Below are 62,153 nucleotides of genomic sequence, written 5' to 3' on the forward strand. Positions count from 1 at the left end.
CATACATTTATGCTTTCTATTGATTTTTTTTTAGATAATGTTTTTTTAAACTGAAAACAAGAAAATAGTTTTGCCTACCTACACCTACAGAGTGCTGAAGTTGTAACTTTAGTTTTCAGTGATCAAATCAAATGGGAAAATGCAGGGATTACAATTAATAAATATATAATTGATATATAATATATAATATATAATAAAGCATCATAAGATATTTAGTCTTATTAGAGAATACCTTTTTCATCCAGTTAAGTTAATATGTGCATGGACGCATGCACGTGTATGTTGTACAATGGCTGTCATTGGGGAGATCACTCACAGCTAAGTCACTGTTTATAGGTGTGCACAGGTGACACGAGAGTATAGCCCTCCATAAAAACATGGCAGAGAAAGATTTTTACATTGAAATCAATGATAGCAGTAGAAGTACAACTTCCAGTAGAAAAAAACCTTTATAAAACTTTATTCTTGGACAAAGTCAATTTTTAAAGGTTTTCTATCAGATTTGACAGATGACCAACTTAGACAATGCTGCAGAAGGACTGAACAAACACATATCCTGAAATGTTTTAAAATAGCTACTAGATGATAGCTGCTAGTCTAGATGAAATAATGGATGTATTAACTGGTGTAACTGTGGGAGCTCTACCAGGTAAAAGAGAGAAGAAAAAACACTTTAGCAGGATAGAAAGTGTCATTATAGAATCATACAGTCAGTCTTTGATGATATTGTTAAGGTTAGACAAGTACAAACTCAAAAAGAGAAGCAGTTTCATCAACACGCTTTCTCAGTCAACTCACCTGCTTCCCAAGTACACCCACCACCACCAGGGGGCAGCAGAACTGAGAATTTGTTAAAAATGCGTGTGTGAGAGAAGGTGAGACAAAAAGAGCAAAAGAAAGTATGTGTGCATGATCGTGCAGACAAATGTGTGTATTTGTGTGTGTGCCAGCCTTGTTTGTATGCTTGTGTGTCCCGACAAAGGCTCCATCCAGCCGTGCTGCAGAGGGCTGCTCGTTCCCAGAGATCCTCAGAGCTCCAGGACGCCCAGTCTCTGCGCTGCCTGCAGCCAAGACACAGCAGCCCAGACACGGACACACACCCTGCTGCTGCCCCCACCATCCCGCTTCTCCTGGAACACCTGTTTGGATTATTAATGGATGGGAAAAACAGAGGGAAGTTTTAAAGTGAGTAAATTGGGGGTGTTTGCAGTTTGAAGAGAAGAGATAACAGAGGACCCCTCTATCCTGGACCTCAAACTTGTAGAAAAACTGACTGGCTATCTTCAGAAACAGGCTTTTTCTATAACTGGAAATATTTTTAAACTGGGCAGAGTCTTATGAAACAATTTCGAAGTAATCTTAGCATTTCTTTTTAGTTGATTTCTGACCCCCGTCCCCCCACACGCAATTTTATGGATTTCTGGACTTGCTCTATCTAATTGAAATTTATTGGAAACTTTGCCAACATACAAATTGTTGTTTTCAGTGGATTGGAAATTTCTGGGAACATTTCTGGATTTTAACTGAATTATTTACAGATTTCGTAGCAACAGGTCGTCCTGAACTCTTCTGGTTTGAGTTTAAAAGGAAACTGTCATATTAAGTTTTGCATCATGGCTCTGTCAGTCGGTCTGTGGCTGTGTCTGTATCTGTTGCTGCTGCTTACTGATGCAAAGAGTGTTGGGCAACATGACGGGCAGCACAGCAATAATGATAAACCTTCCTCCCCTGTCGAACCAAAGCCCCTTTGGATTGGCAAACCGGTCAAAACCCAGGATGAATCTCACGTCCTTGACAAGAGCCTCCCCCTACCCGAGGTGCTGGACCTGGACCTTGACCGTAACCGCCGCCAAGCCCGTGGTGCGGATGAGGAGGAGCAACAGTCCACCTTTGGTGATTCCTTTGAAAATGAATGGGTTACAGCGCCTCAAGTTACTGAGTTCAGCAATAAAACGGCTACAGTGGCTCATGAAGATGATAACCTCCACACAAACAGCTCCAACACTGACCATGATGCTCCAGGACTTTTCAACCCCTTTTACCCCCTGATGGAGAGCTCATATGCAGCCTACGCCATCCTGTTCCTGGCCGGCCTGGTGCTGGCAGTGGGCGTAGTAGGAAACATGGCAGTCATGTGCATTGTCTGGAACAACTATTACATGAGGTCAGCCTGGAACTACCTACTGGCCAGCATGGCATTTTGGGACTTCCTGGTTCTGGTTCTGTGCCTTCCTGTGGTGGTCCTCAACCAGCTATCCCATAGGAGGATCCTAGGTGACATCACCTGTCGCATGGTGCCTTATATGGAGGTGGGTGTGGCTTATGTTAAAAAAGCAGGAAGTCAGTGTAATGACATAATTTGTTTTGTCATATGAAGTCTTAAAGGAGTACACATCTGCTGTTGGACAGCAGGCTGTATAAATACACATGTGAAGCAGAAATCTTATCCAAACTGCTGATGTAGAAAACATCAGCAGATCCAAAGATTAAGATTCCCTTTACAACTGTGTAAAATGACAAAAAATATAAAAAAAACTTTCCAAAATTACAGGTATGTGCTAGTTCTGTAATAATCATTATAATAGCAGCAACTGACCTCAATTTTATTATTTTACATTTCTAATCTTAATGAGACTAATAGCTGTAGATAGTATTAAAGAAGAAATGATGATTAATTCAATTCAATTTAATTTATATAGCGCCAAATCACAACAACAGTCACCTCAAGGCGCTTTATATTGTAAGGTAGAGCCTACAATAATACATACAGAGAAAAACCCAACAATCATATGAGCCCCTATGAGCAGCACTTTGGTGACAGTGGGAAGGAAAAACTCCCTTTTAACAGGAAGAAACCTCCAGCAGAACCAGGCTCAGGGAGGGGCGGGGCCATCTGCTGTGATTGGTTGGGGTGAGAGAAGGAAGACAGGATAAAGACATGCTGTGGAAGAGAGACAGAGATTAATAACAGATATGATTCAACACAGAGAGGTCTGTTAACACATAGTGAGTGAGAAAGGTGACTGGAAAGGAAAAACTCAATGCATCATGGGAATCCCCCGGCAGCCTACATCTATTGCAGCATAACTAAGGGAGGATTCAGGGTCACCTGGTCCAGCCCTAACTATATGCTTTAGCAAAAAGGAAAGTTTGAAGCCTAATCTTGAAAGTAGAGATAGTGTCTGTCTCCTGAATCCAAACTGGAAGCTGGTTCCACAGAAGAGGGGCCTGAAAACTGAAGGCTCTGCCTCCCATTCTACTTTTAAATACTCTAGGAACAACAAGTAGGCCTGCAGAGCGAGAGCGAAGTGCTCTAATAGGGTGATATGGTACTACAAGGTCATTAAGATAAGATGGGGCCTGATTATTTAAGACCTTGTGAGTGATTCATGTTTTTATGTTATTTTGTTACTGATTGTCCAAAATGTAAGTCTGTTACTAGATTAGTTTACTGGCAGCTTTATTAATGATTTGTTCATTAAAGATGGTGCTGCAGGACAGCCACACTGAAATGTGCTCGCTGGCTCTTTGAAACACCCAAACAACTGCGTATTACATATATTACACTACTAGAGTATCAGTTTTTTGGTCCATCACACAGAAAATGGTTGGAATGGTCATAGGAAACAGTGTGGTTAAGATTTGCTCTACAACTTCCTGCTACAGCTTGCAGTTAAACAAAAAAAAAAACTTTAAAATGTGTTTGTATGATTAAGTGCCTTCCTATGGCCGACACTGCCGGCTCTCTGTCCATCGTCTATAGAATCAAGCAGCTTCGGAGGTACTGATTGCTGTTGTAGGTACACTCATTGTTCAAATCTATGCTACTCACATCACAGAGGCACAGAGATGCCATCGTGTTTCCTTCTGAAAAATCTAACAAACCACCAAACTTTTTTTCTTCAGTTTTTAAAAATGACACTCACATTTACATCTATGGGCAGTTTAACATCACCAATTGACCCCAATAACTGTCTTTGGACTGTGGGAGGAAGCCAGACCCGAAGAGAACCACCACAAACACGGGGAGAACATGCAAACTACACACAGATATATTAACAGTATAACATTAATAAAAAGACTATTTTGTATAGAAGCATATGGGAAAACAATCCTCAGCTGTGTTACACTTTGACCTCTGTAAACATTTTTAATTAATAGGGTCTACTGACCATTCCAGGGTGACTAAATGAAACAGAATACTGATGCTGTTCATTATGATCAGTGTTAGATTTAGAAGAGATGATCTGTGGGTTATGCTCCATGAGAAGTCATTAGCCACTGAGCATGCATTGTTAGCTTGTTTGCAAAGCACCAGGATGGAGACAATCAAAACGCTCAGCTTGAGGCTTCATAGCCTATTGGTGATGTCATAGTAACCATCATCATATATATTTATGATATGGACTTGAACATGTGACATACTGAATCTTTGTCATCAGCTGAGCTACGTGAGATAAGGTAATAGACTGATTTCAGAAATAGCAACATGAACTCAATAAAAGAGGATTTAGCAGTTTTACAGTAAACTGTTTTACTTTTTGGCACAGTTTCCTTCTCTGCCACATTGACTTACTGCTGTTGTTACCCTCCTCTTCCCTGCAGGTTGTGTCTCTGGGCATCACCTCCTTCACTTTGTGCGCTCTGGGTATCGATCGCTTCCACGCTGCCACCTCGTCCTCCCAGCCAAAGGCTCGGCGGGTGGAGCGCTGTCGCTCAGTGCTGATGAAGATGGTGCTGGTGTGGCTCTCAGCTCTGCTGCTGTCCAGCCCTGAAATCTTCCTATGGCAGCTCAGCCAGGCCGTGTCTCCATCCACCGGCCGGCTGGTCGACTCTTGCACCATCACGCCCTCCTCTCCTCTGTCCCTCTACCTGCCTGATTCCCTTCACTCCCTGCTGCTCAGGTATCACCAGGTGAGACCAAAGCAGACGTACGCACTGAACTGACCAACACATAGTATCAGCGTGTTGATTGGGTGACATGGAACATGTAGATCTGGACCTAGATCTTATATAATGGTGCTTCTCCCTTTAACTGGTGGCCGTCCACATGTTGTGTACACTAGCACTGAGGAAATGGACACCAATTGGACACCGTCAAAAGAGCACCAGTAGGAGCTCAAATGAAAGTAAAGAACATGAAGCATTTCTGTTTGTTTTCTGGTTTATTGAATTAATGAGTAAGGATTTAGTAAGGACAGAGATATCATGGGTTTGTCTCGAACATTTTAGGTAAAAGCAGTAAGATCTGAGTTCCTGAAAGGCCCATTTAGCTGTGGAGAAAAGCTGTTGTGGCTTTTTTTGCCCAGATAAAACCAGAATGTTCCCAAAGTTCTCCTCCTTCAGCTTTTACTGTTTTAACCTCTGTGCTTCAGGGTCGTATGTGGTGGTGTTTTGGCTGCTACTTCTGCCTCCCTGTCCTCTTCACCATCCTTTGCCAAATGGCCACCCGGAATGTCAACAGCGACTCCAGCGCCACCCAAAAGCAGCGTAACCTCGACGAACGCTCCAACCAGAAGCGTCAACAACACCAAACCTTGGAGCGACAGCTGAACTGCACTCTACTCGCTCTAGCTGTCGTGTATGGCGTGTGTGCTCTCCCCGAGCATGTCTGCAACATCACGCTGGCCTACACGCACATCACCATCTCCGAAGACACCGCCACCATGCTGGTGCTGTTACATCACTTCCTGTTGTTCTTCAAGTCATCAGTGACGCCGGTGCTGCTGCTGTGCCTGTGTAAGGTAGGTTGCCACCGAGCTATAAGGTGTTCTCAGTACAGCTGAAGCCTTTTGCCAAGCAGAGAATTCACCACCTGCTGTCCATTACCCACTTAGAGAAACAGCAGATGGTTGAAAAGGTTGAACTCATCGCAGATTGGTCCACTGGAGTATTGTGTTTGATTTTGTACGTATAGTTGTCACTTACCAAAGTTGTGCATCGTCTGCATTTCAGGCTCTTGGCCAAGCCTTTATGGACTGCTGCTGCTGCTGCTGTCAGGAGTGTCAGCCAACCGGAGCCCAAGGCTCTCCAGGACCTCCCCAGGTCAAACTCAAGGGGGCCAATGAGACGTCCATCTTCTTTGATAAGGCTAAAGACACCTCAGCCATTTTGTCCATCTCTAGCTAGAGCAACAAGTCTGTCTCTGACTGTAGATCATCTCTTAGTTTTTCCTCCTTTGCTCCTTTCTACAACATTACCTGTATACCCATCGTCTCCTTCTACACATTGTTTCCATTTTTCCCTATTTTGAAAATATTTTTCAACTTTCTGTCTGTTCTCTTTTCTTCTACCGGAATATCGTTTGTATGATACTCCCATGTGGACTCAGAGTTACCCCCTTCAGCTTCCTGTCAGTGCAGGAAGTCATGTTTAATCTGTAGCAAGATTAGAAGAAGATGGTGTACTTGCACAACCAGTTGTTATAAATGCAGGAGCCTGTTTCAGGACTCTGAAAGAACTCATCTCTCTGGCCTCCTGCTGCACAATATATGGAAATGTCTTGAAAGTCTTCCTTGGTTACGCTCCTTAGATCGATGCTGTGAGGCTCGAGTTTGTTGTGGTTTTTTGGAACATTAATTTAAACTCATTTATATGCAACATTAGTTTGGTGCAAAGCATAGAAGTTTCCTGCTGTGATAAGAGGTGAACTCTATAGAGGGCTGAGCATAAATTTGAAATTAGTATGACATTTTAATATAAACATTTGATTTGCTTAAATATAAAATGAAAAACTTCTGGAACTGATTGAACTGAAACGTTTCATTGACACAGACCAGCCCGAAACAGCTTCACATTAGTTAAACAAATGTTGCTGTTGAGGCAGAAATAATCCTGTGAAATCCTTTCCTGTAAAATGGGAGACAAGTTATCCTGGATGTACATTTTACTTTTTCTTTATCAACAGTTTCTGGCTATGAACTAGTTTGTGTTTGCATGTTAGTTTCTCCAGTGGAAAAATAATGCTAACGTACAGAGGGTTAACTTTAGCTTCCCAAATCTAATTTAGAGTGCACTCACACCTGCACTTTTAATTCAGTTAAATCTGATTCTCAATATGAATGATCTGGGTGTGACTACAGTGATGAACCAACACAACAAGGACCTTTACAGGTGGTTTTATTCTGGTCCCAAACAAACTTTGGAACAGTTCGTTTATGGGTGGGATGATGAGCTGCTCATATTCACATAACTTTGCTCTTTGTGTACAGAGTAAGTGTTTAAAAATGCTTTTAGAAATGTTTGAACATTTCAACCAAAAGTAAATAAGTTTATTTTTCTTTGAAAACCAGAAAATTCCAAGAACTTTGATGGAAATCAATGGAAATTCCTAAAAGTTGATGGATTGGATTTATATAGCGCTTTTCAAGGCACCCAAAGCGTTTTACAATGCTACTATTCATTCACACACTGGTGGAGGCAGCTACGGTTGTAGCCACAGCTGCCCTGGGGCAGACTGACAGAGGCGAGGCTGCCATATCGCGCCATCGGCCCCTCTGGCCAACACCAGTAGGCGGTAGGTGAAGGGTCTTGCCCAAGGACACAACGACCAGGACAGAGACCCCAGGGATCGAACCAGCGACCTTACGGTTACAGATACGCTTCCCACGGTCACCCTAAAATTCCTAAAAGTTGACAACAAACATTTACCATTTATCTTGAGAGTTTTTGCTTCTACATTTTTTAGAAAGGGTTCGGGTTCGATTATTTCTGCCTCCAGTGCAGTGCTGCCTTTCAGCAATGTTTGCAGCATCTGTTCAGCAACAACCAGGGAAGAATTGTATTGAACTGTGCAGCTCATATATGCATAATATGCACTTGTGGAAGGAAAATCAGGATGTGTTTAAAGTTATTTCTATGGGTTCTGTTTTTGGGAAAGGATGTGGTGCTTCGTGAGGCCACAAACCCATCCTGAAGCAATAAGATGAAGAACGTGGTGAAACGGGGAGGATATCTGAAGAGTTTTTGAACAGGACTCTCACCCTCTCAATACTGAGGTGCTCTGTTTGTACAGGAGGTTCTACTGTGTAGTTTTAAGAGATGTAATCTGTATTTAACACAGTGCTTTCACTCAGACCGTCAATCTCAAACAACTAGAACAAAAGAAGAAATAGAACCATGAATGTAGCTTATTTTTAATGCTAGATGTGTAACTAATTACATATTTGTATGGCAGGAAATGAGTTATTAGTTTTTTGTATGTCACAAGAATGCATTTGTAATATTTGATGTCACCATGGTGAATTTCTGACCATTGGCTCAGCAGATGGTGCCTTATTGTTTCCCTGCCCAGAGCCCTGACTGTAAAAGCCCTTTTCCACTAATACCTAGTCAACTCGACTTTTGGTTATTTTCCATTACAATTGGATACTCCCTAGTGTGCATAGGGTCTGTATAGCAATGGGGTCAAACGTCCCGTGATGACACTTGGATGTAGGGATGCAACGATACCAATTTTTTCAAACCGATACGATACCGATACTTCTACCAGACACACACACGCACACAAATGCAATGAATTGGAAGACAGGTTTTATTTTATTCTCTGCCGATAATAAATAATATCTTAATAAAAATTACCACAAAAAAAAAACAAACCCGAAAGTATTTGGCATTGACAAACAAACTCCCCATCTGCCCGTGGATCATCAGTCCACTGTGCCGTTAAACCAAGGACTGACATCGCACACACACTGCTTGTCTTTACCTCTTCAGAAAGTTTTGGCACCATTATCTCCCTGATGTGTGGGTGGCTGGGAATTTCATATCGCAGCTCGAGTATGCTGAGAAGAATCCTCTGTTTTCCACGACCGGCATTGGCTGGTCATCCAGAGCGATAAAATGAGTCAGAGCCTCTGTTATTTAAAATGCCCGTGGATTTTCTCTTGACATTTTTCATCGCTTTTCCAAAACCTGAGTTAAAGTTGGCTGTTCCACACTGCTGACATTTTGTTTAGCCTAGCTACAGCAGCCTCCAGTTTCTCTTTTTTATCTGGAGCCGCCAGTCTCACTCGTCAAACCCTGTTTAGCCTGTTTAGCGCGGGATGTCCCCCTAGTGGCCAATCTAAAAAACTACAACAGAAATGACCAGCCACCCTCTGATTAATGAAATAAGTTGGTATCGGTTCATGGTATCGGTCAACTTTTACGAGTATGAGTACACACACATTTTACAGTATCGGCCCCGATACCAGTATCGGTATCGGTGCATCCCTACTTGGATGTGAAACAAACAGGGTGTTGGGGCGATGGTATACCTGCTGCTCAGTTTAAAAGTTGTTGTCAGACTCCGGGACCACGGTGTCGCTTTCTGTGGAGCCATTTCCCTCGTTGCTGGGTTTCAAAAATGGCAGTTTTGATTTTCGTGAATGAGTCACTCTCATGACGCCATTGACTAGCCAATTGGTGGGGTACAGTCTGTTGACAGTTTTTTGGATTGGACTTGGAACGGCAGCCAAGTAGATACTAAAAAATACCTGGTACCTGTTAATACCACACGCCAGGGGAAGCCCTAAACACCGAGTTAAACTGAACCGAGCAGATCCGTACTAGTGGAAAAGGGCTCTAAGTGTCTGAAACAACAAAGTGCCAGTAAAAACTAGTCATACTAACTTTGCAAAATGTTGACTGCCTTATTTTAAGATTTGCAGAACAGCCTTTAAACAAGTGCTTTTTAGTCACTATTTCAAATCTGCAAATTAAACCTGGAGGGAAAAAAAAGATCTGCTCTGCTACAACTCAAAATTGTTGACACCGATGATGTTGATCAAGTTGACTTTGTGGTAACAAGGTCTAATATGTGGTAAAAAGATGTTACTACACATTTGATATGGAAGAAATGACCATGGCCGCACAGATGAGTTGGAGAGTCATTGAAACCTTGTAGGCAGAAGTATAAAAAAGTATACTACAATCTGCTTGGGTCTAAATGACGTAAAGTTGTCTTCAGATACAGAGTGGGAGAAGCTCTACATGCCTACCACTCATGTGTCCATGTCTGTAACAGAGTATAACTCCATCTGTGGAGTGCAGCTAGGCAGGTGGTGATAATGTTTTGACTCCTCAGTAGTATGACTGCTATTGGATTGGTACCAAAACAAAGAGTTTCGAACTCAACATTTAAATTGCTAAAAGCTGACAGTTTGTTTCAATACCTCGGTCCAAACTCTGGAATTTGATATTTGGAGCCATAATTTTGTGTTATCTGTTAGAACAGAAGAGAAATGTGGATGAACATTAGAAACAAAGGTAGAAACTGTTGCACCGCATCAAAAATCGAAAGTGAGATAAAGTGAGATAAAGTGAAAGATTAAATACCATTTATACTTCTTTTTGGTCTTTTCCATGTCGTTGTGCTACTGATGAGCAGTTGTTGGAGTCGTGTTTTTTTGATAAATGAAAAAGAAAGTTTTGGATTCACCAAGGGTTGCTAAGCAATGAGAGGATGATGAAATAAAGCTGCATCCAGTTTAAACTTTACCGTGGACGTTTCAAGAAATTAATTTAGTTGTACTTTATGTTTGTTAGAGAGAATCTAAATCTACACTTAGTTTGTTCTTGTGATGCCATGAAATGGAGACTGGAATCCTTTCAAAAAATAAAATCACAATAAGCAACTTTACCAATAGAAACTCACAGGTTTGCTTCCTGCAGCCACCTGCATGTAAATTAGAATTTCTTCTGGAAATTTCTCTGTATCATTGCAGGGTCTTTAACTTACATTATAAAGCTCCTTGAGGTGACTGTTGTCATGATTTGGTGTTATATAAATAAAACTGAATTAAAAAAATTCCTCAAGTCTGTTTCATGAATCTGTAAAATACAACTTTACCAAGAGGGCTAACCGACAGCAGGCGGGACAACAGTTATGCTACAAGAGTTTATCTCTCACAGTTTGTTTGAACTTTTGAATCCGTGCAGCTGGAAAGCAAAGTCTGGTCATTTAGCCAGTGCTTTTTAAATATGTCACACTATAGGAAACAGACTAAAACACCACCCGGTGGGTGCTGCAGGTTTCTTTTTGGAGTGACAGTACCACCACTTGTTCTTTCATAGACTCATTCTTCATGTTGCAAAAATAAATGTGATTTTCCATATTGACTTCAGTTCATTTGACATATTATATCTAACCAAAACCACAAAAATGTCAACTTTAAACTGCTGTAGATTGTGTTTTATATTATACAAGGTTTGCTGTCCCGTAAACTCAATTAGGTGAGGCATAGAGCAATTAAATAAGTGTGAACACATTGGAGAAACTGTAAGATCTGGGAACAAGTGGACAGACAACATTACTGCTGACAGGGCAACAAAGCTTTTAAAACAGGACTTTACAAAATACAAATGTACTGTTCTTCCCCTGCTGTATATCTCTTATAGTTCCAGGACCTTCCTGAGAAGGTCCTGCAATTATAAGGTCCTGAGAACTACAACTACAAGGTCCTGAGAACTACAAGGTCCTGAGAACTACAACTGTAAGGTCCTGAGAACTACAACTATAAGGTCCCGAGAACTACAAGGTCCCGAGAACTACAAGGTCCCGAGAACTACAACTACAAGGTCCTGAGAACTACAACTACAAGGTCCTGAGAACTACAAGGTCCTGAGAACTACAACTACAAGGTCCTGAGAACTACAAGGTCCTGAGAACTACAAGGTCCTGAGAACTACAACTACAAGGTCCTGAGAACTACAACTATAAGGTCCCGAGAACTACAACTACAAGGTCCTGAGAACTACAAGGTCCTGAGAACTACAACTACAAGGTCCTGAGAACTACAAGGTCCTGAGAACTACAACTATAAGGTCCTGAGAGCTACAACTACAAGGTCCCGAGAACTACAACTACAAGGTCCCGAGAACTACAACTACAAGGTCCCGAGAACTACAACTACAAGGTCCCGAGAACTACAACTACAAGGTCCCGAGAACTACAACTATAAGGTCCTGAGAAGATTAAAAAGAGAGAGGTAGTTTCCAGAGCCTCGTCCAGCAGCTGAAAATCCATCTCGTTGTTTCCACAGTTGTCAGAAAGACTGTTTGAGGTCCTTCTCACTTCCCCTTTTAACCGTGTCCTTTTTGTTGCAACATGCTGTTGGTTCCACAGAGCCTGACTGGTCGAGGTGTTTTTTTGTGATGCTAAATTTCAGAAACATCAACTTACATGTAATATTCACAGGTCTGTTGAAGATCACGGCTGTAGAATTCTTAAATGTAGCGTTCAGTCAGTGAGCCTGTTTTTCATTCTTGTTGGGATTCAACAGCTGTTTTAAATTTCAACACTGAAAAAACTCAAGTCCTCCTAAGTTTAGGATTTTCTTTTAACTAAACATTAAAATTTATACAATGTGAAGCAAATAAAAGCAACAAATCCCATATATGCACTGGAACAGCCAAATAATCAAGTAAAAAGTGAAATGACTCATCACTTTAGCTCAAATTAGTAATACATTTATGTATGTGTCAAATCATTTATGCATTCTTTGATTGGTTTTCATAGAAAATCTTCGTATTTTGGTAAATATAAATGAATGAAACAGGTATTTAAAGGTCCTAATTGTAGCTTCTTGGTTCCTCTCTGAGTTCTTGGTTTGAGGGTCTCATTAAAGCTTTTAAAGCATTTGTCCAACATGCTGTTTTAAATGGAGTACAGGGATCCTCTCTCTGAGAAGAGCCTAATAGTGAGGAGGATTTTCCTTCAGCAGAGCCGCTGCTGCTCTGCATGTCAATGACCTCACTACTGTCCTGTCTCCATGGGATACAAGCCCAAACTCTCCCTCACACACACACACACACACACGCACACACACACGCACGCACGCACGCACGCACGCACGCGCACGCACGCACGCACGCACACACACGCGCACACACACGCACAGTTCTGTTAATCTCGAAACTCAAACTTTTGTAATCTGTGTGAGCGTCTTTCCTGCCCTGTCTTTGCCTGGTTACTCCGAGCAACCAATGAAGGTTATTTAAAAATGTAAACGTCCTGTAGACGGACAAACGGACACGAAGACGGAGGATAAACCCCCCAAAATAGGCTATATGTAAGGACACACATCATCCATAGTCATCTAATCAACCCAACGGATGGATTATCACCACCAATTAACAATTTTCACCACAAAAAAAGCTGTAATTTTTCAAAATATATTTTGTTTTTTCAAAGCTTCTTAAAGTTGGATTAAATATTGGCTGTGAACTCTATTTAACATGTAAAAGGGGAATGCTTCTAAAAATAACAGTTCATCAAATGTACGTGTAAATTACAAAACTGTCGTAAGCACCCAATCCAGCTTTCTGAGTCAGGACTGGACCAATATCTGATCCAATTATCAACCAATAAAAACAGAGACTTGAGGTGCTAATCTTTATGTAATTTGGTATGTTTATGTAATTTGAGCGCCTCTAAAATCTGCTTATGAATCGTGGATGAAAGAGTGGAACGAGGTGGAGAAACAGGGAGACTGAGTCAGAGTTGGAGGAACAGAGTGTTTCAGGAGGCTGGAGATGTTGTTCTCATTAGCAGTGATGAGAGCTCGCCCCTGTGATCCAAACTGGTGAACAAACCGCCTCTGTTCACTAATGAACGCACACACAGGGGCGACTAGACCTCCATTGGTCATGCGAAAGTGTCACTGGGACAGACTGGATGGGAACCAACTGGCTGCAGTTGCATAACAGGAAGGTCACAGGTTCGAGCCCCACATCGGTAGTCGAGGTTGGTGTGTGTTTACTGCTACATTTCTAAATGCAGTTTATAACCTCGTTTTCTTTTATATGATTAAACTAAAGTTTGGGATTTCATGACTGTAACCTCATGTTCACAGTTTTAGTTGTAATGTAATAACTTTTCTGTTTAGCAGCACAATGGAGAACAAGCCGAGACAATAATACTCTTATATGTGTATTATGATTAGCCTGCCATCAGTTTAATAACTGTTATTATGTTTCAAAGAAAGCACAGAAAAACAAACAAACTAGGATTAGCAGTAAAATGTAAAGATTATGTCATTATAAATAATACATCTTTGGGTTTTGGAAGAATTAACACAAAACATAAGTAAATAAATACGAGTGGTAAAGAATATCTGAGACTTTTTTTTTTTAACATTTAATGACATGAGCAGCCATCCAAACAGGGACAAATACCGATTTCTGCACATCTTCATGAGGTAATCTGGTTTTTGATCATAAATTATTATTTTTTTGCCAATGCTTATTTTGTGTTTGTATTATGTGTCATACTAGTAATGCTAACAAGCTAACAATTACTATGATCATTTATTATTTCCAAGGTGCTTGAGAAGGTTGTAGCAGCACAGTTAATCAATTACTTAGAGACTAATCAGCTCATTCATCCAATGCAGTTCGGTTTTAGATAAAAAAAAAAAATTCCACAGAAATGGCAAATTGCTATTATGTTGAAAATATTAAGTGTAATTTGGATAATGGTAATGTTGTGGGTGCAGTGTTCCTTGACCTAATAAAGGCTTTTGACACTGTCAGCCATGACATGACATTTTCAAAGCAGGCAGTTGATTGGTTTGAGTCCCATCTTCACAAAAGAGAACAGCGTGTGAGGGTTGATAAAGAAAACTCGTCCATGTTGGAAAACAGAATGGGTTTTCCCCAAGCATCTGTTCTTGGCCCATTGCTGTTCAGTTTGTTTATAAATGATTTGCCTGCCAGTTGTCCAAAAGCTAGCTGCCAACTTTGTGCATATGATGCAGTTATACATGTACCAGCTAAGTCACCCGGCGAGGCAGCAGACACCTTAATGCAAGGGTAGGCAACTCCAGGCCTCGAGTGCCAGTGTCCTGGAGGTTTTAGATGTGTCCATGATCCATCACAGCTGATTTAAAGGGCTAAATGACTCCTCAGCATTTCTTAAAGTTCTCCAGAGGCCTGATAATGAACTAATCATTTGATTCAGGTGTGTTGACCCAGGGTGCGATCTAAAACCTGCAGGACACCGGCACTCAAGGCCTGGAGTTGCCTACCCCTGCCTTAACGGCACATCTAAATGATGTCTAACAATGGCTGGAACATAATAATAATAATAATAATAATAATAATAATAATAATAATCATAATAATCATAATCATCTTGTATTGAATTTAAAAAAAAAAAAACAGTTTCTATGTGTTTTTCTATTAGGAAACGAAGTTCATCTGATGATTTTAAAATCAAGTTAAGGAACGAAGAAATAAAGAAGGTCAAAGATTTTGAGTTTTTAGGAATAATTTTAGATTCACATCTTAAATTTGACGAGCATGTAAAGACAAACGATTTCTAAGACGGTCAACGCTAATCTGAATTGATTTAAGTTAATTCGGCACTATATACCCGCTTCAGCAGCTCAGATATTTATGCATTCTATGATATTCTCTTATTTTTCATATTGTATGACAGTTTGGACCCAAGCAGCACCATCTACAGCCTGTGGTGTCCTTATATAACCAATCTTTAAAAATAATGGATAAAAAATCTGTTCGTTGGCATCACTGTCACATTTTAAAGAACAACTATAATCTACTTAGTTTTAATCATTTGTGTTTTCTTAAATTAGTTTTTAAATGTATAAATAGGATGGCCCAGGAGTGTCTCAATAGATACATCCAGAGACAAGATAGTAATCGTGTTACTAGGAGTAAGGTGAACGGCAACTGCAAGATATCATATCGCAGATCTACATTTGGTCAGTCAGCATTTTCCATAAAGGCCTGACATCAGTGGAACACACAGATATCAGATCCTTTACATTGAAGGTTAAAGTCTGGTTAAAGGGAAATCATTTTTAATTTTATTTTAATTTACTGTCTATTAATTGTAATTATATTTATGATGTATTTTGGTTTTGTTTTATTGTAAAATGTATCTATTTTGATTGTAAACCCAACAAAGGACAATTGTTGACAATTAGCATATAAGCTATATATGCTAATTTTCACATAAGCTATAAACTTCTGTGCGTTACATCAGTTTCGTGTTTTGTACTTGGACTATGTTAAACTGCACTGTCCCTTTAAAATAAATGAATTCAAATTCAAACTGCTTTAAACACAGATCCTAAGGATAAAGCTCATTGGGAGACCTTGACCCCACAAATCATGTCAACACACCCAACTTTACAGTGTTAAAAACTATGGCTAGTTTCCTTCTTTATAACAACTGTGGGAGGTTTCCTGTATCACACTCATCTGGATGATGGCGTCAGGAATTACTTCTCTTTGGTTGCCAGATGTTGAGATGGGGAGTTTTAGCAGATCAGTGTCTGCTGGGCTCAGCTCCACCAAACTGGACCTCTCAACTGTGCTAGCACTGTTGGAGCCTTTTGCACACACACACCTGGTACTTCATATCTTAATGTTTAGTCTTCTAATCCAAAAACAAAGGCTCCCATTAGCTTGGCCACATTTACTTTAAATGAATCCAAACCAAAACAACAAAATTCATCACTCCATTGAAGGCGTCTAATCTTGTGGTGTCAGAAAAGATGCTACTTTGTTTCGTGAGCATAAAAATATTTACAAAGTAAAAAACTAAGCAGATGTTTGACACTAGTAACCAGAGGTGGGACCAAGTCATTGATTTGCAAGTCACAAGTCAAGTCACAAGTCTTAGAACATTTTTTCAAGTCAAGTCTAAAGTCATAAAATTAATGATTCGAGTCTGACTCAAGTCCACACCTCTGCTAGTAACGCAGGGTTAAAAATGGTCCAAAGCATTATTAAAACCTGGAAGGATGACAGTGAACCATCACACGCCAGAATCTTCAGTAAACATGATCACTTAAACGTTTGAGGAAAATCAGACGATAACAAATCAACAGTAGAACTCACAGCTCAGTCTCAAAGCGAAAATAAAAGCATTTTCACACATAATGAGACAAAGAATGGCTAATGATAAAAAAAATGGCTTCGACTTGTCAGGGAGCATAAAGACTGAACTCTGGAGTAATTCAGAAGGGTCACCAGGTCTGATGATTTACTCTCTTCCAGAGTGATGGGCATCCTTGGATAAGAAGAAGAAACACTGATGAAGTGTCACAGCTAGTAAGATATCAGTTTTTTTACACAGTGACTGGCCACCAGTCGACAGAGTAACCGTAACCCTGCTGACAATCTTTGAGACGCGCTGGAGAAACGTGAAGCAGTGATCTGACCCCTGCTACTATCAATACAAGCTCTCAGTGAAAAATGAAAGAAACACTGGACAGAATTAAATATTGTGACATTGCATGAGCTTATTTAAACAACGCCAACATGAATGCATGCCAATAAAATATCAATGCTTTTTTTTCTGGCCCAGCAGTGTATACGGCTCATGATAAAGCTCTGAGCCCTCACAGTGGACCTTTTAAACAGCATAAACATAAGTGTTTGCAGCAGAATTCAGAAGCTCCACATGATAGGATAAATGTCCTGCAGTTCATTATTGGTCACTAATCACTCTCAGGTATTGAGCTGACTCATAAATTTAGAGTTTTGGAAACAAACGTAAAAAATGCTCGATCGGTTTGGTGCATGTAGCATAAAAAGGTTTCTCTGTCGTCCTCATTACTTTGCATCTGAAAAGGCAACCTCGCGCTCCCCGTGTGAAATCCACTGATATGGAGAACTTCTCTGGAAAAGTGTGTGTGAATCTTGGCCCTCTTATCGCCAAGATGAGGCCGAGTGAATGAAGAGCAACAAGTGTGTATGTGTGAGGATGTGTGCGTTCATTTGTGTGTCTTCGAGTCCAAGCTCAATGAACACAAACTAATCTGACCTGAATGTCTCATGCACACACACACACACACACACACAAAACCAGGAGCACAATGTTGGTTTTGTTCTGTGGGAAAACTGATGAGGAAAGGAGTTAAGAGGAGGAGGGGAATACCGTTGCCATGGCTACAAGGACGGGGTCCCCGATGGAGAGCTAGGTTGACTCTCACTGGAAACAAATACATGCACATACACACACACACACTGGTGGGACCACCTTGTACTGCAGACAGGAAACTGTGAGGCCTGCTTCTTTGTCGATTGGTATAAAAGTAGTTACACGCACACACACACACACACACACACACACTTCACACTATGAAAGAGAAGTTTTGCCCACTTGTCGACAAGTAGCTCAGAGAAAAAAAATGGAGGGAGGGTCTGCGGAGAGAGGAATGGATGGATGCAGAGAAGGAGAAATGAGGATAAGGTTAGACTTAGTTGGGAGTTTTTATCAGTGCGATCACGTCACAACCAAATGACCAAATGACCAGCGTTTTCCTTTTTTCCCTTTCAGCTTCTTTTCTTCTGCTTTTTTTGTCCGTCTGCTTTTGAATCGCTGAGAAAACGGAGCTCCACACTGCTTTTTCTCTCCTCTAAACTGTCACTTACCCACCAAAATACAACCCTGAATGGAAAGAGAGTTGCTGGCGTGATGCAACCATACATTCCTCGGGAGGCCGTGCTGGAGGGATTCGACATGCTTCAAACTAAGAGCTTTGTTGAATGTCCATCCATCATACAATAATTTATAAAATGAACTTCATGTTCAAACTAGAGCTGGAACCCATAATCTCGCAAGGAAAGTGTTTATTTAGGACAATGAGCATAGACGTCTATAAAACTGTCTGCAACCAGGGGAGTCGCCCTCTGCTGGCCATCACGGAGAATGCAGGGTTAAGGATAGAAAGCAAGTTTAAGGCACTTCCTCGATGGCTTCATTTTTCCAACCCAGATGTTTTATGTTGTCTGTGCTCTTAACACAGGAATTTTCTACATAAGATATTTAGGAATGTATCTGCTCTAATGGGAAAGCTAGCGTTAGCTGTCATTAGTCCACTGAAAGTCAAGTGAGTGACTTTCAGTTAGTTTCGATCATTCAAAACTAAAGTAAAAAAGAGAAGTCCAAAACAGAGAAAAATAAAGATGTTTAACTTCATTGACAGCAGCTATTTACCAGTAAAATTCCCTTTATTGCTGTCTTATTAAACAGTAAGTGGCATCACCTGGTGGCAGTAGAGGGTACTACAGCAAACCTACAAAACATCTTCTGGCAGTTACACCATATCACATTTTTCCTCTGGATTAATCATTAATGTCTTTTTAATCATTAATCACCTTAACTGCTATAAATCTCCGATACCTCCAGTATGTTATTTATAATGAGTGTTGACCACAAGTCAGTTATTTTATCGCGGGAACTGTCTCATTGTACAAATACAGCAGCAGATACATTTCACATCAGTTGTGCCAACATCTGCTGTCTGACTGCTGTTTTCGGTTGTTTCTCTGTGGTCCGCAGCCTCAGAGCAGAACAGCCTCAGTCTCACTGCAATCATGCTTGTCATAGAGCAGCTGAGCTCAGCTGCTGCTGCTCAAGTGACAAATTAGTCTGAATTTGGCCTGAAAGCTGACCTAACACACACATACACTAACTGACAGGACACACTGCCCCCTGCTGTCTCATCAGTAATACTGCAGCTGAATTTCACATCGATTTCCATCAGACATACTGGTTTCTTCCAACATGTCACAGACAATGCTGCTCCCTGATTGGCTCAGTCAGTTCTGAATTTGACAGTTTGTTTATAGTCTGAAGCTCTCAGTCGACTGTGTAGTAAAAGTTTTTTACTTTTACAGTTACGCCGTACTTTGTACCTGTTTAGGCTAATAAATAATTACAAAATAAAGAAAAAAGTAATGCTTCCCTTAAAGCTCGATATTTAATTACCTTTGCTCAGACAATGTCTGATTGCACCGTGAGCAAACTCAAGGCAGACCTAGAGGATTACTTATTCTATGGATACTTATTTATAGTTGGATCTATCTATCTACAAACAAATATAATAAAACCTGGTTAAAAAAAATAAGTAATGTATCACTTTTCGCCATAGTTTTTAATTAGTATCATACACAAGCATGTTTCTATTAAAACACATTATATCAACTTAATTAACCAATAATGTACAAACAGGTTCAAAATGACAGGCTGTCTCACTGTGATCATCCTGCATGTGCAAACTCTGACACACAAAACCACAGAATCAGCAGCATGAGCACAAAGAATCCAGTCAGCATCAGAGCAGAGACGCTTCGGGTTTTGTTCTTTAGAGTCGGCTTCACTTAAAACCAAAACCTTAGGGCATCGCTTAATTTTAGTTTACTTTGTTTTGGTACGTTTCTCTTTCTTGAAGGTTACAATGTTAACTCTTAAAGTGGTTGAAGTGGTGTGAAAGCTGTTTCACTTATAATAAATCAATAAGTTACGAAAAAAATGTAAAATTATAAACCTGATGAAAAGGATTTGCAGTACTGGGTGCACACGTAATGACAAATTGAGAGTATCTGCAGTAATTTTTGAAAGATGAACAAAAAGCTTGGTTTGAAAAGTGCAACACTGTTACTATTTACATGTTTAGGGTGTGGATTTCTCAGGTTTTTGCTGCTGATTTATGCAAAAATCTTGACAGCTTTCTGAACGTAAGCGCACAGGATGACCATGAAACATTTTACAACACATCCTGCACAATTGTTTTGCACATGCAGGATCACTGGTCTTCACTAGATTATCTGCCATATATAAAAAAACAAAAAAAAGCAAAAATCAGGTCAAACTTTCTATCCCAGTGACCATATTCCAGTGTATTCACCTGTAGGAAAAGCACTGCAAGCTTTGTGTGATTCTCCTCAGTCATAAAAACACAATATTTAAGCACATGTCAATACTTTATTGCACTGTTTTACCTTCATTTCCCCTTGTGCACTTGCATTACTTTTCTGACGGTAATACTCAAGTTGACACACTGGATTAAGGCCATTTTATGGTAAAGTTACACCAGAATATGCATTTACATCATCAGGTCCCACAGATATATAATTCCTGTCCTTAGCATGCAAACAGAAGAGGCCAGAGCCAATCAGAGCAGACCTGCGGGGGGATTTCAAGTTTCACACATTCAGAATAACAAGGACAAAAAAGAACCAACAGCTGTTGTTGAATGGTGCTGATCTGCCTTAATGGACTCTTGGCAGGCTGGTAAACTAGTCAAAGTGGCTGGTGAATGTCAGAGTTTACGAGCCGAGGTGGAACTGAAACGATGAATCTCCACTGTTCAGGTATAGACTGTCCATTTTCCCAAATAAAAAGTAAAAGACGGAGAGACTCTACTGTAAATTCCCCTCTGCAGATAAGTCTGTCTGATGGCTCCGATAACTAAACCGAAAGAAAAGAAGAAAAGACTTTGCTGGCTTGATCTCGAGTGGACAAAGTCAGAAACTGTTGACTGGTTCAGAAAACACCAGAACCTGAAACCTGGAGCAGCTGGAGAGCAAACAGAGCTTTCTGAGGCTGAGGGAGATTCAGTTTTCTCTTTTCTAGCGCTGGTTGTGCTTACTATTGGTTGGTTATGAAAATACTGCACCTACTGGGGCTGCCAGCTCACCAACACAGCTCCTTCAGATCGCTGGCTCTGGGCGGTTGTTAAGAAATCAGCAGCTTTTCACTGTCGGGATAAAGAAGGCCAAACTGCTGGTAATAATATCTGTATAACTTTAACCTCACATTCTTCTAAGTTTTGCACGGAGTTGCTTGGATCTCAAGCCTCCAGTGCAGAGAGCTTAGCTAATTTTCTCAGGGCTTTTGAACAAAGTTGCTAAAAACTAGAGTTCAGTCTTTGCTTTTTGGCGTGGGAGCATGCATCTTGCACCCTCTGACATTCAATCTCGATTTCCTGAGTCTGCATTTTTAAGAGTTCAGTGTCATACGTCTACCAAGCAAACCTCTTGGAAGCATACATGATCTGTGGAGTTCCTTGGAAGCACAATCTTTTATTGTTGGAACTTCCATTCAAGAGATTTTCAGCTGGGCCAACAGCATTCTTAACAATCAGCATTTAAGGTGATATTTAAGACTGTAAATTGAATATTTTGAATTAAAACTGATGTTTGGACGAATCAAGCACTTTTAAGAGAACCACTTGACCTGCTGTGACTGCACTGCTACAAGATTAGTTTGTGTTGTTGGTTGTTAGCAGGGTATCTAAAAAAGGTTTGGCTGGATTTCCAAGAAAATGTTAGCAAAGTGGGCTTTTTGAATCCTGGTTTTTTTTCCAATTTCAACAATATTTAACGATCTATATGTTTGTGTCACAGGAACACAGGCTTTACCTAAAATCTTAAGGCAGACTAACCGTATTTGTCGCGACAGTGTAAAGCAGTCTGACCACATTTAAGCAAAGCAACCAAATTACAGAACAAACACGTAATGCTTCTTCCTTTTCCTGTCTGATTGGCTGCTGCCAGGACCAGGATGTCATGTGATCCAACAGGAGTTGACCAAAATGAAATCCAAACGAGACAAACGGGTGACGTGGCATGCCTAAACAATATTAATGTTAAGGGTGTTCCAGTGCTACGTTATGGAAACCATTTTGGGAGAGAGACCTTCCAACCACCTTCTGTGACCTGACATAATTATATGATAACTTGTTGTCAACACTGTGCCTAAAGGTTCAACTTTAGCCTGCAGCTCAAGTCCAGCTAACTGAGCATAAATATAAATTATACAAATAAGAGTAAAGTGATATCTGTGTAGCATCATTTTGACACCAGCAACACCCAAAATAAAGTTTTCAATATATATACAAACGTTTGCTGTAGAGTTTATGTAGACGCTCACGGCTCCCAAGTGTCAAAAGAAATGATGTGTGCATGATTTGTAGAAAAAGCATCCATTTCAAGACTTAATATGCAAAACGATGACCAAAAAGACAAAAATATAACTATGCAAGTAAATGTGAAAGACTCATTTCCAAAACGTGTGATCCAAACTCGGAAATAAAGAGTAAACTGAATTTTTAACTTTCTTGACCAGGTCCTGATTTCAGTTCATTTGTATAATGACTTAATTCTAATTATGAACACGATATTAAAAAAGTGAACAGGAATATTGATTTTAAAATAATAAAAACTGGCAGTTATGTCCAGTTTCTGGTGAAAACTTTCGTTCAATTCTGTTTCTGTTCATTTGATGGAATTTGATCATTTTCAGACCTTTCTGTGCACAAAACAACAAATCATTTTTAATCCATATTTGCAGTCAGATGAACAAATATGGGAGATACTTATGATGCCATCTTGTGGTGATTACAAATAACACGTCAAATCTGATGTGAGGCATTAATAAGGTGAATAAATATGTGTATAAAAACTTGTAAATTGATCAATCTGATCCGTGAGGGTTTCTCCAAGTCAAGCAAACTACACGGTTTCATTTTGGCCAACATGATGTGATAGCTGCGTGTAATCACATGACCCCCGCTGTCCAATCAGCAGACATTTCAGAGCAGTAAACGCTAGTCTAGTTAGACAACCATATTCGACTTATGAAGTAAAAAAAAAGTGACAATAAAAAAAGAAAAGAAGCAAAAAAACAAATCAAAATAAAAAGCTTATCACAGAGACATGAACATAAACACTTCTTCAGTTAAAGTACCATTTCCTTAAGTCTGGACAGATCAGGTTATGTCACAATAAGAAGATTATTAACATTATTCTCATTATTAATATCTTACAAAAAACAAAATTAACAGTGCAATAAAAAGGTATTTAACCCCTCGCTCCGCAAGAGAGAGAGAGAGGGAGACGACGAGGGGCGGGGCTTGGTGACAGGGAAGGACAGAACGAAGGTAACATCCAAAAGAAAAGAACAGAGAGGGGATACAGTGGAGGAGAAGCAGTTTGCAACAGACGAAGGAGGAAGAAGAGGAGGTTCTCAGGATTATACGAAGGATGGAAGATATGGAGGTAGAACGGGAAAATGGGAGAAAGGCGAGAAGAAATAAATGATTTGTGGTGATGGCATTTGTAGGGGGCTGAAAAGGCTCATGGGAAATCTTTAGGGAAGATGCACACAACAGCCGCTCATTAACCGGCTAATAATGCTTAACATGTGTCTTTATGGCCATTAATCAAAAATAACCGCTTCTCCTGATCATTAAGACTAAAAATGGCTGAAAAACATTTGATCGTTTAAAATCAGGTAATGATGGCGGCTGTTGTGCGAATCTGCAAAGATGCACAGATACCACTTTTACCATGCAATCATGCACAGTACTTACAGGTTTTAATGTGTCTGCCTTCATACATGAACGATACAGGTCGCTACTCTACATAATGCTTCTTTGAATAATGCTTTGAAGAACCAGAACTGGACCATCTAGATCCTTTTGGGCTTGTGCTGATTTTGGCTGCATCAGTGCACACGGGGAAATTCTGTAGCCACGGCTTTGCTTTGGTTTCTTATGTGTTCGACCTGCTATGATACTTCATCAAAAAACAAAGAGGTATCAGTGCATCCAAAGGTGTGGAGGGATCAGGTAACTGGGGTTAGGCGGTATTAAGAGGGGTAGATGACAGAGAGGATAGCTGGGGGGTATATGGGGTAGGTGGGCTTGGCCTGTACTGTTGGGAATGTGTCATTTCTCAGGAACTCCTCTTAGTCCTGGAGTGTTGGATCAACCACTGAAGAGTGATGTCTGCAGAGAGAGATGTGACGTCAGCATTGCATGGAGGCGTGTGAACAGAAATCAGAGAAGAAGAAAAAGTAAAGAGCAACTTTCAGTTTTAGCTCTTGGCTCGAAGCTCGTTTCTTTAACATGTTTTATACGTGTAAACACTAATTGAATTGGCCATGATGTAAGCTCAGACTGTTGATGGCTCAGCTCTTCTAAGCTGACAAATCTCATATACAGAGTGAGCTGCTTAAGCTGCTTCAGCCGGCCCACAGCTGCTCATCTGCAAGCCGCTTTACATCCCCAGTTCCTCCATTCAGGCCGTTGCCAGAAAGGGTGTCCCATTAATGAGCCATACTGGTGAAAATAAATGACTGTGGATGGGACCATCAATCTTCTTTTGATTATAATGGTGTTTAATCTGAAGTTAAACGTAAATGTGCAAATATATATTATATTTGATGATAATATATTGGAGTTTTTGAAACAGCCTACAGCCTGAAGTCAGCAGTGCTCTCTGAGTGCTGTTCACAGGTTTTCCTGTCTTGTCAATGATGTCATTGTTGCACAGTCGCTTTCTTCCTACATGTGTTTTCTTTTGTTGTTCTGACTCCACCTTAGCTTGATAAACAGACTCATCACCAACTGCTAAATCATTTACAAAATGAGTAAGAAATAATTGGTTTCATGATGCTTCTCAGCACTTGATGTTTCGTAGTTAATAACTGAGATGTAAAAACGTGTGTCAGACATATTACAGGGATGCTAATGGGACTGTGAGAAAAGTGCTTTCATAACAAGTCAAAGCTTTCTTTCTCTCACATTCACACAGGGGCTCCAGTGGCCCCGCGACCCTGAACTGGATAAATGTAAGAGAAGGGATTGATGGATGGATAAATTAAATATGAAGATCTATAATTAATATATTATATTCATTAATACTGACAGTCTTTCTATTTTTTTTGGTAATAATTGTCTATACAAACTCTTTCATAGTGCTTTTTTTCCATAGCCCAACAGCACTATGAAAGTAACTGCAACATCCTTTGACGTCCACATAAATTCTTGTTAAATGAATGAAATTTACTCGTTTATTTAAAGTGAAAAATCAAAACATTTTTAACAACTTACCATCACAAGCTATTGTTTCTGTGGTTCACACATGCATAGCACGAGTCTTAATGGAAACCAAAGTTAAGGATCTGCTATCTGCACTGTATCCTGAACAAACCTCTTGTCTCTGTGGTCTCATTGATGTTTCTCAGGGACTTCACTGCGTCCAGCAGAGACAAAAGTTATCAGCCAAACACACGTACACGTGTTTGTGCAATTTAACAGACACTGAGTGTTTTGCTGGTTGACTTTTAGGTTTATGCTGGTTTTAACTTATTTGCCAGAAACTTCAATTTGGCATGGAAATGTAATGATATGTTTGTTTTGTTTCCACAAAATAACAATACTGTTCTGAACGTAACTTTAGGGCTAATGCACAAAGAACATAAATTCTTTTAATTTATGAGCATGTGTGTGTGTTTGTGTTGTACCAATGTTGTCTTTCTCTTTGCAGGAGATGGAGTAGCAGCAGATCTCTCTGTCCTGGATTGCTGACAGGTTCCTGATCAGAAACAAACACACACAAGGTCAAAGAAAAACGTACTCCATTCAGAAGGATTTTGAATTTAACTTCGTTTTTCGAGCTAGAATTCATCAAATATTGATGTATGAAAGTGTACAGAAATAGAAAAAACTATGATGTCAAAAAGTTGTTTTGCCTTGAGAAAAAAAATGTTTGCTCACTGGATGTTTTTTAGGCATTTAGTGAAAAAGTTAATTTTGGACACTGAGTGTGATGATACTACAGCCAATGCACCAAACGAGTCCACAGGGGAACATGAGGTCTGAGTCAGAAGTGAGAGTCAGCGTGTTGGCGTGGACTTACATCCTCTCTATGAGCTCCTTCTCATCCAAAGCTCCTGGTAGGTCTCTCTTATTCCCCAGAACCAAAACCTGGAGACGCAGGTGGAACAAAATCAGCTGAACATATTGCAATGTTTAGTTTTACTTGTTAAATGGCAGCTGTAAACAGCAGACTACCTGCGTAAATAAGGAAAAGGCCTGAGCTTTATCTAAGTCAAACAGTTAACTCTGGTTAATTCTTAAACGTGCTCTCCCCTCATTTCCTCTAGTGGCTTCATAACTGCTCTTATGTCTGTTTAGCTTCTGCTAGGTTCAGCTGCTTCCCATTTCATGTTGTGCATCAATGTCATGTGTCGCTATCAGCTTTGTGTTTGTGTAAGTCGGGCTCAGTGGGGAAGCTCGGCTCTGCTTGGGTCAGTTGGGTTTGCTGTTCTTACAGGAATCCCCTGCAGCTGCGGTTTGTCCAGCAGGTTGTGGAGTTCATTCTTGGAGGCTTCGATCTTCTCTGGGTCTGCTGCATCCACCATGTAACTGCAACAGGACAAAACAAAAAGCAAGACAAAATTAAGTGGGAAGGTCGAGGGCTGAAAAATAGTCAACTCAATATTGGGAGAAAAATTCTTGTTCCTCTAAGGTCCACTAGAGGAAACTCAAGGTCCAGAAAGAATAATTAGGGGCTTCAACTGATTCCAATGTCTGAAATGAGCCTCTTGACCATGTTTTGTTGTTTGTGCCTATAGCAGCCCTTAATGAAATTATTTGACATATATCATGACTTGATGTGAAGTAAAATCTGTTCAGCAGTAATTCTATTATTTCAATGATCTGCTAATAATACAGGACAGCGGGCATCTCGGGCATCTTTGTGTTAAATGTGACACTTTATGTATTGCTTGCATTAGCTGTTAACTAAGAACTCCATCGTCTGATCTAAACACGCTCACTAAAACACTCCAAAATGACAAAGGACTAATTGCTAAGACTGTCCATGGTTAATATACAGTATATGGAAAACCTGTGTAAAAAGTCATCAACTTGACAAATAAAATTTGCTTCACTTCACATTTGAAGATATCAAGGTTGATGAAAATGTTTGGGAGCCTTTCAGTATCACTGTTACTGCATCTCAGCTGCATTTGCAAACCAACGTTGGTGCTTCTTGTTACATAAATCTGACCCACATTCACTGCAGCGCTCCTGTCACATCTCAACAACACAACTGGGTTAATACGAGAAGCCTGCATTTCTAAAGATGCGTTTCAAGGGTTTTTCTAACATGTGTTCATTAATCTGACCACTCATACCTACAGCAGTTATACAGCTCAGTGCTTGCACTTTTTCTTTTTACATTTAGGAGCTTCTATAGTCAGGAATATCTCAGTTAATGAAACCAGGACTTACACGATAGCGCTGACTCCTCGACAGTAACGCTCCCACATGCTCCTGAAACGAGGCTGACCGCCGATATCCCACAGCTACAAACACAAGGAAGAAGAAACTAAGTGAGAACTACAAATTTAACATAAACTACAAATTAAAAGGCAAAAGCAATAATATTGATAAAAAAGTAAAAATAATGCCAATATTATTATTTTTGTTAAAATTGCTGCTTTTAAAGGGTTACTGAAATAGCTGAGACACATGTAGTGTATAATGCTAAGTACCAGAATGATTGCTATGATTTATAAATTGAGGACAACCTCCCCCCCAACACAAACAACAAAAATCCCCAGCTGTTTTGTAAAATCTTTTTTAATGTAAATTATTTTTGCCATTGTAAACCACAGATTACCTTAAATATCTCATTTAATCCCTTATAATGCTAAATACATGTTTTATGGATTATTGTTTCAAATTAGTTTGAGAAAAAAAAAAAAAAGAATCCACAAAGCACACATGACAAAGGCAGCAAACGGAGCTACCAACCTTGATGGTGACGTTGCCTTTAGTGATCTTCCTCATGTTGAATCCGACTGTGGGAATCATGTCTTCACTGAACTGACCAGACTGAAAAACACAAAGAAACGTACAGTTATACAAAGACTATATCATAAAAGGTGCAGAGAGTAACTCTGACATCATCCACTGGCTGGTAAAGTTCATTTGGAAAGTTTAGCTACTCTCTATGTGTGAATCAACCGTTCAGATAACCACAATATAAATAAGATTTTTGGAAAAGACAAAAACAATATTGAGTTCTCACTAAAATAAAACATACAGGAAGTATCCTAAGTGTTACTTTTGTATTTTAACACTTACTTTGAACCTATATATATGAAAAATAAGGATATCCACAGCTCAGAGCCAGCTACAGCAGCATGGCCATTATAAAGTTTAATCATTTATGTTGTTATGAAAACACCATTGAAGCTTGATTTTTGTTTTGATATGTTTTCAGTTATAGTTTCGTAGAAAGAAAATCTGAATCTGCAAAATATCGGCAGGTCACAGAAAAGTCTGAAATCATGAAGGCCAAAAGTTGGCTTCCAAAAAGTTGACCCCCCCCCCAAACAAACAAACATAGCTAACACTAAACCTAAACAAAAACTACAGTGAAACTACATAGAACATCTATAAATTGTAAATATAAACTTAACAGAACATTGTTCTCTTAGTTTTTTAAGGGAAAGACGAGCATTTATGAGAAAAAAGCATATTTTATAAAGCATCTTCAGACTCAAAGATAATAGAAGTGAAAACCTGTGCAGATCTAATATCGGTCACACAGAAAACTGATGGTGAATCAATAAAAGAATATGAGCCATAAGAATAATCAATAATGGTGTCAAAATCAATAAAAGACAACCAAGGAAACCTCACTGAGTTAAGGACAATATATGTTAGTGGGTCACTCAATCATTAACTATGTTACTGGGCAGCACAGGAGGCTTATGAGGTATGACAGGGGGGTGACTAGTGTGTGACAGGGTAGGTCACTGACATGAGCTGGGCAGGGTCGGGTTGGGCTGTTGGGGGGGGGGGGGGGGGGGGCATCATCGCTAGACATGAAAGTCTCAACAGCGGCCCTGATAACAGGACTAAGTCCAGTCCCAAAGGGTGGCCTTCACTTCTGTCCAAAGCCCACCGGTGCAAATGTAAAAGCAGTTGTCATAAATTATCGCTCGATCATGGGCTTCATGCGAAGCCTTAGCAGCTTCTATCACGGGGGGATGAAGTCGGGCTGCAGCTCTGTGCAGAAACTGATTTAACAGCCACCTTATCGACTCCTGTTGGAGACACGCTGACCTCACCGCTGCAGGACAACAATGGATGCAACCAGATGCTAACTGACAGCTGGCACATCTGCTAGCAGTTAAAAATTAGCCTTACCGCTATCACATTAACGAAGGTCGTCTTCCCCGAGTACTGCAGCCCAACTAGGGTCAGCTCCATCTCCTCCTTCCAGAAGAGCGCCTTGAACCAGTCCAGCAGCTTGTTGATAAGGGCTATCATCTTTGTCTTCTGCTCCTAATGCTAATGCTAGCTGCGACCGATGCTGCTACGTCTTGATGGCTATGCTAGCTTGTTAGCTGGCTGGCTAACGCCCCGACAGTTCTGGTGTTTTGGAGGCTGACAGTCACTATGACAACCGCGGACGGCACCGGGAGAACCAAACACACCGGTAGGCTTAGCATGTACCGGGGCACGGGTTTAATCAATCGGTGTTTTCAGCCTCGGACGTCTGCTGTGGTGTTTACTAGCTACGCCTTTTACTCACGGCTATGTCAAATACGAAAGTAACGCAGCTCATCACATCCGGTGTGGCACCCTTCAAAATAAAACAGTACACAAAAAACGTATGTTCAAACCTTAAATTAAACAAACGTTTAGCGTGGGCACGTATACATGTATACAAGAAGGTCTCTACAGTAAATAAAATTAAAGCTGTTTTAGTCTACACTTTTAATTTTCATTAGGTACGTTTAAATTGTTAGTTAACGTGTTGGGAGGGGGGGGGGGGTTATCGGTGCTGCTTCCTGTTCGGGTGGGGCTGATACATGAAGAAGAAAGCAAAGCAAAGAGGAGTCAGACGTATGTATGAGTGAAACACTGCCCTCCTTCGGCTGTTCACGCTAAAAAAAAATACACAGATTTTTCTCTTTTTTTCTGGTTTAAACTTCATAATAATGGAAGTTTATCATGTTAGAAAAACACACATTCTCATTTTAAAAAAGTTTGCTTTGCTATATAATTATTTAACTTGGAACACTTTCTTTAAATGAATTCCTAAAGGACTGACTCGGGAATGGCACTAGGGCCACCACTAGGGGACACCGTGAGGTGCGTCATTCGTGAAACACATTTGGCAGTAAAGGGAAGTAAATATTGTAATATCTTATCAATGACGAATAACGAGTCATTTCAGATCAAATTTTAAGGCACATCTCTAGAAATGACGTTCTACAAACCAGATATATGTATTTTGTTGTATAAGTTTTTCTTATAGTTTTATGTGCCCTCGTGCCTTTACATTAACTTTCTATATGTCCTGGCCTGCTGACTCTACAGTGGCTGCTAAAAAAAGAAGAAGCACATCCTGAGAGTTCTCAGGAAGAAAACCCTGAGTCAAAAGCTGCTGACCTTTTACATCCCCTCTATAAAGAAGACTGTCGGCTGCTCTCTGCCCTCCCAGCAGGGCTTGTACACCTTTGCTGCCTCGCAAAGGCCAAAAATGTTTAGAAGGACCCCTCTCACCCTCGATTTAACCTGTTTCATCTCTTGCCCTCTGGCAGCTGCTACGGGGCCATCTAATTAAGGACAACAGGTTTCAACAATTTTTTTTATCTAAGATGTATAACAATGATGGGCCTCAGCAGACATCGATGATCCGTGTCTCTCTCTTCTTCTGACCTACCTCTCTGTCAGCTTCTCTCTTCCATCTCTCTCTCTCATTGCTCTGTGTTAAATCATATAAATATGATTAAATCATATAAATATGATTTAATGTGTTTTGTGCAATAACTTTCACACAATGTACAAGTTATTGCACATTATGTGCGAGGACAGTCACCACTGTGAAATAAATGTTTTTGTTTCTGGAATAATTAAAGCTAATATGAAGCACTTACTCACTGTGCATGTCTGCATTATTACCAATTTTCTTTGCAATATTCACGCTATTGATAATTGATTGTGTAATAAATGCATTATTAGTAACACTTTGAACATTCATCTTTTGCACATTTACTGTTGAAATGATTGTATGTTTCCTTTCTTGCATGTGAAATCGTTATAATTCCAGTAATATGAAGCCATTCATCTTAGAGTTCAACCTGAACCTGGAATGGACCCGTGATTCTGATTTTGAATGGACAGCAACACCAACGGAAAATCATTTCTGATGTCAGGAGGTGCGCTTTTTGAACAGAAGAACGTTACATCTTTTAATATTTTTGCTCAAAGGGCTGAAGAAGCATTTTTCTTCAGCATACCACCCTCATCTCTGGACACAAGGGTCCTTACATGTTTACCTGCTGTCCAGATATTTCCATAGGGTGTACTTACTTATTCACAGGACTTTATTGGAAGCTTAAAACAAAATTAATGCAGAGCTGGTCGGCTGAATGTGTCCTTTAAAAATTGCTGAGTGAAAAAGTATTTATATTCATAATTTATTGATCTGGTTGTTTTATACACATTAGTCTCTGAAGGAGATCAAAAAACAGCAGATTTCAACAAGGCTCAAGAGGTGTTTTTGTTTCATAAATTAACAGAATGGGTCAAATAATAAGAGAGAAACATGGTGATCCAATGATTTCTGATTGTCAAACATGCTCACTGCTGATGGGACAAACTGTCCTATGTGATTTGTTTTGATACCCTCAAATGTTCTGACTATTAAAACATGTCTTCATACTTAGCAGCCGTATTTAGAGTTAAACAAATAAATGTGTGTGGTAAATAGCTGCTCGAAAAATACCACAGCCAAGCCAATGAATATTCCTGCCTTCTTTTATTTAATTAGTCTGATTCAGTCTCAGTCTGTCATGAACATGATGCTTTTGATCTTCTAATTATTCCTATTCTCTGCTTGTTCAGTCAAATTGGAGCCAAACACCAGTTCTTTGGGGCCCCTGTAGGATCCTCCTCGTTCCCCCAGCCGTCCCCCTGCTGGTGCATCAGTTCTGCTGCTGCTGGCGTCTTTCTCCTCGCTTCTCCTGGACTTCTCCGAAGACACTGCTGGTTATCCAGGTTCTATGAGATCTTCCTGTTCTGTTTGCTGTGTAGCTCGAGGTTCTGCAGCTGTATGCTGACCTGGTCCTCTGGGTTCTGCTGGCTCTGAGGCAGTGTGGCAGGCTGGTTCTGTAAATATTCAGAATTGGTACACTGTTTACAACCTCAAACCAAAAATTACAGACGCAGCTGTCCTCTGATGGCTGCTGTGGTTCAGGTGATTAAGGTGCGGCTGATGTTACATGTTTCATTGCTAACATGCAAACTGTTGTTTATTTGGATTCAGTTCCAACCACATCATCCTGCACCCACAGACATGCACCACAGCACCAACTATTGATGAAAACAGTCCCCACCAAGTTCGAACTATTTCGGTGCAAAGCGCTGTGCAGCAATGACTGCGTATATTAACACTAGGCAGCAACCTGTGGCTGCAGCGCCAATAATGGCCACTCGAGGCTCTAACAGTGTGCCAATCCCCACAGACTGTATGAACAGAGTCAGTGTGGAAGCGCCTTAAAGCTGCATTTCTGGTTGTTTACAGGACTATGGCTCCCTTTGCACTTACTGAATACAGCTCAGTACAACTTATCATGTAATTTGTGGTAGCAATTACACTTAAAAAACAGGCTAAAGTAGGGTATGCTCACAGGCCTGTGAGCCTATAGTGTCCCTCAGTATCATGCTTAGATTCAGGCACACTCCCCAGGTCTAGTTTAAAAAACTGCGCCTTTGCACCCTGAACAATTTCTAAGCTAACTTTCCAATCTAACTTTAGCTTCTCATTTAGCTCTTCACCCTCCCATTCACATTTGTCACATTCACACCAACACAGCCCAGAAGATCACTGGCTGCTCTCTGCCCAGTCTGGAGGCCATTGCAAACTCCCGATACCTCAGCAGAGCTGGCAATATCATTAAGGACTACTCTTACCCCAGTAATCAACTGTGTGAACTATTACCGTCAGGGTGACGGTACAGGTCACATAAAACCAGGACAAACAGATTCAGGGATAGCTTCTTTCCCAGAGCTATCACCATAGTAAATAAGCACAAAACAATTAAACCTGCTTAACTATACCATACTTGCCATTGTCACTATATTATGCTGCTATCCTGTATATATCGTACTTATTATTGTCTGAGTACTTCGGTTGTTTTATTGTACTTTTTATATTTTACATTTATATTTATTATTGCATTTTGCACCAAGGGAGTGGCACTCCAATTTCGTTGTACTTTGTACAATGACAATAAAGGCTATTCTTCTTCTTCTTCTTCTTGTCTCTAAAAACCCACCGTTGTGCTGCCCAAAACACAGAGGCCTTTAACGACATCACACTACAACTAGTGGGTCACACTGCCATGATTGACTCCATCTTTTATATACAGTCTATGATTTGTCGCATAGGGCAGCGGTCTCCAACCTTTTTTGTACCACGGACCGGTTTATGCCCGACAATATTTTCACAGACCGGCCTTTAAGGTGTCGCGGATAAATACAACAAAATAAAACTAGTACTGGTACCGAAAAAAAGAAGATTTATTCATAACACACATGAAAAGACCCAGGAAAACCGAGTTAATGATAAAAACGATAACAAAATAACGCTGAAAACCGATAAAAACCCTGAAAACCATACATTTCACACCTGAGCCTCAACTCTCGCGGCCCGGTACCAAACGACTCACGGACCAGTACTGGTCCGAGGCCCGGGGGTTGGGGACCGCTGGCATAGGGCACATACCCGACAACAACACCAGGACCCCCAAAAAGAGTATTTATAGTTGCTGCCACTCAATGTGCAATAAATCTACAAACAGGAAGGAAAATCAGAAAACTCGACTTTTTGAATGATCTGTTTGTTGTTTTTACACATTTGTATAAACCACTGGGCTCAGAGCTGAAGGCCACAGGCAGCGGTCTCGGCAGGGTGCTGCTTTGTACCTGTTTCTGCTGCAGCTGGGAGCTGTACTGGGCCAGTGTGGAGTACAAGAACTGGTACTGCTCTGAGGTCTGGATCATACCGCCCCTGCAAATGAGTAGACCACAGGTTTTAAACATGCAACTGCATGTTAAAGACGGACTGCAAAGGAAAGAGAGAGGAAAACACCCACCTGTCGAGTCGAAGCTGACAAACTGTCTCCAGGACATCAGCTTGCCCGGTTTCTCTGAGCTGCTGACAGCCGATAGTGCTGGCTATAAAACAGCCTGTCCGCCCGATACCTGCACTGTAGAGGGGAGGACGGGGGAGATGTTAGGAGGACAGCAGTGTAGATTTAGGATGAGTATTGTATTCATCGACTCATCCATCTGTCTCATCAACACAAAGAACAAAATCTCGATCAATCAAATAATAATCAAGTTTTTAGAGCTCCACCTTTGGATGCAGTTCTTACTTGAGAACTGGAACAATTACAAAGATTGTCTTGTGACAGTCCTACGATATTCAGCTAAAAAGCGGCTAATGTGGAGGAAATGATAGGAAAGTTTCTAGAAAAGTTGGTAAGATCCACGACCTTTGTGCTGACTTTTCTTTGAACTCAGTCACAGCAGATTTATTTACTCTTTGCTCAGAATCTCTGGTTTCTGTGTGCTTCAGGCGTGCAGCAGCATATTGGTGCTCAAAGACGTGTGTCAGGTCACCGCAGCCCCATCGCTTTAAACTTTTATCTGTCCTCTCTGCTGTGGTCGGCTGCTCAGTCAAGGCAGCCATCCCTGCTCTCAGGCAGGAAGCAGCTTTCGACACATCGGCCGCGGCTCTGGTTTGACACATCGCAGTCTGTTCACCCGTAACCATCACGCTGCTGTCGGCGGATGTATTTCAAGAGTGGTTTATTGATGCATGTTTTAACTTCTGTTCTCCTTCATGTACACAATGTATTTTATATTTTTACTGTATTATTTTCTTTTTGGATTATTGCAAAGCACCTTCTTGTGCAAAGACGTCTATACTTCAGTTTAAAAACATGTTCCTGAATGGTCACACAGCTGCCTCGTCATCAAGCACAAGTAAACGTAAAGTTATTTTTGTAAATCAGTTTTGTTTTGTGACTTTATTTGAAGCTAAATTTTTTGCACACGAGCTTTTATTTTGAAAATTCTTTTGCCCTTCCAGGGTGTGACTTGTTGTTTATTTCAGTGCAGGAGAAAAATGAAACTGTAGCTGGTTAGCACTTAGTTCTCTTTTACCAACGTTGTTTATAAAAACATGGTGCAATGATCAACTTCTTCATTTTGATGCATAAACAGCATAAACAGCTGTTCTGTTCTCTTTTCATAATGAGATTTAATTGGCCAGTGGCCTCGTCTGTAGAACCAGCTCCCAGTTTGGATTCAGGACACAGACACAATCTCTACTTTAAAGATTAGACTTAAAACTTTCCTTTTTTCAGAAGCGTAAAGTTAGGGCTGGATCAGATGACCCTGAATCCTCCCTCAGTTACACTGCAATAGACCTGCTGGGGATTCCCATGATGCTTTGAGTGATTCTTCTTCACTCACTATGTGTTTATACACCTCTCTGCATTTAATCATAAATTATTATAAATCTCTGTCTCTCTTCCCCAGCCTGTCTTTGTCTTGTCTTCCTCCACTCATTGCTAACCAGTCACAGCAGATGGCCCCGCCCCTCCCTGAGCCTGTTTCCGCTGGAAGTTTCTTCCTGTTAAAGGGAGTTTTTCCTTCCCACTGTCGCCAAAGTGCTTGCTTGGAGGGGATCATATGATTATTGGGGTTTGCACTCTATCATTAAATAGTCTTTACTTTACTATGTAAAGCACCTTGAGGGGACTGTTGTTGTGATTTGGTGCTATATACTAAATAAAAACCAAATGAATTGAGTCGTAGCCACTGGAGCCGGACAGCAGATTTTATTTATTTGGCTAACTTGAGCAAAATGAAGCGAGAGAAGTGATGCTTTAGTTGAGTAAGATATGACACCTGTCTGTGTTTCGTCAGGTAACGTGAACGAACCAGAACCAATTTTATCCATTTTGAGAAATCACAATTTTTTTGAAGGAAAACTAAAACTGACCTGCAGTGGATGATGATTGGTCCAGGGCTGGAGGCGGGCGCAGAGACTTCCTGAGAGCTAGAGGGCGGCACGAGGGACTTGCTGTACGTCTCCACCTCTTCCACCAGCCTTAGATATGGAGCTATGCATTGTGGGATATGATGGTCAGGCCAAGATGTGAACCAGTAGTGTCTGACGTGTCGACACTCTGAATGGAGCTGAAAGCACACAAACACACAGTTATCAAACAAAACCAGGTGTTTCTGTTGGTTTTATTTTGGAAACGTGCATTTATAATAAAGCACTATTTTATTTCTTCCTAAAATTTAAAAAGTTTTTAAACCTTAAGTAACTAAACTTATCAGCAAAATGTGAATGAATTGTTTTTTTTATTCGTTACAAAGATGTTTTTGTTAGACTGACAAGGAAACCCATATGGAAAAGAAACAGTAAAAACTTTAAAAGCCTTACATAAGATGTGGCCTACTTCGTGTAGTGAATCATGTAAAACTTATATGATTCACTCAAGAAAGTGGCCACTTTCTCATTACTTTCATATATTGTTTTAGGAAGTATCCAAAACATACAAGTTTCATTTATATAATTTTTCACATTTTTCTTATATCTGTTTTCACTCTTGTATGTTTTTCATACAAGTTTCACACAAGACAGATGCAAACTTTATAAGATTTATATAAATCTTTTCCATGTGGGAATGTTGGATTAGTTCAAACTCACTCAGAGTTCAAATTTCGCCCAGAGGAATGTGATGCTTTTCACTTTTGTTTGTGGAGACATTTTAGAAAAAGTACTTTTAACCCTTTAAGACCTACCATAGAACCAAGTCCGCCAGAGCTTATATTATATTTTCACATGCTGTGGAGCCATTTTTGGGAGCATTTCAAGTTGTTATACATCAATACAACCGTTATAGCCCAAATTTTAATAATATGTCTGCATTAAGTGCATAGAAATTACATAAATTGCAAAAAAGTGCAATAAACTACAAAAAAATTGAAAATCATTTTTGTTTTTTAACATATATTTCTAGTTAGAGAAATTTAAGAGGCTTATCCCTCAAAACTGTAAACACAAAAAAGTTGCACAAAATAGTTTCCTACCACAGGAAATTTATTTTGAGTGTCTTCATAGTTTTATTTTTGAAATACACCAATTTTTATATACTGCAAGAAAAATGAAAATAAAAATTATAGTGCAAATTTGCAAAAAAGCAGCATATGCATCAAAATAAACTATTTCCAGCAGTGCAATATGAGTCCTAAGCATCCCAGAAACGACACAGAAAGTCATAAAGTCAAAGATAACTTTTAAAAACACCAGTATAGGCTCATGAGGCCTTGATGGTAAAAAAGCTGATCGGATCGGCAAAGCGTGTTTCTGGAATATTATGTTTTTGTTGCTGCAAGCGCTTTTTATGCAGTTTTTGCAAAGCTATATGTGGAAGGAAACCGTGACCTAGCACAAGCTGATGGCATAAGATGTAAGTACAACTCCTCCCGTTTCATATGCAAAAAAAATTATTGCGCTAGCTTACGCGGTTGCAGTTCTACAAGGATTTAAAAGTAGTTGCGCAAAACGGAGCGTGCTGCTCTGACCGGTTTTAAAGGGTTAATGATGAAGATTTTTAATAATCACCGCTCTGAATTAGTATTTGTACCTTCTGTTGAAAGCCTAACCAGCGCACAGCAATGACAAAAGTAATTTCATTTTCACTGATCATGATTCTGCCTTAGTTAGCTCAGCTACTTCCACTCACTGCTATGAATGTACAAATCTAATAACATCTTCTAGAAGCTTTAAGAAGCTGATAAAAGCCTAAGAAATATTTCATAAGTCTGTAATCAGAGTGGTTTCACCAGAAAAAACCCCAAACACCTCTGCAGACGTCTAATCGGTCCATCTTTGTTTAACCACAAAGCATTTAAGCAGTGCAGCTTTGTAGAGCAGGACTGCAGTAACGTCAGTCATCCATTTAGACAGTGATCTTCAGAAATGACAAACATTTAACACATGGCTTCATCTGGCTCATGGAGGTGAAATCTGCGACTGTACCTGAATCTCCATATCTGTGACCGTGAATCCGTCTTTCTCTCGGCTGTCTTTCACTCTGATGAGGAATCTGCCGATTCGTCTCGTCTCTCCTTCCTCTTCATTTTCCTTCTCCCTCTGCCCGTCCTTCTCCTCCGTGTCTTCGTCCTCCTCCTTCACCCTCTTCGTCCTGTCTCTCGGCTGTGGCCAGTACACCTCACATTTCTTCAAACAGACAAACAGCCAAGTGTTCAGATCCATAATCAGATGGATGTAGCATGAATGCACAGCTCAATGCTCAGTAGAATACAAGAATAAAGTCACATTAAATGGAGTAGAAAATATACAACATAAATATAATAAATAATAATAAAAAGCAGCTTTCTTTAATGGACTCTGTACTACACACTCAACTCTGTCAACACTGAATTCTGCAATCATCTGTCACAACAGCAAAACTCCAACATCATGTTTACTGATGAAAGCTGGCCTGCATCACCCACGCAGAATTTCTTAATACAGAGGAAGCTGCGTGAGTAAACATGCAAGACTAGAACTGTGGTTTTATTTTGTGCGATATCTGTGTTGTTGTGCAACAGCGAATTCAGCTGCGACTTCTTTAACGTTGTCACTTTAATCAATTTGAACATTGGTGAAAAGGCGCTGCTGTGGAACTTAAATACAACGGCTCCCAGTGCACTGACAGTCCACAGCAATCTTGGCTGCTCATCACTCAGGCTACCTGACAGGTTTGGTGCCCTGTGAGGTCGTCCTGCTCCCCAAAATAAAGTTCAGGTTGAAGTTTTGACACAATGGAGGAGATCCAGTGAAATGAGGACAACCAGGGAGTGTCTGAAGAGCGACAGCAGTGCAGAGGAGGGTTTGTTTTTCCACAAATTTGCGGTGCAGCACAGCTATTACACAAAAGGATGAAACAACACTTGTGTCTCCTCACCTCGTTGTTCTCCTTCAGCCTCGTAACCATGACGATGATACTGCTCCTCTCCTGCCACACCATGTCCCAGAAGTCTCCCACGGTGTGCACCATGGGCCCCTGGGTAGCGATGTAGGCCCTGGGAGCCCCTTTGTAGCCCTGCCACATAAAGAGCATCAAATCTCACAACAATCGGTCAGTAAACTTTCTCACAGTGTAATGCTTTACTCTGAGGTCAATACCAAAATTTAGGTAGAGGAAGGAAACATTTAATGATATTTTGGAGGAAACGGAGACTTTAGTTGTCAAATAAAATAAAGAGAAAGTCCACAGAGTTCTGTACTTGTGGTAGAGACATCTAGGGGACACCTTTGCAGCATCGTAGCTGCAGCAGTTGTGTCTTTGAGACAAAGCACAGTTCACCCAGCCTTCATGCCACAGTTTAAAGCATGTTTTACATCCTAATTTCTATTTTAGTGTTCTCTGTTTCCATCTCAGCTCTGATCAGGTGACTGACAAGCGCATTTGCTGACTTGTGGACCGAGTGTTTCCAGACCAGCTCTCTCTCCAACCTGGAAGTGCTTGGTATATTCTTTGTTCATTTGTTTGCAATAAACCTTTTTTGCTTTTAAACTTTCATTATGTCCTGTATCTAGGCTTGCACAAATCAACGATGAGGTATTTTCCAGCAGAGCTGGATGCACTCTGACCGTTTTCTTCGTGTTGTTTCATTTCTCAGGTTGGTATAAATAGATGCAAATGCAGATTAAGAAATGTCACTTGTTGTTTTTGTCACACACATTCATCATCCCCTAGACGTCTAAAACCACCCTGGCCTCACAGGGCAGGAAGTGAATGATTCAGATTCAATAACAACTGTCAAGTGTCCAACCAGCGCGCCACCAAATATTACAGGAGTTTAACCGAACGGCAGATGAATGAATGCTACTTTTTACTTGTTGTTGCACATCAGCAGAGGCAGCAGGTGCTTTACGAAAACTGCCAAAAAGCTTGTGATTAACAACACAGGCGCACACTCCACAAACACACACAAATTGAGCTGAGGCTGCACAGTGTGAGGGATGCGTGGGCCGCAAGGGAAGACAGGGGGAGGGGGAGTCGGGGACATGTCACTTCCTCCCTCACTTCCTGTGGTTTTCCTGGTTGCAAACTCCCACGCTGACAAACCGACGGCTCATATCTGATGTTCTGTTTGTTTAGCTGTCCAACACACACACGCACACACACACACGCACAAACGAGAAGACACCCACGCAGAGTGACAACGCTGTCACACACTCTATCAGCTTGTTTCCTTTTTAATAAAACCCTGAAGGAAACATATTTTCTTTTCTGTCACTTGACTCATTTAATCCAGGACTAAGTAACAAAATGAAACGGCTCAAATGAAAGAAAACACATTGTTACTGAACCTGAGATCTCAATGACAGTAGCTATTTTCAAACAACTTTATCTGCAGTATATTTGATAAAGTATAGATAATAAATATACTCATAGAAGATGACAGCCCAGACTCTGACAGTGCAAGCCTTTAAAAGCTCCTAATCATCCCAGCACAATTTTAGAGTTCGGAGAAATGTCCAGGATTCAGTTTCTCTGCTGCGGTACGGCAAGGATCAGTGTGATAAGGACCTCTGACACGTCTTTTTAAACCACCATGAGCCTGAGTTAAAAAGCCTCTTAACCGTCACTTTCTGTCTTTTTTTCTGTTTTTAGGAACAACACTCCAAATGTTGCAGCAGGAAACATGTCGGCGGTCTCATTAGACCAGGCAACCTTCTGTTTTCAGAATACTTAATGTGGTCTTCTGCTGCTGTAGCCCACCTGCTTCAGGTTTCCACATGTTGTGCAGATGCTCTTCTGCGTACCTTGGCTGAAACGTGGTTATTTGAGTTACTGTTGCCTTCCTATCAGCTCAAACCAGTCCGGTCATTCACCTTTCACCCTGAGAACTTCCACTCACTGGATGTTTTCTCTTTTTATGACTCTTTTTTACTCTCTGTGTGAAAATCCCAGTATTTCTCAGCAGTTCCTGAAATAGCTGCCATATTCAAATTCACTTAAATGACCTTTCTTCCCTGTTCTGATGCTCAGAATGAACTTCACCAGATCACCACATGTCCAGATCCCTTGAGCTGTGATCCTGTGGCTTAGATGTTTGCTGATGAGTGTATACTATCAATTTTTATTTAAATAAAAAATATATTAGTTCCAGAAAATATATCCCACTTTTCATTAAACCATTAAAATTAGCAACTAAAACCAAGCAAAAGCACAACATGCTCATTTGTGCTGAGACAAAAGAGGAGATTACAGAGACCTGATGTGGTCGCTGGGAAAGGCCCACCTGACATAGAGTGTGAGGTGACAGAAATCTGTGGGGTTAGTTGACTTGGTAAGAAATACTGTTAGACTCTTACCCTGATGTAGTTGGCGTTGATGTAGCGATCAGGCCCAGGTTCATCGTCCGGGTTCCTCAGGATCACTCGGCTCTCAGGGTCTAAAGACAAACATACAAATAATGCGCGGTGATAAATGGGAATAAACACATCAAGAGCTTTTCTACTGAGGTGAGACAAGCAGGAACTGACTGGGGAGGATGGTTTTGTATCGGTCTTTCATCATGTGTCCCGGAACATCGAGGTCAGCAGCGTTCACAAAGTTCGGAGGGATCTTCTGTTGGGGAGACGGGAATATTAATGAATGTTAAAACTGTCCTGAAAGTTGGAGAGTTTAACAGAAAGGCTATCCCATACCTGCTAGAAAGCACTAATTCTGGAGTAAATGTTCAGGATTTTAAGGTAATTGGTGGATCTGATGTTTTCTAGATATCATAGCTTTGCTTTTGTACTGCAGGTACATACAGTCAGACAAACAGGAATGAGAGGAGGAAGGTAAAAGATTTCATAGACATTTCGTCTTGATGCATTCTCAATCATCCAGGAAAATAAATCTCCAAAAGTTGATTCTGTTCATCTGGATGTAGCGTTTTCTGGGAGAAACGTTTCGTCACTCATCCAGGTGACTTCTTCAGTTTGAGACTGAAGAAGTCACCTGGATGAGTGACGAAACGTGACGAAACGTGACGAAACGTGACGAAACGTGACGAAACGTGACGAAACGTGACGAAACGTGACGAAACGTGACGAAACGTGACGAAACGTGACGAAACGTGACGAAACGTTTCTCCCAGAAAACGCTACGTCCAGATGAACAGAATCAAATTTTGGAGTTTCATAAACTGTTTTGGGCAAAAGACTCCAATAAAGACTTTACAATATGAGCAATTTGAGGGCTTTTCCATTGTCCATGACAGTACAAAGTGCAACACAACGTGATTGTGCTTCACTGTGTCAAAACCTGAACCCCATCATCCTGAGCTGATGAGCCATCTGCGGTGTTGATCTTTTACAGTGAAGACTAATATTCTGCCGTTTGGACTGTGCTTTGTTTCTGCAGAACAGGCTGCCATCAGCAGTGACATCATCAACATGAAAGTTGGGCCACTTTGACACAGTGCTGCTTGTAAGACCTAAAAACACGTTCAATCCAGAATCAGCAGTTACTGCTGGCACGTGTTACATGCACAGCAGGAACAAGTCCTGCAGATATTTAGTTTGTTTCACCTCATATTTCCCTTTTGTCTCAGCTTAATTTCAATGTGTTGAATGTTTGCGATGTTTTGAGTGTACCTGGTACTCTACATTCAGCGTATTTGTGTCAATGGCAGCTTCCTGCAGCAGCGTGTGTGTGAGTGGTCGTGAGGAGGTGTGAAGCAGCTGAAGCCACACCTCCTTTGGGGTGGAGACAGAACAGACAGTCTCCACCCCCAAAGTGTTCACATCCAAAAGGAGAGACAGATTAGAGCCCCGCCTGCAAGATAAGAAAACATTCAAGAGAAAAAAGATGACTGATAGCAACTTTAAACTCACTAAAGAAAACATATATTCAGAGTTTTTACACATTTTAGTCACAAAAGTGTAAATTTAAAAAATGACATTTTTAGAGGACTCAGGGTTTTAGAAAGCAAGATTATGCATAGTTAACACTCACCTCTCCTGGAGCCGGACTGAAGCTTTGCGAGGAGGTGTGGTCAAGGGTGGGGGTGTCACTGGTTCCTCAGCAGGAGGGGAGGCGGAGTGCACTGCTGACATGCTCATGGTGAGTATAGGTGTATTTCAGTGGTTGGGTCCTGTCCTATCTGCGCCTCACCACAGCATGCTGCAGTACAGAGAGAGAAGGAGCTTTAACATCAACACATCATTTAGTTTTTCAGTAACCAGGAAGCAGGATAGGCTGGCAGAGCGAATCAGAGCTGCTGATGACCAATCAGCAGCCACCATGCTCAAGCGTCACTGCACCCACCAAAGTCTGCTGAACTCTGGGAAAAGAAGCACACACTGTTTCTGAAGTTAACTTTTAGTCTAAACTGTAGATAAATGATTTTGGAGGTTTTTTCTTGTTTTTTCTGTAAATGTGTAAAACTGCTTCACAAAAAATTAAGACGTCACAAAGATGATGTTCAAGTGTAAAATCAGCCGGTGAGATCTACACAAAAATGTAAAACAGGCTTAAGTGACTTGCCAATACAAGTAAGAAAGATTGAGAAAGATTGCTGACTGGGAATTACGTTTAAAGCAACGGCAACATGTTTTAACCTCTGTTTTCGACTGTGGCGTAAAAAATGGCGTGTTTTGATATGAGACACAGAACATAAACCACGAAGAAGACAGAGGCTCTCTTTACCAGCCTCAGTGAGATAAACCTTGCTGGAATTTCAGCTGTTATTTGGTAAATGGTCTGTATTTGTATAGCGCTTTACACATCCAGTCATCCACACATTCACACACTGGTGATGGCAGCTACATTGTAGCCACAGCCACCCTGGGGCGCACTGACAGAGGCGAGGCTGCCGGACACTGGCGCCACCGGGCCCTCTGACCACCACCAGCAGGCAACGGGTGAAGTGTCCCAGCTGGGGCTCGAACCGACAACCTTCCAATTACAAGACGAACTCTCAACTCTTGAGCCACGATCGCCCACTTTTATGCAAACTGTGAACCCATTTTATTAAATTTGCTTATAAATGACTTTCTGTGAGTTCACATCCACTCTTAGTGCATTATTACTATTAGACGGATGCATCCTGATAACTAATTGAATTTCTGAATAGATGATCATGCTTCTGTTGTTTGCCTGTTAGTGTTCTGCTCCTGTGCATTTTGGATCAGCAGGAGTTATTCTTGGCTCTAGTCTGGCAAAGATTCAGGTCAATTTTGCCTTTAGACCAACCTGGTTGAGTGATAACACCAGTCTAGGCACGAAGGAAGGAATACGAAGACATTAGCAGCTTTTATCATGTAATTATGGTCACAGTAACTGAATGCATCATAAGAGAAAAATACTGAATATGACTCATGGGCCTGTAGTACAACAGATATTTCCCACTGCTTTTTATAACAGCTAACAGTGCAAGCTGTATGAAAAATCAAGCAATAATATCTGAGACCCTGTATTGTCATTGTTATTACAGCAGAATGCAGGGAGCAGAAGATGAATGACAGTTACAGCCCTGTGCTGAAACATGTGTCTGTGCAACTGCATGACTCAACTGTATAAAATGAGAGAAGCTACAGTGCAAAAAACTGAATAAAGCGGCACTTTGGAGATTTTTTGTGTCACACATTTTTTAGTCTAAGCCTTTTTGTTGTGGCCAGTTTTGCAAAAACAGAAAGTGTGTTTGCACTCACCATTCTGTTCCTCTGTTGCTTCTCAGCTTCACTTTAACTTAACCTCTTAAGCCCCAACGCCCCCTGATACGGGGGCAAAAAGCAGGAGATCAGGTAGGCTTGGGGCTTAAGAGGTTAAATTTCTGTTCTGTTTTGTCATTCAGGAGTTTCCAAACAAAATAAGAAGCTCACACTCCACGTGTCGCTGCTGACAGCCCTCGTGACAGTTCGTTGTTGTCATCTGACATGCTGAACAAATTATTAATGCGATGATGAGGCAGCGCTCTCGTCAGACGCAGCACAGATCTGCCATCAGCACCCGGCAGACGAGACCCGACGAGCGCTGGTAGCAAACTCAACCTGCCTGAACCCTGATGACGTGAAAACAAGTGTGTCTGTGTCTGTGTGTGTGTGTGTGTTGTCACTGTTCAGTGTGTTTCCACATCAGTTCGGACCTGAAACGTTTCAGCGTGTCTCCATCGGAAGAGAGTTTCCTCATAGCAGGAAGTCAGCACGCCCACACTTACTCAACGCACTCATACAAACACACGCCTCAGTCAATAGACTCAAACATAAAGGCCAGACATACATATATTACTATTTAGATTTTTTTAGACTGAATTGAACTTTACAAAATATGTTTCTTTAGAAAGCTGCAGAGAGTTTGTGCTTGATGCTGTTGTTGCAACTCGATCATGAGTCAAAACTCGAGCTTAGCAAAGTTTGGATGATTCACAGAGACGCAATAGACACATTAATGGGAAACACAGCAGGCTGGAATAAACCAGAATTACAAATCAACACGTACATTATCTGTTCATTCACAGAACTGGTTGAAGTTCTCAGAAGTGCTGTTTAACAGAGAATCGAGATAGGAGTTAGATGGAAATGGACGAGTTTCACCAGATTTTCATGGATGTCAAACATTCTCGTCTTGCTGTGATGAATTTTTGTTTTCTTTTTGTGCACGGCTCATTTGGGCTTTTACCTAGAAAACAGTAAATGTTATAAGAACCCCAGAGTGCAAACTGACAATAAAAAAATGCTGCAGAGGCACCTTATCTCTTTGGTTATGGTTTAAGTAATTCTGGATAATCTGTAATAAATAACAGATATAAAACATGGGTTTAATGTTAGGGAGGTCCTGAGGTGAGGAGTTATTTGTTCCTCTGTGCTTTAATCTGAACCTCGGGACAGTTGGGGCATTTGTTCAGCCGACCTCGGGGATCTTGACATAATGTGTAAACTTAAAAGATCACAGAGGCATGACGGTGCAAACCCATGCAAACTCTGGCAGTTGGTGGAGGAACTCCAATATGGGGGACGTGAAGTCTCGCTTGCATCTGAAAATTAATAACTGTCCCGCAGCGTTTTGGACCAGCTGCAGTCGGCTAAGCAGTGACTGACTGACACCTGAATAAAGACTCTTACAGTCGAGGTGAAATGAACGCACAGGTAATGCTCTCAAAGTCTCTGAAACAGCAGAAAGATTTCATTTTTGTGAGTAGCTGGAGATGAAGGAAGCTAGCTTTGATGACAGCATTCACGTGTTTGTTCCTCGCAAAGTGCTTTTTATAAATGTTTAAAGAACCGAGGTCACAGAGGTCAGGAAACGTCTGAAACGTGTGACGAATATGCAAAAAGTCAGGAACAGCGAGGCGACTTCACAGCACTGCATATCTTCAGGTTCCTGACAAAATGAACTTATTATGCTGAATCATGCAAACATCGGGATTCTTCTGTCACCTAACTAGAAAACTTCAATGTTGCAGCTGGAGGTGATTTTACTACGTCCATACTTCTGGGTACATTTTGAATGCAGCATAACATGAGAGTTGATTTATATTTCAAAATCTGCAGTTTTAAAATAAATGTTATTGAGTGCAAAGCTCTTTGTTTATATTTGAAGTACATTGGAGTAAAAGTGCATAACATAAAGATGCTGATGTATTACATGACATTCCTCTGCTGGTCCTATCCATTCTGTCAGCCAATCATGTCGAGGATTGTAAGGTTAACTGTATGTTAGTCCTACAATCCACACACATACACACACACACATGAACACCACACCCCCCCTCCTGGACACACCCCTGGCCATAGCAAACGCTAAATCTTCAGGAGGTTGCTTGTTGTGCACAACATTTTCCTGGAAACACTGCATCCTCTCGAGCTTCTAATTACACTCATGTAACATATTTAAAACAATTTGTTGCTGTGGGTTATATTTATAGTAAAAGTACTCATCTTTTTAGTTCCCATGAGATAAAACATGGGACAGTTATCAAAGACTTATCGAAGGTTTTCAGAGATAAGCAGAGAAGAATGTCTTAAATTGATCAAGCTTACCAGATGTTTCTTAGCCATGATGTTCTGTGTAATTCAGGTCTGTAAGATGTAAATCCGTCTCTGATACTGAAGCTCCGGCTCACTTTACTCGCACAACTAATAAACTAATCAGCAGCTCAGCAAATCGCTAACTAGCACTGGAATAAATGGGCGCTCCCCATTTGTTCTCTCTCTTTCCCACCTTCCTCAAATGAAACTAATTACTTACTGACACACCGGGGGCAAGAAGAAACAAGCGAACGCAGAGGGAAAGTGATAGTAAACGAGGGAGAAAAAACAGAACATTAGGTGAAAGAGAGAGAAGAAGCAGCAGGAATGGACTTGTCCTGTTTTTCTGGCTGTTATTACCTTGGTTTAAGGTGTGCAGGTAGAGAGGGAGAGGCAGAGAGACCTGAGGGAAGAGAGAGAGAGAGAAAGAGTGAGAGGGAAAATTAGTCAGAAAGAAAAAGAAGAAAAAAGAGATGGAGAGATAATGAAAGAGAGGAAGAGTGAAATGCTCCGGGCGTTGATTATTAACACACCAGCAACAGCTGCTCATGAATCATTCATGTCAAATCACACAGCACATCGCTAACAGCAGCAGTACAGGAACATGCACTAATGTAACACGCATTCATATAAAACAGCAACATAACAAACAGCAATATTAGCCTGCACCCCCTGACACTGATGGCTATTTACCACAGAGGAAACTTAAAAGTCAACCCTTTTTATGAGAAAACACTGACTCAACCTCACACCTCCACACTGTTTTTCACTCGTCGCTCGACAACGGAAAATTCTGTCCTTTGGACCTTTGAACCCCAAATGTGTGACGTTGTTTAAAGGACTTTCTGCTCCTTTAGAACATTTTTATTGTGTTTTATCGTGAAACGCCACTCGAGCCACCTGCTTTATCTCCCATCTCCCTAAAAGCTCACGTCTGACTGGGCTCTTTCTGGAAGCCTACTGAAGAGCAGCACACTGTGAGCTGCTGTCATTCGTTTTAATCTCAATATGACTTTAAATTGGAGAAATAAAGAATGTAATACTAAGCATTTTACTCCACCTGTTGAAGTGGAGAGCATGTGGGACTGGATCAGTGCAGAGGGGAATCAGCAGCGACTGTTTGCTTTGTTACAAAAGCAATGTATGCATCTATGCTGCACCACACTTACTGAAGTCAGCACAAAAATGCTGGTTTTCTTTCAGAAATATATATCTCTAATATTCAAGATATTCTTCCTACATCCAAGTAGAAGGGTTGGATCAGGCTTTCTAGAAAATATTGTGAAATTAACAGAGCAAAACAAACCCTAGCATTAATCTTACAGACGCGTCTAAAACCTGCATTCATGGTTAAATAGTAACTGGAGCCTAAAGACAAGTGGAAGCTAAATTTACTTGAACTTTTACACGCTTGCTAACAAAGACTGAGAAGTTTGCCGTATTACTTTACATATTCTATATTAGGATATTAAAAACAGTAACAAATCATTTATGGAGCCATAAACTCCACATTTGAGTCACCTGGAAACATGTAAAACTCATCTGGAGACTTTTCAGTAGGTTGAAGATCAAAGAGTTCATTTTAGCTTCCAGCAACTTTTCTCCTTTTGGCTAAAAAACAAATGGCTGCTTTTATTTTTGTGATGGATGCATTCTTCCATTTAACTAATAGGGGCTGATGCTCATCCTAATATCCCCCCAAAATAACACGACGATGGAGCTGCATCTAGGACTTTAATATTGTGCAGCAATAAGAGGGAAGGGACTTGAATTTCACTTTCACTAAGTGGAATTTAAGTGAAGTTAAAGGCGTGAATGCTCGGGGACTTCATGACCAAACCCTCACAGCCAGTCACCACTGCGCTAATGAAAATATGCAAGACTGTCGTCTCAATGTCAATCATGTTTTGTTAAGAGAAGTTAAACACTATGTATTTTCATACTGTCTTATACCATCCATCCATCGTTCTATGCCATGTTATATTATATTCATATTATACTTACTCAGGAGCAATAACAGAGCAGTCTACACAGGCAGGATTAATAACTGGGCTTTAAGTTGCTCTTAGATGTCTGAAAACTTCATGTTACCAAGAAGCAAAAGGTAAATATTTGCAGCATTTCTTCTGGGTGTTAATGTGCAAAAATATACATTTTGCTGCTTCTTCCTTTGAGTTATATAAAAAGGTTTGAATGACGTGTTTTGTATTTTAGCAGCACAGCGATGCAGCGATTAGCTCCATGAGGCCCTGTTGCCTCACAGCGATAACAGTCTGGCTTTAAATCTATCTTTGTGGTTGCTGTAGGTGGAGATGTGCGATAAATGAAGCTGATTGGTCAGCAAGTCTGTAAAAGTGATAAACTGATGAACATCCATTTGAAATTTCTCTAGTTTTGCATGTTTTTTTAAAGTCAAGTTACATAAACGTACAAATTTCCACCAGCAGTTTCCAGCTGTGCTCTTTTCACAACGACAAATACTGCGTGTGAAAAGTCTCACAGCAGAAGTTTCTTTACCTGCGATGGTACAAGATGTTTTTTTGCTTTTGAAAGCATGCTCTACAACAAACTGAGTCATATGTTACTGGAGAAAATACTGGGCTGAAGTCTGCAGTTCAATAGCAACAAGTAATGTGCAATAAACACAAAGATGAGTGACGATATTAAACAAAACTGTTAATGAGTTTTACTAATGATTCTGTTTCTGGAGCGCTTCCAGAGCAAACGAACGCAACTCACCCAAAAGACTTCCAGGTTTGAGTTGATATTTAGTAACTGAGCGTAAGAATAAAGGCTGCACAGGGAAAAAAAGGACAAACACTTTTCTGTGTTTGTAATGTGTGTCTTAATTATCGTGGCTAGTATTGGTAACCATTAGCAACAGTTTCTTAACCATTACTGATGTGGTTGCTACCTTTGTCATGCTGGCTGTCAGGTGAGGAGAGATCAAACTAAAGAGAGGGTCGGATTTTCCCCTCGGTACTTATCTGTATTTATTACAGGTGACATAATAAGCCGAGTGGCCAAGAATCACATCACACAGCCAAATACTGAACCCACGGTGCACGTACCCCCCCAAACTGAAACACCCCCCAATATTAAAACACTTTACTCAGTGTGAAAACACTGAAAGATTATTTACAGCTATTTAGAACCCAGATTGATCCATAAAGGTTTCTTGTACATTGATAACATCACTTAATACAGTAATGTTATTGTATTCAGTATATATAATGTGGGGAATAAACAGCAGTGGTGCAGTTATAGTTAGTACAGGTAGGTGACTGTACTTTACTGCAGGAGCTTTTGTAAAGACATTTTGTGATCAACTTCACATTTTACCAATAAAAAACAATATTTGCAACGAGATCACAGTCATGATTTTTAAGATGTTATCTGAAACAGTTAACATCAGCAGAAATATGTATTCACTCGGTCGTGGCCGGGTTCAGTATTTCTGTAAAACAGCTTGTTTTTAAAAATGTTGAAATTGCTTTAAAGTGGGAGGAGAAGACGCTCCACATCTAAAGCATATTTGTGAAAGTTTTGTTGGTCGTTTTCACTGTTCGCTCACAGTTTTCACAAACAGCTGTTCCAGAAATCGAGGCACAAGTTTGTTCGGGTAAAATTAACTTAAATAAATAATAACAATAATTCATGCACTACCTTTTTTTTTTACAGTATATTTTTTCAGGTCTTTTAAACATTTAATTTTATTATCCTGATTTTTCCACAATGTGTGTAAGACATATTTATAAGAATAAACATTTTATTTAAGAATCTTATTTATATCATTTTTTAATCAACACCTAAAAGTAATATTTAGTCTGAACATATTATTTTCAGTAGATGTATGTATAAAATATTATATTAGTACTTTACATGCACTACAACAGATTTACCTCCGTTTTTAGCATCCAGCAGTAAAGATGCATAAACTTTGTATGATAAAAGTTTGTCATTCATATTGTTTTCCTGTTATAAGTATGTCCATCACAAATATCTACACTGCAGCCACACTCAGGTTGCCAAGTTTTCACCCCCCTCCTCCTCCTCACCTCTCAGAGATTCCCGGTATCCTTCGATCCTTCCTTCCCGCCTTTCTGGTCTTCCTCCTCCTCTCCTCTTCTTTCTTCTTCTCTGTTCTCTTCTTCCGTCTCTCTCATCTGTTGCTGCTGCTTTCTGTTGTTCTCTCTTTACTTCTACCTTCGCCGCCACTTCCTTTTCTGCATCCACCCACTCACTCATTACCACACACACACACACACATTTTTTGCGTACATATACGCTTTCTATTCCCCTCGTCCAAGGTTATGGGTCCCCCTTAGACTGCACGCCACAGGCTTTAACTCTGTGTGTTTATTTGGTGTGTGTGTTTGAGGCTATCAGCAGTGTTTCACAGTGGGGCTGTACAAACTGATTTTCCACATCTTTTTTCTCTCCAGCTGTCAGATGAGCAGCACCAGGATTAAAACCTATTGGGACACAGCCGGGAAGGCTAACCCCGCTAACTTTATTAGCACTCACCACAGAAATAAAACGAACAGAAACAGACTCTGCTGTTCACGACTCTCATATCAGGAGACGGTGATGTGGCGGTGTGGCTGTAGGTTATTTTTCAGAGCTGAGGTGCCATTTATGTGCAGCTAAAAAGCTAATTTGAAAAGCTGATGGCCGTGTTTGCTGTTAGCTGCTGCGGTCTGCTGTTTACTGTCAATTAAAAAAAGACAAAAACAAAAAGCTTCACAATCAAACGGTTTTTTGTGGTCATCGTGTGAAGCAAATACAAAATGGAAAGTGAAACAAAGTCACAACAGGAAGGCCTATACAACAACATGACATTATAATAGTGATAATCAGACTTGATGAAATGTGTTGCTGTAGTTTCTCAAACAAATGTTGCATTTAAACTAAATATCTAATTATATTTTAGCTGGTTGTGGCACTTTGCCCGCTAGCATTAATATGCTAGCTATGCAACAACTACAATATCATTCACTGGTTTTGGTTCTGCATTTTTAAGCCTTGGTGTTGGTGTTTAGTCTGGAATCATCTTTGGGAACCAGAAGTAACCATATTTGGGCACGAGGGCGCAGTGCTGTTATCAGCTAGCAACTCGATTAGGAAGCTGTGCCCAGGCCTTCTTCTTCAGCTCCCTTTAGAGGTCTCTGCCCCCATCTCACCCTGCACACATCATGCCCTCTCTCATATAACCTTTTTTGTCTTCCTCTTTAGCAGCTAAGGTTTCGACACACTTTTCCCAGTATATCCATTATGTTTCCTCTGATGTGGCTAAATCATTCCCAGTCTTGCCTCTTGCACTCCAAACGTTCCAACCTGAGCTGTCCATCTCAGTCACTCCCAAACTTGATCACTTCACAAACCTCCATGTCTGATGAATAGTGCTCTGTACCACACAGAGAGGTCCGGTTCAGCGACTCAGGTTAGTCGAGGGAAAACCTGGCTGGATTCTGCCCATGTCAGCTGACACACATCTGACTTTAAGCCTGAATAACATCCACATCATGAGCATCACATCATCAGTTGTAAAGCTGGAGATTTTACCATGGGAGTCTGTGGCACTGACTTGCTTTTGTAGCCTAAAGTGTCTATAAAAGGAACTTTGTCCCGTCCGTCTTTCTATATTCTTATTTTCCTTTTTTAACAGCTTCCTACTTTAAAATAATATGTGTCACTTTCCATGGCTCCACCTTTTTAGACTGAATCTTTGCTGTATTATAGAAAGTAGCCTTAAAAAGTAGTAACCATGATGCCACCCAGTGGTTTTTAGTGTTCTGACTGCTGCTATGCTTCTTGGAGCCATTAGCAACCTTATATGCATGTGATGCTAATTTATCAGCTAATGTTAGTTAGCTTTATGAGCTAGCTGAATTCATATATTCATGTAAGTTTTATTTTTATAGGGCCAAATCATTAAAATATTAGAATTTTGCTCATCAAACCAGATGCACAAACTTGTTTTGTGGTTTGCATCACCCTGAAAAACCATAAACTATTATTCAGTTCATCAAAAATACTCAAAAATGCTCCAACAGTAGAAAAGGTTTAACAACATGAACTAGTGGATGAGGCCTAACATAAACCGATCAACACTAGCTACCTGCGTCAAACACTGAAAAACAGTTGTGCCCCTAACTCAATTATCCAGATGGATTATTAATTTAAAAAAAAATCATATAACTCTGAAATATTACGAAGGAGGAAATAGTCCAAAGATGGACGAGACATAGAGGGGAAAAACGTTTGTCTACCACGCGGTAAATATGCTTTGTGATGCTGTAAACTTGGATATTTTAACACAGTCGATGGGGACTGACATGCTTTTGGAGACAGCCTCATTTGGCACTGTGGAGCTACAGTTTTGAGTCCCCAAAAGTTGATTCTGTTCATCTGGACGTAGCGTTTTCTGGGAGAAACGTTTCGTCATCATCCAGGTGACTTCTTCAGTCTCAGCTGACTGCAGGATTCCCCAATTCTTATAAACAGTACATTTGCATAATGACTGAAACCAGCCCACTGAAGGAACAATGGGCTGGGAGGTCAGTTCCTTAATCATAATTATGCAAATTCTCATGACCATTGATCAACAACCACTGATCAATGGCCATGAGTCCCATTCACAGAGAGTTGGGGAATGGCTGCAATCACAGCATGTAAGATGGTGACAGATGTACCCTTAGGCCCCCTCCTCGATTCAGAGATGGTCTTTCCCTTTTCACGTAAATGGCCTCCTTGACTCTGCGCTCAAACCAGCGTTCCTCCCTGTCCAGGATGTGTAATCATTGAAAGAGGGTCCACTGGCCTGTAGGTGTGAATAGACTGCAGAGTCCTGGCCTGACGAGGTGGCTCTTTTATGTTGTGCCATCCGCTTCGCCAGAGGTTGTTTGGTTTCCCCGATGTATAAATCCTGCCAATCCTCCTGCACTTAACAGCTACACTATGTTACTCTGTTTGTGTCGGGGGACCCGATCCTTGGGGTGGACCAATTTTTGGCGCAGCGTGTTTTGGGGTTTAAAAGCCACAGAGACCCCATGTTTCAAAAAAATGCATCTCAACTGTTCCAATACTCCTGACACAGACCTACAGTTTTGAGTTTTCATGTCAACCAATAGTCATGTGTTACATCTGTGTTAGTTTATTGACCTGACAATTGTTTTCTAAGGCCACGTTCATCCGTCTGTTCATTGGTTTTCTAGTGAGTCTGTCTGGGTCTTGGCCACAGGAGTAGCAGTCTGTGCAGTGAGCTCCCCAGTCACTGCTTCCATGTTTCCAAGGTGGTCCAGTATAGCTCAATAGCGAAGTAGTGTTCGCCTCACTGGTGTAAAAACACTGAAGCTCCTGACGAACACTGTCTGCATACAGACGGGATTTCCTTTTATTTATAAAAGTAACAAAACAACACATTTTTTGAACACTAATGATTTTGCTACTGTTTATAACAAAAAAGTAATCTGAGTACTCTAACATGTTGCTTTGTATTGTACTACAGCGAAGATTTGTTTTGTACACAACAAGAAAGGTAACAGGTCTGCAGAGGCCACCTTTAGTAAAGCATTTTTACTGTGAAGTCTGAGTAACGGGTGGTTTTTCAGGTTTGTCCTGTTACGCTGACGTTAAACTAAGGCAGCGTTCATTTGATAAGATGCCAAGAAGAGAAATATTAAACAAACAACTCAAATACGAGTTCATTCCATCCCTTCCTGCAAGAATCTCAGGAGATGCTGGGTTTTTGGTTTCCCTTTAGCTCTTTTTTGGTTGGTCCTCATCAGTCCTGTCTCCACATCATACGTCTCAGCCTGCATGAGTGCAGGTCAGAGGTCAAGTTTATTTGTATAGCCTAAAAGCTCAGATCAGATTCACCTCAGAGACTTTCCTCTGTAAAGACTGAAAACATGCGTGTTGTTTGGTAAAAGACTTCCGGGCTTGTTTGTCCCCGCTGCAATCACTCGCCTTCATTTGTACATGCAATGATGCCGCCTCGCAGGTCTCTCTAACGGCTGTCTGTTTCATCAGTGGCTTCTTATTGCTCTGCTCTCCCCGTCTGCTCTTATCCACCGTCGTTTACCTCGCTGATGTTCTGTATGCTGTGCGATTAGCTGCTTTTCCTCCAAAGCCTGTCTGCAAACCAAATTTCCCTTATGAACAATAAAGGCAAAATGACTGAATGACTCAGACAGGGGAGTCTGAGCGCACTACAGCGCTCCTGACTTCAGCGGCTCCCTGTGAAGTTGTTTCATTAGTTTCTATGGTAATTCAGCACAGCGCTGGAAAGCAATTCGGCTCACGAGTAAAATACTTTAATTCTTTCCCTTAATGACACAGGGAGCGCTCATACTGTCATCTGTGTCATAATGGGACATGGGGAGAAGATGGAGAGAAGAAACAAAAGAGAGACAGAAAGGATGCAGAAAATAGAGCAGCTGATTAGACCAGAAGTAATAGGAGAAAAGAAAATTTTGTATTTTTATAATATTGATTATCTGGTAATGTAGGTATTGTCTCTTATATTCAGGAGTTAAAATGAACCAGTGTTATCTGAAACCAGGGTGGTACTTTCAATTAAAGGTACAATAAGTAAAATACCTTACTTTAGAAGGAGTTGTGATTGTTTTGTAGTGACTTCCATCCCTTGTGATCTTTAATCTCTACAGCACATGGATATCATGATATGACTATGACCACTAGGTAGCGCTACAGTATAGAAACCATCCAGCAGCTAACATGCATGATGCCTGCTGCACAACCCCAGGTTGTTGGGGCGACACAGCCTTCACCTGATGCAGGTGGTCCAGCGAGAGATGTGAGTGCAGACTGTAGATGGTGTATGAGGATATGTGAGGATGTAAGTGCAGCAGAATGTGGTAGGATGATAGCGAGCCCTGACCGTTCTGCTCTTATTCTACGATATGATTGAAAGCAGGTTACTGTTTTTACTGTAGAGGCAGATCGTATTAGACTGCAATAATGTGTATATGATTTAATAATCCCTGCATACTCCATGTTATTATTGTTATCCTTTAACAGCTTTCTGTTTTTTCACAACTCGTCTCTTTGATTGCACACATTTTGATCCTATGAATTATTTGAACAGAACTGACAGTAAAGTTGGTTTTGACGGTACACTTCACTGACTCTGTCATGAAACGCCGTGTGGCAGGCAGGAGATGAGGACTCAAAGTGCAGGACTCAGACCCAAGGGATGAACTCAAAGCCACAGCTTTATTTGCTGGTCACAGAAAAACGGGTATACAAAGTAAACAAAACTGGGCAACAACAAACTAAAACTCACAGGGAGACACAGGGCGATCCACACAGCAAGAGGGACAACACGACACTGACTCAGAGAAACACAGGGTTTAAATACACTGGGAAGTAACGACGGGAATGAGACACAGGAGAGCACAGCTGGGGGAAATCAGAACTGACGAGACAAGGAAGCGTAACCTGAACACACTGAGATCAGACACGGAACTTCAAAATAAAACAGGAAACACACACGCAAAGACACAGACTCAGAGACGCGGGCTTAACACAGAGACCTGACTACACTGGAGGGGATACACAGGCAGGGACGACGGAAAACAAGGGAGCACAGAATAAACTCTGGGAAACCAAAACACAAACTGTCATAATTCATAATATCAAAAATAAGAGTACAAAAATCAAAAACACTGGGTCATTGACCCAGAACAGACTCTGTTTCATCTTGTACAGGGTGGTATTATATGGGCAGCCCATACCTGGCTATACATTTTTAGAATCATAATACTTTACTCATTTGAGAGGAAATTATGTAAATTATATAATTTTGTGAAGACTATGTTTAATCAACAACATGACATATTATAGCTTTAAACTATTCTATAATGTTCATTTCCACCTCAATATTTTTATTCTAGCATGATACACCATTTAAGAAGAATGATTTTCTTTGCTCAGTTCATCCTCTGTGTAAAACAAGCTGTTTTAACTCCTCCTTCCTTAAGACCAAGTTTCCTTTAAATTAACTTTCTTCTGATTATACCATTCACAACAACAAGCAGATGGGTGGGGTGTCTGTGCTCACCTGAGATGACCTGAGAGGATCTCTTGAGCTTTGACTCACAAGCATTGCTTATATAGTGAGACTTTAAACTTGAACATGAACGTCCACCACTGATACAACAAATATGGCAAAATGTCCTCCAGGAAATCACTGAACTTAAGCAAAGGTTATCATCATGTAGATGTAGAAGCAAAAAAGGAAAAGAAAATTAAAAAGAAAAAAATGCCTGAACAGAACTACTGTAGGAAAATAACTGGAACATCAACCTAACAAGAGGTTACAGAGAAAAAGTGATACAGCAGTGACCTCCAGTGGCCTCTATTTACATTACATATGTTTTTTAGTTGTCTGGGCAATTAGGCTTTAGATAAATAAAATGCATCTTTCCAGCAAAGTATGTAAACTCTTTACACCATAAGGGCAATAGGCTGAGGCATAACTGTAGTGAGGCAGAGATCAGGGTTTAAAACAGTTTAACAACATTGAGTGAAACTCTACTTGTGTAACCCTACCAGTGCAGCAGCCTTCCTGCGCTCCAAACTCTGCGTTGTGTTGTTTTGTGTTGGATTGATGTGTGCAGCACAGAGACCAGTCGGACACAAGCTTTCAGTTTGTGGCTGGGATTGCGCCATTTAATTAGACACCAGGGCATAAACCACTTCATCTCTGCTGCTGACCCGTGCAAAGCAATTACAGTAAACACTTTGCTTAAAAATTAAAATATAGTTAAGTGCAACAAAAAAGCAAATTGTTCGAAATATAATCATGTAATTAAGGAACGTTTACAACAATCTCAGGTGCACGTGTGAGACAAAATGAACATAAAAGACTACTAAACTTTGCATGAATGAGCGCTCCGTTAACACGTGGAAACAAAGCACAAAATCACAGCAGATATTTCCAAACAAAACAAAACCACAAACTCCTCACACTCTCATAAGACAGTACGTGAACATCTGAATGCACTCGATGTATACATAATTTGACTGAACATTTTACAAAGTATAATACTTATTTTAAACGAAACTCATGGGGGATGCCACTAACAGTACTCACCTTCTTACAAAGCAATCACACTGAGTCAAGACGGCGCCCACGCAAATGAGAAACTACCATGTCCTGTGGGGACAAATGCCCAAAATTGCTTGAATTTACAGTTTATACGCAGGCCAAGAGTGACACCCTGTGATCTATTCGAGTCACTACACTTGAAACTGCCAGGAAACTGTCAACTTGTGTTTTAAGGGGCATCTGATGAAACAAAGCTGAACAGCAGACATTATTCATTAGCTACTACTTACTTCCCACGTCTGTCATGGTCCTGGGTCATCATCATTTTTGAGTTTGTTAAGCTTGTTGTGATTTTTTGCAAAATATTGAGATTCTGATGTTCGCTGCCTCTGAGTTTTGTAACTTAAGTTCTAGTTATTGTCTAACTTAGTCAGTTCTCTTTGTTCGCTTGCTGTCTCATGTTTGTTTTCTTTGCTTGTGTCAGCCACTGTTGTTCCCCCCCTCGCTCTCTGTCTCTTGGCTTTGTCTGCTGTATATGCTATTGTCTTCCCATGGCAAGTTGCGTGTCTTAGTCTAATTCTCCATGTGTGTTTCTCGTACTGTGAAGCATAACTGTGGCATCATGGCCCTGAGTAAACGTGGTTATCCCAGCTGGACTTTTGTCAAAGCTGGAAAGGCACCTAAAGAAAGCTCCAGCCGATCCAGGAGAGAAGGACAACTGCTGACTAAACAAAACCCTTAGTGATCCCTTATGGGGCAGGAGCATCGGGATAGTTGAGACGCATTTTTTCTAAACACCGCGTCTCTGTGGCTTTTAAACCCCCCAAAAAATTTCCAGGCATGGAAAAGATGGTCTTCACTGTCATTTGTGACAATGGTCGTTGCTATAATTGCAAAGAATGGCAGAATTTTGCAAGAGAATATGGCTTTAAACATGTCACATCGAGTCCTCAACATCCACAGGCAAATGGCAAGGCTGAAAAAGGAGTGCATATCATCAAGCAGCTTCTGAAGAAGGCTACAGACAGTCAATCAGATCCTTATTTAGCCCTGCTGAGCTACAGGACTGCTCCTCTTGACTGTGGTTTATCCCCTGCAGAACTGCTGATGAGTCGTAAGCTACACAACTTTGCCCTGCTATGCAGAAAGCAAGCAGAGTGAAGAAATTACAAAAAAGCAAGAGAATCTGAAATGGAAACAAAAACAGCAACATGACAAGGGAACAAGAGCACTTGGATTGCTTGCAAAGGACGATGTAGTGAGAATCCAAGATCAGAATACATGGAGCAGGAAAGCCATTGTTCTTCTGGAAGCAGGTCCGAGATCATATGACGTAAGAACTGAAGAAGGTCATGTGTTCAGAAGGAACCGTCACAACTTACTGAAGATTAAAGAGACATTTCAGGAGGAACAATGTGGTGAGGAAGATGAAAATGTTGATGTGTCACATGCAGAGAAAGTGTCTGATTTGAAACCATCAAATGGACGTGAGAATGTAGAGAAAATGAAGTTGTTTCAGAACCTGTATTGAGGAGGTCAGAGCGTAAGGTCAAAAGACCAGTTAGGCTTAATCTGTAAGACTAGTGAAGTGGATTTGTTTTATCTTATATTCTGATGGTGTTTAAAAAAACTGAAAAAATATTAATGAAAAAAAATATTATGTGTATATGTTAGTTTATAAGACCTATGTTGTATATAATTCAGAGAAAAGGGGACGTGTTGTTATGTAGATGTTCGTGTAATGATAAGGTTTTCCAGCAGGGGGCAGTGTATTTAAGAAAGCTCATGAACGCCTCCAGGGGAGCACATAAAAGAAGACTGGTCTGTGGTGTGACATAAGAATGGTGTTGATAAAATGTTTGGAGCAGTAGCTCGCAAGGCATAAGTGGATGCTGTGTTATAAGTGGATGCTGTGTTATTTTTAACAAGCGCTACGAAGACAACACAGGGATTATTTAAGTATTCTGATTCTGAAAAACAGAAGCATGTTTGTTATTATGAGACATCAGCTCTTCTTTTAACAGTCTTTTAAATAAGGAGGCCAACTGGTGTTTGCAAGGAATGTTTTTTGCTTTATAATTATTTATTTATAATATCTATATATTTTAGCTGATCAATTCTGTGCCTCCTTTGCCACATTGTTCCATTTTATCATGTGCTAAATGTTTCAGTGGACAAAAGTGAGGACAGCAGCAAGGCCACTGGATCACACATTATTTACTGAAATAGGTGGGTTAATGTGTAGATGGGAACACATGCTGCTCCAAAACCTGGAGTAAGAAGAGCCTACTATTTGTTTGTTGATTTAGCCCAAAACATTAAATAAATAAATAAAAAGAAACAAAGTTTCCTGGTTGGTGAGGAAAATACACCTACACTTTGAGCCTTAATCCAGCAGGAGACGCCAGAGTGAAGCAAGAGAAAAACAAGAGAAAAATAGAAGCCTGAATGCTGCAGTTTAAGGTACTCTTTTTAATAACATCCAAATGATTATTCACCAGCTGCAAAGGCCAGGGACCCCAAACCCCTGACAACAGCCACATACTAAAAGAAGAGCTCAACAATTTCTTTGCCCTGTCATTTCAATTGATCTGACAATCTGTTATTTATTGTTATTTAAACACAGATAAATATTATTTTGAGAAACAATCATCTGATTTCATGCATCTGAATACACTTATTTTAAAATAAGCAGGTCAACTAAAGTTCTTGAGATAATAAAAAAAGTTTCATATTAATTGTTTAATATTCTTTTTAAATTAAAAGAGACCTTAAGACTAGATGAATTTCACACTGATCCCCATCCCCACTTACTTATTATTTGATTTTTTTTTTTAATTTTCAGTGCCCTATCTACAAAGTGACCACAAAGAAATGAAGAAAACAGAAAGGCAAACACATCAACAACAAAGAAAAGAGAAGACAGAAACACAAAATTGCAATTTAAGGGGAAAAAAAATCAAAGAGAAATAAATGAGAAAGAAATTACATCAATCAAGTAAGACATGTAAATGAATAGATAGTGGCACAAACAAAAAAATAGTCACAAAAAATACAGAGACATGAATGGAGCAGGCAGCATACAAATGTTGGTGATTACCTCATAAAGGTGAAAGAGTCCAACAGCAAGTATTAAAAAGTGATCAGATTTAAATATTAAAGCTTTTTTCACAGCACAGATCCTAAAATTCCAAAGCAGAAAAATCACAAATGTAGATACTTTATTGGACTTAGTTACTGAAGCTGCTACAGGGACTCCCAAGCTTTTATTTCTTTTATTGGAGATCACGAGTCAACATGTTTGTTCAGAAAAAAGGTCTTCTAGAATAACGAGTTCTAAGAAGAACACGACTATATTCACTTTAAAAAACTTTGACATTAATGATGTATT

The 62,153-nt window shown here is 40.4% G+C and overlaps 3 protein-coding genes across 6 annotated transcripts; 1 reads left to right on the forward strand and 2 right to left on the reverse strand.

Moving 5' to 3' along the window:
* The first annotated feature begins 968 nt into the window (after positions 1–968).
* Positions 969–8,482, forward strand: gpr37l1b (G protein-coupled receptor 37 like 1b). The gene is made up of 4 exons (XM_085146041.1): positions 969–2,309; positions 4,606–4,914; positions 5,376–5,744; positions 5,956–8,482. The coding sequence occupies exons 1-4, from the start codon at positions 1,614–1,616 to the stop codon at positions 6,127–6,129; spliced, it is 1,548 nt and encodes a 515-aa protein (XP_085002167.1). The 5' UTR covers positions 969–1,613; the 3' UTR covers positions 6,130–8,482.
* Positions 8,483–10,161: 1,679 nt separating this feature from the next.
* LOC146494079 (ADP-ribosylation factor-like protein 8A) lies at positions 10,162–30,182 on the reverse strand. 2 transcript variants are annotated; one of them, XM_085146063.1, is made up of 7 exons: positions 29,757–30,181; positions 28,353–28,433; positions 27,828–27,901; positions 26,864–26,957; positions 26,449–26,516; positions 26,054–26,124; positions 10,162–24,533 (listed from the first exon to the last, which is right to left on the reverse strand). In XM_085146063.1, exons 1-7 carry the CDS (start codon positions 29,877–29,879, stop codon positions 24,481–24,483), a joined length of 564 nt encoding a protein of 187 aa, XP_085002189.1. In that variant the 5' UTR covers positions 29,880–30,181; the 3' UTR covers positions 10,162–24,480. The 2 variants fall into 2 exon arrangements, with proteins under 2 accessions (XP_085002189.1, XP_085002188.1); XM_085146062.1 differs by lacking the exon at positions 10,162–24,533 and having other exon boundaries at positions 24,540–26,124; positions 29,757–30,182.
* A 1,837-nt stretch (positions 30,183–32,019) lies between these two features.
* LOC146494080 (tyrosine-protein phosphatase non-receptor type 7-like) lies at positions 32,020–51,952 on the reverse strand. Of its 3 annotated transcripts, none has more exons than XM_085146048.1 (11): positions 51,744–51,952; positions 43,673–43,840; positions 43,312–43,492; positions 42,211–42,295; positions 42,040–42,119; positions 39,620–39,757; positions 38,689–38,889; positions 36,637–36,833; positions 34,718–34,831; positions 34,548–34,632; positions 32,020–32,729 (listed from the first exon to the last, which is right to left on the reverse strand). In XM_085146048.1, exons 2-11 carry the CDS (start codon positions 43,777–43,779, stop codon positions 32,622–32,624), a joined length of 1,296 nt encoding a protein of 431 aa, XP_085002174.1. In that variant the 5' UTR covers positions 43,780–43,840; positions 51,744–51,952; the 3' UTR covers positions 32,020–32,621. The 3 variants fall into 3 exon arrangements, with proteins under 3 accessions (XP_085002174.1, XP_085002173.1, XP_085002175.1); XM_085146047.1 differs by lacking the exon at positions 51,744–51,952 and adding an exon at positions 47,698–48,039; XM_085146049.1 differs by lacking the exon at positions 51,744–51,952 and adding an exon at positions 45,370–47,652.
* Between the last annotated feature and the right edge of the window lie 10,201 nt (positions 51,953–62,153).

This window comes from Neolamprologus multifasciatus, chromosome 20, assembly GCF_963576455.1.
Source record: "Neolamprologus multifasciatus chromosome 20, fNeoMul1.2, whole genome shotgun sequence".
In the NCBI taxonomy this organism is placed as follows: domain Eukaryota; kingdom Metazoa; phylum Chordata; class Actinopteri; order Cichliformes; family Cichlidae; genus Neolamprologus; species Neolamprologus multifasciatus.

What these genes read in the sequence shown, in the direction of transcription:
- gpr37l1b (XM_085146041.1), top strand. Translation starts at nt 1,614, where the DNA reads ATGGCTCTGTCAGTCGGTCTGTGGCTGTGTCTGTATCTGTTGCTGCTG. An exon ending in GCATGGTGCCTTATATGGAG is followed by an intron (nt 2,310 to 4,605) that starts GTGGGTGTGGCT and finishes TCTTCCCTGCAG; the next exon opens with GTTGTGTCTCTGGGCATCAC. An exon ending in TGCTGCTGTGCCTGTGTAAG is followed by an intron (nt 5,745 to 5,955) that starts GTAGGTTGCCAC and finishes TCTGCATTTCAG; the next exon opens with GCTCTTGGCCAAGCCTTTAT.
- LOC146494079 (XM_085146062.1), bottom strand. Translation starts at nt 29,879, where the DNA reads ATGATAGCCCTTATCAACAAGCTGCTGGACTGGTTCAAGGCGCTCTTC. An exon ending in CCTTCGTTAATGTGATAGCG is followed by an intron (nt 28,434 to 29,756) that starts GTAAGGCTAATT and finishes TGTGTTTTTCAG; the next exon opens with TCTGGTCAGTTCAGTGAAGA. An exon ending in AAGGAGCTCATAGAGAGGAT is followed by an intron (nt 26,125 to 26,448) that starts GTAAGTCCACGC and finishes GTTTCTGATCAG; the next exon opens with GAACCTGTCAGCAATCCAGG.
- LOC146494080 (XM_085146048.1), bottom strand. Translation starts at nt 43,779, where the DNA reads ATGAGCATGTCAGCAGTGCACTCCGCCTCCCCTCCTGCTGAGGAACCA. An exon ending in CCAATCATCATCCACTGCAG is followed by an intron (nt 34,832 to 36,636) that starts GTCAGTTTTAGT and finishes TCCCCTCTACAG; the next exon opens with TGCAGGTATCGGGCGGACAG. An exon ending in CCCAGCTGCAGCAGAAACAG is followed by an intron (nt 32,730 to 34,547) that starts GTACAAAGCAGC and finishes GAATATTTACAG; the next exon opens with AACCAGCCTGCCACACTGCC.